The following is a 72089-nucleotide window of genomic DNA, read 5'->3' on the forward strand; positions in this document are numbered from 1 at the left end:
TCCATTTCCCCAGATGAAGGAGAGTGCTGAATCAGTTTGGGCCCATGGTCAAATCCATTAAGTTTACTAATCAGTTGATGTCAAGAGAGGGAATTTTCCTGGGTTATTTTGTGGCCCCCATGTAATTACATGAACGCTTAAAAGAAAAGGAAACCAGTGAACTGTGTTAGAAAATAAAATCAGAGATTTAAAATGTGTGTGTGTAGTTTCTCAGCCTTGGAGATCCCATGGACTGTAACCAGCCAGGCTCCTCTGTCCGTGGGGAATCTCCAGGCAAGAATACTGGAGTGGTTTGCCATGCCCTCCTCCTGGGGATCTTCCCAACCTAGGGATCAAACCCAGGTCTCCCTGATTGCAGGCAGATTCTTTACCATCTAAGCCACCAGGGAAGCCCAAGAATACTGGAGTAGGTATCCTATCCATTCTCCAGGGGAACTTCCCAACCAAGGAATCGAACTGGGGTCTCATGCATTACAGGAGATGACAGTATTTATTGGAAATACCGTTTTGTATGGCGATTAGTACACTCAAGTATTTTCATGTAGAAATGACCAGATTTAAGTGAAGTGCAACAAAAGGAGAACAAAAAGAAAATTATACTCCAATAAAAATTAAAAACAAAAAGTATGCTTCAGCTGATTTTTAAAATTAAATGTATTTGACATATAGCATTGTAAAAATGTATAAGTGTACAAGATGGTAATGTATTTAGGTATTGTATTATGATTGCCATTTTAGCCATAGTTAGCACCTCTATTGGGCTTCCCTGGTGGCTCAGAGGTTAAAGTGTCTGCCTGCAATGCGTGAGACCCCGGTTCGATCCCTGGTTAGGGAAGATCCCCTGGAGAAGGAAATGGCAACCCACTCCAGTATTCTTGCCTGGAGAATCCCATGGAGGGAGGAGCCTGGTAGGCTACAGTCCATGGGGTTGCAAAGAGTCAGACACGACTGAGCAACTTCGTATTAGTCCTTTTAAATTTAAGTTTTTTCTATATAGTTGTATTTGATTTACAGTTTAGTTTTATGAATGCAACATTGTGATTTAATGTTATATATAGATTCTAAATTCTAAATCTTTACAGTACCTTGTTCCACCCTCTTTTTCTCTCCCCAGTGGCAACAGTTAGCTTCTTCTCTGTATCTGAGTCTCTTTCTGTTTAGTTGTATTCATTCATTTCTGTTTTATATTTTAGGTTTCACATATAAGTCATAGCATACAGTATTTGTCTTTGACTTATTTCACTAAGCTTACTAGCTTCCGTGTCTATCCTTGTTGTTGCAAATGGCAAAATATAATTATTTTGTGACTGACTGATATACCAATGTGTGTATTTCTGTGTGTGTCTGTGTGTGTGTACAATATCTTTATCCATTCACTTCTCAGTGAGTTAGTATTTTCATTTTCTTTGGGTGTATATTATTGTTGTTCAGTCATTCAGTCATGTCTGACTCTTTGTGACCCCATGGACTGCAGCACACCAGGCATCCCTGTCCTTCACCATCTCCCGGAGTTTGCTCAAACTCATGTCCATCGTGTCACTGATGCCATCCAACCATCTCATCCTCTGTCATCCCCTTCTACTCCTACCTTCAATCTTTCCCAGCATCAGGGTCTTCTTTAATGTATCAGCTCTTTGCATCAGGTGGCCAAAGTATACTCAGGCATATAGCTGCTGCTTGACATGATAGTTCTTTTTAGGTATTTGAGGACACTCCATACTGCTTTCCAAAAGAGGCTGCATAAATTTCCATTCCCTTCCACAGTGTACTAAAGTTCTCCTTTCTCCACATCCTCACCAACATTTGTTATGTGTGACCTTTTTGATGATATCCATTCTGATGGATGTGGGGTGATATATAACTGTGGTATTGCCTGCATTTCTCTAATGGATAATGATGTTGAGCATCTTTCCATGTGCCTGTGGGCCATCTGCACGTCTTCTTTGGAATAATGTTTATTGAGGTTTTCCACCCATTTTCTACCACATTGCTTTTGGTTTTATTTTTTATTTTTATTATTTTTATTTTTTTTAATTTTTTTAAATTTTTTATTTTTTTATTCTTACATGTGTTCCCAAACATGAACCCCCCTCCCACCTCCCTCCCCTTAACATCTCTGCTTTTGTTTTTAGTATTGAGTTGTATGAACTGCACACACATTTGACTATTAACTCCTTATCTGTCACGTTCTTAGAAACTATTTTATCTGATTCAGGATGTTATCTTCTCCTTTTGTCAATGATTTCCTTTTCTGTGCAAAAGATTTTTTTAGTTTAAATTTATTTATTTTAATTGGAGGCTAATTACTTTACAATATTGTATTGGTTTTGCCATACATCAACATAAATTCATCACAGGTGTACACGTGTTCCCAATCCTGAACCCCCCCTCCCACCTCCCTCCCCATGCCATCCCTCTGGGTCATCCCAGTGCACCAGCCCCAAGCATCCTGTATCCTGCATCGAACCTAGACTGGTGATTCGTTTCTTATATGATATTATACATGTTTCAATGCCATTCTCCCAAATCATGCCACCTTCTCCCTCTCCCACAGAGTCCAAAAGTCTGTTCTATACATCTGTGTCTCTTTTGCTGTCTTGCATATAGGGTTATCATTACCATCTCTCTAAATTCCATATATATGCGTTAGTATACTGTATTGGTGTTTTTCTTTCTGGCTTACTTCACTCTGTATAATCAGCTCCAGTTTCATCCACCTCATTAGTTAGGTCTCATTTTTGAAATTTAGTGTTGGAGAAGACTCTTGAGAGTCACTTGGACTGCAAGGAGATCAAACCAGTCAATCCTAAAGGAAATCAGTTCTGAATATTCATTGGAAGAACTGATGCTAAAGCTGAAACTCCAGTACTTCGGCCACCTGATGTGAAGAACTAACTCATTATAAAAGACCTTGATGCTGGGAAAGATTGAAGGCAAGAGGAGAAGGGGATGACAGGCAATGAGATGGTTCGATGGCATCACTGACTCAATGGACATGAGTTTGAGCAAGCTCCAGAAATTGGTGATGGACAGGGAAGCCTGGTATGCTGTAGTCCATGGGATCACAAAGAGTCAGACATGACTGCGCAAATGAACTGAACTGAGGTCTCATTTGTTTATTTTTGCTTTTGTTTCCTTTGCTTTAGAAGACAGACTCCCAAAAACATTGCTACCTTTTATGACAGAAAGTGTTATGGATATATTTCCTTCTAGGGATTTTATTGTTTCCAGTTTTACACTGGTGTCTATCTATTTTGTGTTTATTCTTGTATACACTTTGAGAAAATATTCAGATAATTTCATTCTTTTACACATAGCAGGCCAGTATCACTTTTTTAAATTTATTTTTGATTGGAGGATAATTGCTTTACATTGTTGTGCTAGTTAGTGCTGTGTGCTGCACAACAGCATGAATCAGCCATAAGTATACTCATAACCCCTCCCTATTAACCTCTCTCATGCCTACAATTCCACCCCCCATTACACTTCTGGAAGAGACTATCTTTTCTCCATTATATAGTCCTGCCTTCTTTGTCATAGATTAAATGGCCAGTAGGGCATGGATTTATTTCTGGGCTCTCTGTTCTATTCCAGTTTTCTATGTGTTTGTTTTTGTGCCAGGTGGATACTGTACGATGACTGTAGCTTTGTAGTATAGTCTGCAATCAAGGAGCCTGTTCCCTCTATTTTCTTCTTTTTTTGAAAGCAGACATATAATGTGCTAACCAAATTACAATAATGAGACTGAATAAGATGGACATTCTCATTACCAAAACAAGAAATCAGAAAGAAGAAACAAATCCTCTGTCCAAAGCAGCTAAAAATCCTAGGAAGGTAAATTTCATCAGATTTTAAAGTTTGAAAAATAGCCTATTTGTCTCAATGTTCTGTCCCTGGGCTGTCTGTTTACAACCCCACCTCTCAAATATCCAGTAGCCATGAGCACATGAATAGTGCATGTTGTGTTTCATCGCACCATTCACTAACAAAAGCAGTTGCTGCTCTGTGGAGTAATGGTTGAAGCTGGGACCAAGACAGAACAGGATATATATCTATATATTATTCCTGGAGTATCATATAGAACTAAAAAATTTTATTGTTTTGTTTTTTATTCATTCAGTCATGTCCAACGATTCTGCGACCCCCACAGACAGTAGCCAACCTGGCTTCTTGCCTCTGGGGTTTCCCAGGTAAGAATATTTGAGTGGTTTGCCATTTCCTCCTCCAAGGGATCTTCCCAACCCAAGGACTGAAACTGCATCTCCTGCATTGGCAGGCAGATTCCTTACCACTGAGCCACTAGGGAAGCCCACTGCTGCTGCTGCTGCTAAGTCGCTTCAGTCATGTCCGACTCTGTGCGACCCCATAGACGGCAGCCCACCAGGCTCCCCAGTCCCTGGGATTCTCCAGGCAAGAACACTGGAATGGGTTGCCATTTCCTTATCCAAAGCATGAAAGTGAAAAGTGAAAGTGAAGTCTCTCAGTCATGTCCAACTCCTAGCGACCCCATGGACTGCAGCCTACCAGGCTGCAGTGGGGTGCCACTCTCAGTTCAGTTCAGTTGCTCAGTCGTGTCCAACTCTTTGCAACCCCATGAATCGCAGCACGCCAGGCCTCCCTGTCCATCACCAACTCCCGGAGTTCACTCAGACTTACACCCATCGAGTCAGTGATGCCATCCAGCCGTCTCATCCTCGGTCATCCCCTTCTCTTCCTGCCCCCAATCCCTCCCAGCATTAGAGTCTTTTCCAATGAGTCAACTCTTCTCATGAGGTGGCCAAACTACTGGAGCTTCAGCTTTAACATCATTCCTTCCAAAGAAATCCCAGGGATCCCAATTGACTGGTTGGATCTCCTTGCAGTCCAAGGGACTCTCAAGAGTCTTCTCCAACACCACAGTTCAAAAGCATCAATTCTTTGGCGCTCTACCTTCTTCACAGTCCAACTCTCACATCCATACATGACCACTGGAAAAACCATAGCCTTGACTAGACAGACCTTAGTCGGCAAAGTAATGTCTCTGCTTTTGAATATACTATGTAGGTTGCTCATGACTTTTCTTCCAAGGAGTAAGCGTCTTTTAATTTCATGGCTGCAGTCACCATCTGCAGTGATTCTGGAGCCCAGAAAAATAAAGTCTGACACTGTTTCCACTGTTTTCCCATCTATTTCCCATGAAGTGATGGGACCAGATGCCATGATCTTCATTTTCTGAATGTTGAGCTTTAAGCCAACTTTTTCACTCTCCTCTTTCACTTTCATCAAGAGGCTTTTGAGTTCCTCTTCACTTTTTGCTATAAGGGTGGTGTCATCAGCATATATGAGGTTATTGATATTTCTCCCGGCAATCTTGATTCCAGCTTGTGTTTCTTCCAGTCCAGCGTTTCTCATGATGTATTCTGCATATAAGTTAAATAAGCAGGGTGACAATATACAGCCTTGATGCACTCCTTTTCCTATTTGGAACCAGTCTGTTGTTCCATGTCCTGTTCTAACTGTTGCTTCCTGACCTGCATACAGATTTCTCAAGAGGCAGGTCAGGTGGTCTGGTATTCCCATCTCTTTCAGAATTTTCCACAGTTTATTGTGATCCACAGTCAGGGGTGCCACTCTAGTGCTCCTCAAATCAGTCACCTCATTAAACCTGAGGAATATCTGACTAATTGTCCCAGCAAAGGGGAGCCTTTGGAGAGGTGATTACAACTTGAGATTTGGTATCTGGAAGAGTTCTTGGAAAAGAAAATGGATATAAAGAAAAATTGAGAAAAATCTGGAAAAAGTGTTGACTTTAGTTAACACAACGTAATCATTAATTATGACAATTTAACACACATAAGATTTTCAGAGTTAGTGCACTGAGTATGGGATCTGTGGGAACTCTGTATAGTCTTGCCATTTTGGTAAGTCAAAAACTGTTCTAAAATAAAATCCTTCTTAAAAATAAAAAAGGAAACCATGACTAGATTTCCCAATACATATTTGAGTTAACCGCACAGTTTTTCTCCTGAGTTATCTCTTGGAATGAATACCAAGAGGGTGCGATTCTCTGCTTGGTTTTCAGCAATCTCAGCTGAGTGGTGCATGCATGCTATGTCGCTTCATTTGTGTCCGACTCTAAGTGACTCTATGGACTGTAGGCCTCCAGGCTCCTCTGTCCAAAGAATATTGAAGTGGGTTGTCATTTCTTCCTCCAGGGGATTTTCCTGACCCAAGGGTTGAACCCACTTCTCTTATGTCTCCTGCATTGCCAGGCAGGATCTTTACCACTAATGCTACCTGGGAAGCCTCAGCCCAGTGGTGGGAAAAGGTAAGGGTCTCCTTCAGGGCACACACAGAAGCCTTGGGTCCTTTATAGAGTGCTGAAACGGGGCATTCCAGTCCCTGAGCTCAACCTTTTCACTCACCTCTTAGTTCCAGCAACATTAAGAGCAAGCAGCCAATGTTATTACATTCATCACTTTCTCCCCAAAGTTCAAAAGTATTGTAAACAAAGTCACCAAGGAACTTACTTCTTCTAAGAGGTGATGAATCCCATGGATAGAGGAGCCTGGCAGGTTACATTCCATGGGATGGCAAAGAGGCAGACATGACTTCAAGACGTGATGGGGACTATCCCATGCAGATGTGTTCCGAGTCTGTACTGCTGAATCAGGACATGGACTATCTGCCCTCTCCTTACCGCTGAAAATCAACTCATTAGTGTCTTTACTTCTAATCAGATTCGAAAGCCATCTCCAAAAACCCAGAAACCAGTGAAAATCTCTCCCTTAAATTGTTTCTCTAGAATCACTCCTCATAACAGTGGACTCATAAGACATTATTTAATATTCTTAAAATGAAATCCTATATTGTATATTGCAGAAGGAAATGGCAACCCACTCCAGTATTCTTGCCTGGAAAATCCTATGGACAGAGGAGCCTGGTGGGCTACAGTCCATGGGGTTGTAAGAGTCAGACAGGAGTTAGCGACTAAACCACAACCACGATCATATTGGCATATACAGAAATGCCAATGAGTGCTGTAGAACTTTCTGCTAATCTTAAATTTGCAAACAATGTAAAAAATGTAAGAAGACTAATACTAAACAGTAAGTGTACTTGTTTTTAAAGATTTTTGAATGTGAACCATTTCTAAAGTCTTTATTGAACTTGTTACAATATTTCTTCTGTTTTATGTTTTGATTTTAGGCAGCAAAATTTTAGCTCCCTGACCAGGGATCAAACTCCCACCTTGGAACTACTGAAACACCAGGAAAGTCCCAGATTCACCCCCCCCCGCTTTTTTTTTTTTTTTTGATTACCCCTAGTAAAGGCTTATCAGTTGTGTGTGTCTTTTCAAAAAACCAACTCTTGATTTCACTGACTTGTTCTATTGGTTTTTTGATCTCTGATCTTAAAATTTTCTCTTTGGTGTATCACTTCCTCTGTCTGCTATCTTTGACATTATGTGTAGTTTTTTCCTGATTTCTTTAGATGGTAGGTTAGATTGCTTATTTGAGATTTTTCTTGCTTCTTGAGGTAGGTTTTTATCCCTATCAAGTTTTTGAAATTTTCTGCTTTTATTTTATTTGCTTCAAGGTAATTTCTTATTTTCTTCTGATTTCACATGGATCCATTGGTTGTTGATAGCCTGTTGTTCAGTGTCCATGTTTGATCCTCTTGAATTAAGTAATTGTTAAAAATCACCGAGCCATTAGATCTAGGTGATTTTATTTTATGACATACTCTTTTCGACCCCATCCCTTTTTTCTGAGTGTATGTTCTGCATCCACAGACAGAAGTCAATAATAATTTTTTTTTCCTACAAGATTTCCATAATAATTGGCATCGAGTTATGAAAATGAGTCTAAATTGATTTGATTTGTGCCCGTGATCCACATAATGAGTTCTTAATCATATTCCTCCTTTTTCTTCTGTCTCTTTGAATGTACTTGCTAGGTATTTTGTCTCATTCCATTTCTCTACCAGTACTTTTGTTGATGGTTTGGTCCAGTGGTTGAAGGTGAGGAAGGTACTAGTTTCAGAGCAGAGCCACATCACAAGGAAACGAAGAATCCAGAGGGACAAAAATGGTTTATGTCAGTCCCTAATATGTGGGATTTCAGCATTTTCTGCTTTCCTCCTTGTGAGACCCTGTCACCTTCAGGGATCATGAAAAAAAAAAAAAAAGCCTCTCAAATATATCCAGTTGTCTCCTAAAGGTGCCAACTAGAAACTTGTAATTGCTTCCAGTAATTAACAACTGAGAGAAAAGTTTTCAGAAATGTTCTTGGCTCCCAAGCCTGCACTCCCATCACTGATGCTGGTGAAATGATAGTTGCAGCTTTGATGGGAGGGGAGGGGAGGACACAGCATCTCAAACCTACATATCAGGGACCGACTGCCTGCCTCCCGCACACGAACTGGGTATAATGACCATCAGGGGGCCCACTCTCCTGGCAGCAAGAGGTGTCAGGTAAGGGTGTTCTATTTCAGTCTGAGAGGGCAGAGTCTGTGAAAGAGAGGCAGATCAAGATGCTGAGTGATCATATCAGAAAGGGGCAGTCTTCTGTGTAGTCACTGGATTCACCCTAAACCAATCCCTGCTGGCTCCTCCTGTAGTTTAATTTAATCCTCACTGACAGTGGCTGTTGTGATTCAGTCCAAGTGGTAACAAAACCTGATTTTTTTGAGGTGTTTAAAAATGTAGATATAAAATCAATTTTCTCTTGAGTCTGCCTCAGGGGAATCATAGACTAAATGTTCAGGATGACTAGACGGGCCACAAGAATAACTCCAGGGTGGTAATAAACAGTATGGTGAGTTTGCAAAAATCATGTAATCCTGTACAGAAAGTGAATGCAACTGGAAATGGCTTGAAGGGAAATGTTTTCTCTGATTCTGGATATTAATGGAGACAGTAATTGTGTCCTCACTAAAAACATCCAGAGTCCATTGATTATGGTGAGGCTGTCTTCACTCTTCATGCTATGAAATGAGCAGTTAAGGAAACTTCACATAATGCCAAGTTTTAGGCCGCAGCTCTCAGTCATATATCATATTGTTTTTGCCCATTTAAAAGGTATTTTAATATGAATCTAAATGCCTCATATTTTAATTTATGAAATGCATAAGAATAGATCCCTTGCAGGTGCTGATTTGTGTATATCTCTGGTATGTTAATATCATTTGAAAAGCCTAATTCATTGCCATAGATTCAATTAACTCTGCTATTAATGAATAGATATCTGTATCACTGGAAAATAATAATTATTTACTTTTTCCTTTTGTACTACTTCATCATGCATGACTATTTTATGTCCCAAGTTAATGACTTTATATGGGATTATTTAACAGTTTCTGGAGTACTTGCATTATAACTGCTTTTCTGAAATAAAAGCAAAAGACTTCCTGTTCCCATCCTAATTCTGAGCCATCCTCATCTTCATGACATTACCTGGTCCTGGGGCAGGCTCCTCCCATATTCTCCTGGCAGGCAGCAGTACATGTACATATACAAAGACACCTGAAGCCTCATTTATAATACAAAATGGCTTGCCCCTAATAAAGATTATGAAATAGCAGCAGTCAAATATCAAAGAACAAGTTCTGAAAACAAAACTAAATATATATCTGAATTATTATATGAACAGTTAACTAACTTTTTGGCAAAGTCGGGGTTCAATGAACTATCTTTACCAGTCCAGTGGGTTTCAAGTCCTCACTCTGTCCAAGAGCAGATTTTGACAAATATTCAACCTCTCTGTGCTTATGTCACCCTCCTCTGTATCATTAATGTCACATAAGTACCTGGCTCATAGATTGTTGAAGAATAAAGTGATCATGTGTGGAACCTACAGCTTTTAATTTTATATAGTAATGCTCTTTAAATATCATATATGCAACTGTTTAAAGCTGCTGGTAACTGAAGAACATAAAGTAAAGGTTTCTTAGTGGGAACTAAGGGTAAATGGAGAATACTGGATTTCAGCTGACATGATGTGTGTAACCCACACCTCATGTTCCCATGCAGGACATTCTAACTCACAAGACAAATATCAGTGACTGTGAACCGAGAGGATGGCCAGTATTGATTTAACAATAGGCGTTATCTTCTTAATGCAGATGGTGGTTGGAATCCTGGGGAATTTCTCACTCCTTTGCCATCATATCATCCTTCACTTCACTGGCTCCAGGTTAAGGTCCACGGATTTGATTCTTAAGCACCTGACTGTGGCCACCTCCTTGGTCCTCCTCTGTAAAGGGGTCCCCCAGACAATGGCAGTGTTTGGATGGAAGCATATCCGCAGTGATTTTGGCTGAAAACTTCTCTTCTTTCTGCACAGAGTGGGGAGGGGAGTGTCCATCGGTAGCATCTGCCTCTTGAGTGTCTTTCAGGTGATCACGATCAGTCCATGGAACTCCAGGTGTGCAGTGCTGAAAGTTAAAACTCCTAAGTACATCGTTCCCTCTATTTTCCTGTATTGGATCCTGCAAATGCTGGTAAATTTCATTTTTCCTCTACACATAAATGGCAAATGGAATGACAAAAACAACGCAAACAAGAAGGATTTTGGATACTGTTCTTCTATTCATCCTGACAAAATCCAACAGTCATTGTCTGCAGCACTGCTATCACCCCCTGATGTTCTATGTTTGGGGCTCATGCTCTGGGCCAGCAGCTTCATGGTTTTCATCCTGTACAGACATAAGCATCGTGTCCAACACATTCGTAGGACCGATAGCCCCACCAAATTCTCTCCTGAGACCAGAGCTACCAAAACCATCCTTCTCCTGGTGAGCACTTTTGTCTATTTTTATAATCTTTCCTCCATTTTTCAACCCATGATGGCTCTTTTTGATTATCCCAGCTGTTTCCTTGTGAACATCACTGTAATCTTGGCTTTGTATGTCCCAACTGTCAGTCCCTTTCTGCTTATGAGCTGTGACTATAATGTACACAGTCTCTATTTTGCCTGGATAAGGAATACAAAGTCCCCTACTATTATGAGAAATGTGTGAATTGGGTGTATTTCTGAAGTGTACAGTTGACCATTCATTAATTCACCTCAGTTGTTGTTCAGACATTCAGTCATGTCTGACTCTTTGCAACCCCATGGACTGCAACATGCCAGGTTTCCCTGTTCTTTAACATCTCCTGGAGTTTGCTCAGACTCATGTCCATTGAGTCGATGACACCATCCAACCATCTCTTCCTCTATCATCCTCTTTTCCTGCCTTAAATCTTTCCCAGCCTCAGGGTCTTTTCTAATGAGTCATTTCTTCGCATCAAGTGGCCAAAGTATTGGAGCTTCAGCATCAGTCCTTCTAATGAATATTCAGGATTGATTTCCTTTAGAATTGACTGGTTGGATCTCCTTGCAGTCCAAGAGACTAGAGTTTTTCCAACACCACAGTGCAAATTACTGTTCTTCAGTGGTCAACTTTCTTTATGGCTTCTCCTCAGAGATCTAGCTAAAATTTTGAATCTCAAGAGAATCATAAACATGACATGCTGAGCATCTTCTTCAAAATAAACAATTGTAATAGTATTGTCATGACATATAGTTATCTTGTAAAGAATTATATGATTTAATTTTTCTAATACTTTCAGAAAATGAGTTCAGAATTTATGTGATAATAAACTCAAGTCTTGAAACAATCTGCATATATTTAGGTGTGTAGTTTTCAGTCTGCGACAGTACGTTTCCTAAAGATATACAGGCATGAACTTATAGAGAAAGGTATGCATGACTGTGGGTTAGCATGTGCAATAGTCATTAATGAAACAGAACAAGTTAATGTCCTCACAGAATAAAGAGTGACTTGGTGGGGAGTTGGAATTTAAAATCCATCTCCTTCAGTAGAGACTTTGGCAGTCCATTATGAGTTTATAGAAAACATGCCTAGAGAGGTGGTAGTACTTATTAGAAATATGTTTTTGGAACTGAGATTAAAACATTTAAATACTTTCATGCAGAAATGACCAGATTGAAGTGAAATGTACTTTCCAAAAAGAAACACAAAAACAAAAGAGTATTCCAATATTTTTAAAACAATAGATGAACTATGTCAGCTGATTTTTAAAATTATAATGTATTTGATATATAGCATTATGTAAATTTAAAGTGCACAAAATATTGAAATAATTTTATTGTCTTACGTGTACATAGCTGTCGAGTTTCCCAGCATCACTTTTGAAGAAACTATGTTTTCTCCATTATATATATATATCTCCATTATATATTATTCCATCCAAGTTTGTGTGGTGAGATTTAGTCTATTTCGTGCTCATTCACAAAGGAGGTGTATTAAGGTCTTTATAACAAGCATGGAATGGGAGGAGAGAAGGTCCTGGAAGGAGAAAATCCTCAAGAGGGAGGTCCACCAGCCCTCAGTGGTAGGGCTTATTTGCCATAGATTAATTGACCAATAGCACATGGGTTTATTTCTGGCCTCTCTATTCTATTCCAATTATTTATGTGTCTATTTTTGTGCCAGTTTGATACTATTTTGGTGACTGTAGGTCTGTAGTATAGTCTGAAATCAAAGAGCTTGTTTCCTCCATTGTCTTTTTTTTTTTGAAAGCAGATACGTAATATGCTTACCAAATTCCAGTGGTGTGACTGAATAGGATGGATATTCTCTTTCTCAAAACAGGAAATCAGAAAGAAGAAACAACTCACCTGTTCAAGGCAGGTAAAATCCAAGGAGGGTAAATTCTGTCAGACTTGAAAGTTTGAGAAATATCATATTTGAATGGATATTCTGTCCCCTGGACTACCTGTGTACAACCCCACCTTTCAGACACCAGTGGCCATGACCACATGTACAGTGCATACTGTGGTTCATCACACCATTCACTAATAAGAGCAGCTGTTGCTTTGTGAAATAATGGCTGAACCTGGGGCTAGGATATATATATATTTCCTTGAGAATCCTATATTAAATAGTAGAAAACAGGAAATGCTTTAAATAAGAAGTAAGAAGAACCATAATGTGGGCTATATCAGAGACACACAGAAGTCACCTAAAAGAACTGCCAATCACCAAGTTGGACAATTTGATTTTTTAAGAAAGCGATTTTGGGTTATAACTCAAAGTATAAAAATTAATGTGTACCAGTGAAAACTGAAATGAAATACAATTGAATAAATAATGTATTTGAGGAAACAGAATTCCTTTTCAGAAAGATTTTCCATAATTGTGTTAAAAGTTTATATGAAAAAAGTGGAAAATCACATCCCATGCTTAAGTGTGGCATAGTGTCTTACCTTCAATGAGTTCAGCATGAAAAGGGACAAAAATAACATTTGATGAGCAAATCAGAGGCCCCTACCTCATCCTGGAGACCCAGGTTAATATCAACAGTGATAAGTCACGTTGGTTGTATGGACCCTTGACATGATGAAATGAAAATGGCTCTTATACCTCTGCAGTCTTCCTCCCCAAAACACAGAACCCAAGTATAATCATGAAAGAAATGTCACATTCAGTTCAGTTCAGTTCAGTCACTCAGTCATGTCCAGCTCTTTGCGACCTCATGAATTGCAGCACACCAGGCCTCCCTGTCCATCACCAACTCCCAGAATTTGCCCAAACTCACGTCCATCGAATCAGTGATGCCATCCAGCCATCTCATCCTCTGTCGTCCCCTTCTCTGCCTGCCCCCAATCCCTCCCAGCATCAGAGTCTTTTCCAATGAGTCAACTCTTCACATGAGGTGACCAAAGTACTGGAATTTCAGCTTTAGCATCATACCTTCCAAAGAAATCCCAGGACTGATCTCCTTTAGAATGGACTGGTTGGATCTCCTTGCAGTCCAAGAGACTCTCAAGAGTCTTCTCCAACACCACAGTTCAAAAGCATCAATTCTTTGGTGCTCAGCATTCTTCACAGTCCAACTCTCACATCCATACATGACTACTGGAAAAACCATAGCTTTGACTAGATGGACCTTTGTTGGCAAAGTAATATCTCTGCTTTTCAATATGCTATCTAGGTTGGTTATAACTTTCCTTCCAAGGAGTAAGCATCTTTTAATTTCATGGCTGCAGTCACCATCTGCAGTGATTTTGGAGCCCCCCAAAATAAAGTCTGACACTGTTTCCACTGTTTTCCCATCTATTTCCCATGAAGTGATGGGACTGGATGCCATGATCTTCGTTTTCTGAATGTTGAGCTTTAAGCCAACTTTTTCACTCTCCTCTTTCACTTTCATCAAGAGGCTTTTTCATTCCTCTTCACTTTCTGCCATAAGGGTGGTGTCATCTGCATACCTGAGGTTATTGATATTTCTCCCAGCAATCTTGATTTCAGCCTGTGTTTCTTCCAGTCCAGCATTTCTCATGATGTACTCTGCATAGAAGTTAAATAAGCAGGGTGATGATATACAGCCTTTATGTACTCCTTTTCCTATTGGAACCGGTCTGTTGTTCCATGTCCAGTTCTAACTGTTGCTTCCTGACCTGCATATAGGTTTCCCAAGAGGCAGGTCAGGTGGTCTGGTATTCCCATCTCTTTCAGAATTTTCCACAATTTATTGTGATCCATACAGTCAAAGGCTTTGGCATAGTCAATAAAGCAGAAATAGATGTTTTTTCCTCTGCCTTTTCTAAAGCCAGCTTGAACATGTGGAAGTTCACAGTTCACGTATTGCTGAAGCCTGGCTTGGAGAATTTTGTGTATTACTTTACTAGCGTGTGAGATGAGTGCAATTGTGCAGTAGTTTGAGCATTCTTTGGCATTGCCTTCCTTTGGGATTGGAATGAAAACTGATCTTTTTCAGTCCTGTGGCCACTGCTGAGTTTTCCAAATTTGCTGACATATCGAGTGCAGCACTTTTACAGCATCATCTTTAAGGGTTTGAAATAGCTCAACTGAAATTCCATCACCTCCACTAGCTTTGTTCATAGTGATGCTTTCTAAGGCCCACTTGACTTTACATTCCAGGATGTCTGGCTCTAGGTGAGTGATCACACCATCATGATTATCTTGGTCATGATAGCTGTGAAAAGAAGAGAAGCAAAAAGCGAAGGATAAAAGGAAAGATATAAGCATCTGAATGCAGAGTTCCAAAGAATAGCAAGGAGAGAAAAGAAAGCCTTCCTCAGCGATCAATGCAAAGAAATAGAGGAAAACAATAGAATGGGAAAGACTAGAGCTCTCTTCAAGAAAATTAGAGATACCAAGGGAACATTTCATGCAAAGATGGGCTCGATAAAGGACAGAAATGATATGGGCCTAACAGAAGCAGAAGATATTAAGAAGAGGTGACAAGAATACACAGAAGAACTGTACAAAAAAGATCTTTCACAACCAAGACATCACCAGATGGTCAACACCGAAATCAGACTGCTTATATTCTTTGCAGCTAAAGATGGAGAAGCTCTACACAGTCAGCAAAAACAAGCCTGGGAGCTGACTGTGGCTCAGATCATGAACTCCTTATTGCCAAATTCAGACTTAAATTGAAGAAAGTAGGGAAAACCACTAGACCATTCAGGTATGACCTAAATAAAATCCCTTATGATTATACAGTGAATGTAAGAAATAGATTTAAGGGACTAGATCTGATAGAGTGCCTGATGAACTATGGATGGCGGTTCATGACATTGTACAGGAGACAGGGATCCAGACCATCCCCATGGAAAAGAAATGCAAAAAAAAATGTCACATTAATCTCAGTTAAAGTCATTCCAGAAAATACAAGACTAGTGCTTCTCAAATCTGTCACCATCATTAAACCTGAGGAATGTCTGATTAATTTTCACAGCAAAGAGGAGACTAGGGAGTGATGACTACAATGTGACAGTTGGTATCTGGATCAATTCTTGGAAAAGAAAATGGATATAAAAGAGAAACTGAGAAAATATGAATAAAGTATTGACTTTAGTTAGCACAAATTAATTACTATTTGTTCATTAATTAAACAACTTGACACATACAAGATTTCAGAGTCACCAAGTGAATGTGAAATATAAGGAGACTCTGTATAGTCTTGCCATTTTGGAAAATCTAAAACTATTCTAAAATAAAATCTTCTTTAAACAACCCAACTTGACATAATTCTCGATACATAATTGTGTGAACCCCACAATTTTTCTCCTGAGTTATCCTTTGTAATACCTAACAAGAGGGTGCGATTCTCTGCTTGATTTTCAGCAATCTCAGCTAAGGGGTGGGAGAGGGTAAGGGTCTCCTTCAGGGCACACATAGAAGCCTTGGGGTTCTATATATGGTGCTGGAGTGGGGCATTCCAATCCCTGAGCTCAAACTCTTCATTCATCTCTTAGTCCAGCAACATTAGGAGCAAGCAGCCAATGTTAATACATTCATCAGTTTCTCCCAAATGTTCGAAAGTATTGTTAAGCAGAGTCACTCAGATACTTATCTAAGAGGTGATGGGGTGTATCCCATGCAGATGTGTTGGGAGTCTGTACTGCTGAATTGGGGCATGGACTCTCCATGCTCTTTACTGCTGGAAATGAACTCATTAGTGTCTTCACTTCTAATCAGATTCGAAGTGAAGTGAAGTGAAAATCGCTCAGTCGTGTCCAACTCTTTGTGACCTCATGGACTTAGTCTATGGAATTCTCCAGGCCAGAATACTGGATTGGTTACCTTTTCCCTTCTCCAGGGGATCTTCCCAACCTAGGGATTGAACCCAGGTCTCCACATTGTGGGCAGATTCTTTACCAGCTGAGTCACAACGGAAGGGCTTCAGAATCAAAAGCCATTTCCCAAAACCCAGGAACCAATGCAAAATTCTCCCTTAAATTCCATTTTTCTAGAATCACTCCTTATAATAGTGGACTCATGACATTATTCAATATTCCTAACATGAAATTCTCATACAGCAATGCTAATGAGTGTTGCACAACATTATGCAAACTTTAAATTCACAAACAACATAAGAAATGTGAAAAGTCTAATGCAAAACAGTACATGTACCTATTTTCTTTTTCTTTTTTTTATGTGGACCATTTTTAAAGTATTTATTGATTCTGTTACAATATTGCTTCTGTTTCACATTTTGCTTTTTGTCTGCAAGGGATGTGGGATCTTGGCTCCCTTTCCAGGGATCAAACCTGCACCCCTTGCACTAGGAGGTGAGTCTTAACTGCAGCACCACCAGGGAAGTTCCAGGTTCTCTCTCTCTCTCTATCTCTCTCTCTTTTTTTTTTAAATGAACTCCAGCTAAAGGCTTATCAGCTGTATATATCTTTTCAAAAAATTACTTCTTGGTTTCATTGACTTGTTCTGTTGGTGTTTTAATTTCTGATTTTTAAAATGCTCTTTGATTTATATCATTTCCTCTGTCTCCTATCTTTGACATTTTATGTAACTCCTTTTATAATTTCTTTAGATGGTGAGTTAGGTTGTTTATTTGAAATTTTTTCTTGTTTCTTCATGTAGGCTTTTATCGTTCTCAGTTTCTCTTAGAATTGCCTTTTCTATTTCTCGATTTTTATTATTTTTTTTCTTCCCTTTTTTGAGTTTATTTATTTATTTTTTTAATTTTTATTTTTACTTTATTTTACTTTACAATACTGTATCAGTTTTGCCATACATTGACATGAATCCGCCACGGGTGTACATGAGTTCCCAACCTGAACCCCCTTCCCACCTTCCACCCCATATCATCTCTCTGGATCATCCCTGTGCACCAGCCCCAAGCATCCTGTATCCTGTATTGAACCTAGACTGGCGATTCGTTTCTTACATGATAGTATACATGTTTCAATGCCATTCTCCCAAATCATCCCACCCTCTCCCTCTCCCTCAGAGTCCAAAAGTCCGTTCTATACATCTGTGTCTCTTTTGTTGTCTCGCATACAGGGTTATCATTACCATCTTTCTAAATTCCATATATATGTGTTAGTATACTGTATTGGTGTTTTTCTTTCTGGCTTACTTCACTCTGGATAATCGGCTCCAGTTTCATCCATCTCATTAGAACTGATTCAAATGTATTGTTTTTAATGGCTGTATTTCTCGATTTTTAAAGTTTCTGTTTTTATTTGCTTCAAGGTAATTTCTGATTTTCTTTTGATTTCCCATTGATCTACTGGTTTTTAGTAGTATTTTATTTAGTCTCTCTGTTTGATCCTCCTGAATTAAGTAATTGCTCAGACTATTGAGCCATCAGATCTAGATGATTTTATTTAAGAGCTACTCTTTTTGAACCCTCTCTTTGTTTCTGTGCATTTATTCTGCATCCCATTCTTATCACCAACAGAATTAAATAATAATAAAGTGTATTTTCTGACAAGATTTCCTTCATAACTGCCATGAAATTGTGAAAATGAGTCTAAATCAATTGATTTTATTTGTGCTAATGATTCATATAATGAGTTCTCCCATGTTCCTCCTTTCCCTTTTATCTCTTTGAATTTACCTCCCAGGTGATTGGACTCATTCCATTTCTCCACCTACACTTTAATTGATGGTTCAGATTAGTGGACTGTTGAGAAACATCTCATGGAAGTGAAGAGTCCAGAGAGACCCAAGTAGTTACCTCAATCATCTGTGTATTTCAGTATTTCTTATACTCTTCCATGCAAGACCCTGTCTGCCATTAGTGGTCAGGGAAAATAAGAAGGCTTTTGGAAACATTCCTTTAGTCTCCTAAAGGTGCTAACTAGAAACTTGTAATTGTTTCCAGTAATTAACAGCTGAGAGAAAAGTTTCCAGAAATGTTCTCAGATCCCAGGCCTGCACTCCCATTGCTGCTGCAGGTGAAATGATAATTGCAGCTCTGATGGGAGGAGAAGGGAAGACACAGCATCACAAACCTATATATCAGGGTCTGGCTGCCCCCCTCCTACACACATACTGGGTATAATGACCATCAGGGAGCCCACTCTCCTGGGAGCAGGAAGGTGCCAGGTAACAATGTTCTATTTCAGTCTGAGAGGCAGAGTCCGTACAAGAAAGGCAGATCAGGATGCTGAGTAAGCGATTATATCAGAAAGGCACAGTCTTCTGTGTAGTAACTGGATTCAGTGCCAACTCCAGGTGGGAACATGGGAATATTGTGAAGTATGAGCTGAACTGATAAAGAGAGATGGGGTCCTAATCCTAAACCATCTCAGGCAGTTTAACTGAATCCTCACTGACAGTGACTGTTGTGGCTTGGTCCAAGTGAAAAATGAAACCTGATTGTTTAAGGTGCTTAAAACTGTAGATGTAAAATAAATTCCCTCTTGAATCTACCGTAGGGGAAACATAGACTCTCCTCACTCAGGGTGAGGAGAGGTATAGCAATAAAAAGTATGACGAGTCTGCAAAAAATGTTATCCTGTGCAGAAAGTGTATCCAAATGGAAACAGTTTGAAGGAAAATGTTTTCTCTGACTCTGGATGTTAATGGAGACAGTAATTGTGTCCTCAATGAAAACATCCTGAGTCCACTGATTACGGTGAGGCTGTCTTCACTCAATATCATGAAATGTTAAGGAAAGTTCACATAATAATGCTGAGTTTCAGGGAGCAACTCTCAGTCGTATATCATATCGTTTCTGCCCATTTAAAAAGTATCTTAATATCAATCTAAATATGTGGTGTTTTCATTTATAAAATGCATAAAAATACATGCCTTGCAGGTTTTGATTTGTATATATCTCTGGTATGTTAATATCATTTGCAAATCCTAATTCATTGTCATATTTTCTATTACAAATAGATAATTGTATCACCTGAAAATAATAATTTAGTAACTCCTTACACTAATTAATCATGCATGAGTATTTTATGTCCCACAGTTTATGGCATTACATGTGACTATTTAACAATTTCTGGGATACACGGTATTATCACTGCTTTTCTGAAATAAAAGCAAAGGATCTTCCTGCTGGCATCTTAATTCTGAGCCATTCTCATTTTCATGACATTACCTTGTCTTGGGCAGGTTTCTGCCAGATTCTCACGGCAGCAGTGCATGTACATATACTAAGACAGCTAAAGCCTCAGTCACACTACATAGTGCCCTTCAGAATAAAACTTTACAAAACTGGAATCTTCTTATAATGGAAATTATAAAATAGTACCAGTCTAAAATCAAAGAACAAGTTGTGAAAAAAAGCTAAATATAAATCTGGATTTATATGAGCACAGGTAATTAACTTTTGGCAGAAATAGGGGATCGAAGCACTTTTTTTAACCAGTCCAGTGGGTTTCAAGTCCTCACTCTGTCCTAACAGTAGATTTTGACAAACACTCAACCGCTTTGTGGTTATCTTACCCTTCTCTGTATCATTAAGGTCAAATAAGTGTCTGGCTCATAGATTTTGAAGAATGAAGAACTGATCACGTGTAGAGCCTGCAGTGATTACTTTTATGTATTAGTGCTCTTTAAATTGGAGAAGAAAATGGCAACCCACTCCAGTGTTCTTGGCCTGGAGAATCCCAGGGATGGGGGAGACTGGTGGGCTGCCGTCTATGGGGTTGCACAGAGTCGGACACGACTGAAGCGCCTTAGCAGCAGCAGCTCTTTAAATATCATACATGCAACTGTTTATAAACTGCTAGTTTCCAAGTGGGAACTAATGTTAAGTGGAGAATATGAGATACCAGCTGACACTGTGTATGTAACCCACACCTCATGTTCCCAGGCAGGATATTCTAACTCACAAGACAAGTATCTGTCTGTGAACTGAGAGAATGAGCAGCAGCAAGTTGGCAATAGGCATAATCATCTTAACTCAGACGGTAGCTGGAATCCTGGGGAATTTCTCACTCCTTTGCCATCATATCATCCTTCACTTCACTGGCTCCAGGTTAAAGTTCACAGATTTGATTCTTCAGCACCTGACTGTGGCCACCTCCTTGATCCTCCTCTGTAAAGGGGTCCCCCAGACAATGGCAGTGTTTGGATGGAAGCATATGCGCAGTGATTTTGGCTGCAAACTTCTCTTCTTTTGCAGAGTGGGGAGGGGAGTGTCCATCAGTAGCATCTGCCTCTTGAGTGTCTTTCAGGTGATCACAATCAGTTCCTGGAGCTCCAGGTGGGCAGTGCTGAAAGTAATAGCTCCCAAGTATGTGGTTCTCTCTCTTTTCCTGTGTTGGATCCTGCAAATGCTGGTAAATGTCATTTTTCCTTTCCATATAACTGGCAAATGGAGTGACAAAAACATCACAGAGGAAAGAGATTTTGGCTACTATTCTGCTGTTCATCATGACAGAACCCTCAGAGAGGCATTGTCTGCAGTGTTGCTGTTATTTCCTGATGTTTGATGTTCGGGGCTCACGCTCTGGGCTGGCGGCTCCATGGTTCTCATCCTGTACAGACATAAGCAGTGAATCCAGTGCATTCGGGGGACCAACACCTTCCCCAGGACCTTCCCTGAGTCCAGAGCTACCAAAACCATCCTTCTCCTGGTAAGCACTTTTGTCTATTTTTATACTCTTTCCTCCATTTTTCAACTTGTTGTGTCTCTTTTTGATCATCTGAACTGTTTCCTTGTGAACAAGACTAATCATAGCAGCATGCTTCCCTACTGCCAGTTCCTTTCTGCTCATGAGCTGTGACTCCAGTGTACACAGGCTCTACTTTGCTTGGATAAGAAATAAGAAAATCCCCTACTATTATGTGATATATGTGAATTGTGTGTATTTCCACAGTGTACAGTTGCCAATTCATTCATTCCTTCACTTTCAGTGTCCAAAGAGATTTTTGAAGTGGAACCTAAATAAGAATTGCTTCCAGTCTGATTCATGTTGTTGGTAGAATTTGTTTCCTTTAATAGACTTACGTTTGAATTCTCTCCATAAGTTGAGTCCCCCTCCTGTTTTCAATCTCTTATCTTTCAGTTATCTCTATTTGACTTCTAAAGTTCAGATGAGTATAATCAACCCACCTTCCTTAACCAGAAAAATCTGTTTTAGTCGGGGGGGGGGGGGCGGGGGGCTGCTATACCAAGCATACCCCAGGTGACTGCTCCAAAATGGTGGAGCAAGAAAACTGTGAGCTCTTCACTTCTCATGGACACACCAAAGTTACAACTCTATACAGAGCAAATATTGATGAGGAAAACTGGAAGCTACCAGAAAAGGTCTGCTACAACTCAAGAAATGTAGAAGGATCCACAGCAAGACAGGTAGGAGGGTTGGAATCTCTGTATAGTCAAGAAATGTAGTGCTGGGTGCGTGACCTACATACAGGAGAATAATACAAGTACAGAGATTCTCCTCAAGGGGTGAGGGTTCTGAGCCCTACATGGAGCTCTAACACGGAGAAGATGAGCACCCAGAACATTTAGCTTTAAAATCCAGCAGGGCTTTCTTTCAGGAGAGCCAGAAGGCTGTGGGAAGTAGAGCCTCCTCTCTCTTTCTCTCTGTTTTTAGAGGTATAGTTGATTTACAATAGTGTGTTAGCCTCAGTGTACAGCAAAGTGACTTGGGTGTTTTCTTCAGATTATATGCCACTTTAGGTTATTACAAGATACTGAATATATTTCCCTGTACTATAAAGTAACTCTTTAAAAATAAAGAATATAAAAAACAGCAAGAGAAAAGGAACAAGTTACCTACAAGGAACACCTGTAAGGCTATCAATTGACTTTTCAGCAAAAACTCTGCAGGTCAATGGGTGTGGAACAGTATTACTTAAAAGATGAAAGGAAAATAGTGGATTGGCCAAGAAGTTCATTTGAGTTTTTCTGTAGGATCTTATGGAAAAACCCAAATGAACTTTTTGACCCAACCAATATCTGTAACCAAGAGTACTTAGCAAGGCTTTTGTTTAGGTTTGATGGAGAGGTAAAAAGTTTTATAGACAAGCAAAAGTTAAGAATTCAGCACTATGAAACCAGCTGTAAAAGAAATGTTAGAAGGACTTCTCTAAGCAGAAAAAAAGGCCACACTAGAAGCATGAACATTACAAAAGGAAAAATCCCATTGGTAAAGGTGGTAAATCAACCATGTTCAAAGCTAGTAAAATGCTTTAAAAATATAGTAAAAGCATCCATTTCCTCAGAAAGTAAAAAAGGAAGTAAAAGACATGTGCTTGGAAACCTGTAAGACACTGAGGAAAGAAATTACAACACAAACAGGTGGAAAGATATACCAGATTCATGGTTTGGGGGATTAGAATTGTAAAAATGAACACACCACCGAATATAAGCTATGTCTTTAGTGGAATCTCTTTTATGTTCCCATCCCTCCTGTAACTCTTATTCCCCACAGTGCAAATATGTGATGTGCCCTTAACGTTTTAGCTTAACGTTTTAGCTTAACCTCTGAGTTCCCTTAAATCACGCAGTGGACTTGAAACCTGCTGCAGCCTTCAAATCCATGTGCTGTTTACTCCTGCACCCCCTTTCCTCCTGTACTCTGCACCCCAGAATCTCTTGCCCTCACCTTACCCTCTCACCTGCCCCCCATGTCCTCTTGCTTTTCTCTCTCCATTACACCCACTCCCAGTCATACCCACAGGCATTCCAGAGTTTGTACCATACTCCCCACCTCAAGAGGCAAAGCTCTCAGAAATTTTTAAAAGATGCATGTCTAATATATTATCCTTGAGTCCTTTGACAGGATGGACAGAGGGTAAAATGCATATGTTTCTGCCCTTTTTCTGGCCTTCACTCCCCAGAAAAGATGGAGCCTTACCTTATACAAACACATGGTGGACGTAATAATCCTCTTGATGACTGAATAAATGATTCTTTGAAAGTGAGTGGGATTGTGTCTTTTATGTTGCTGTGTGAGTGAAGAGTGTGCAATAATGTGAGTGTGGTTCCACGTGTCATGAGCTTTTGTGAGTGTGGGATGAGTGTGGAGTATGGGGTGGTTAAGTATATATTTGAGGGCAAACACGTGCGTGTCAGACTATGTATGTGTATGTTTGTATTTGGAGTATATGTGGCCAGATATGATTGCATTCACTGACTTGGAAGCAGAGGGTCATGTGGTGGTGAAGAATGAGCAAGGGGGAAAGAAAACTTGAATTAGTAAAAATCTGTGAAAATGTATGTAATAGCTTTGTAGGATGGAGTCACTGTCTCCTTAAAATCTCATTAAATCTCTATTTACCTCATACTGGCTCTTCAAATGTTAGCACATTCAGAGATACTATTGCCATCTGTCTTGCGAAGCTTATAGTAAATGTACTAAATACAGATGCTCAGACAAAGACGTGCATTTTGCTGAGAGCTGTGGCCAGAGACCAGGAGATGACGTCTGCAGAGAACAATGAGCGGTCTGGCCTTGTCCTCGGCTGCTGTACCCCTTGCGTCTCTTCCTTGTCTGGTGCTAATCTATAATAAACCATAACTGTGAGGAGAAGAGCGCCAGTTAGTTCTGAGTCCTTCAAGAGTATTACCGAAATGGGCATGGGTTTGGGAAAGCCCACACTTGCAGTTGGAGTCAGAAGTGGATGTGCTTTTGTGTGAACTGTGTTTCCTTTAACTTCCCAGCGGGACCAAAAACACACGTGGGAACTATTGAGTAGACCTTGTTCAGACTGTGGGTGTGTCTGTTGGAAAATCCGAAGCAGTGATGGAGTTTCTTACTTTAAGTGTCTTCATCAATCTCGTAACCAATGAGTGCTCCTTAATGAAATTTCAGCACAAGTGTAAAGACCTCTGGTAACAATCCAATGCTGTTGAGTTGAGAAAGCAGCACTGGCTTGTCTGAGTTTAAAAGAATCGTAAAAACAATCTGTTATACCACCTGATCCTTGTGCTTTTTTTATAAAGGATGCTTTTCAAAATGCTCTGTTTTCTGTGGTATATCCCTATTTGCACTTAATGTCATTGTTAACATCAGTCAGTCAGCTCTGTCACGCAGTCATGTCTAACTCTTTGTGACCCCACAGAAGCAGGCCAGGCTTCCCTGTCTATCACCAACTCCCGAAGCTTGCTCAAACTCATATCCATCGAGTTGGAGATGCCATCCAACCATCTCATTCTCTGTTGTCCCCTTCTCTTCCTGCCTTCAATCTTTCCCAGAATCAGGGTCTTTTCAAATGAGTCAGTTCTTTACAACAGGTGGCCAAAGTATTCAAGTTTCAGCTTCAGCATCAGTCCTTCCAATGAATATTATGACTGATTTCCTTTAGGAAGGACTGGTTGGATCTCCTTACAGTCCAAGGGACTCTCAAGAGTCTTCTCCATCACCACAGTTCAAAAGCATCAATTCTTCCATGCTCAGCTCTCTTTATAGTCCAACTCTCCCATCTATACATGACTACTGGAAAACCATAGCTTTGACTAGATGGACCTCTGTCAGCAAAGTAATGTCTCTGCTTTTTAATATGCTGTCTAAGTTTCTTCCAAGGAGCAAGAATCTTTTAATTTCATGGCTGCAGTCACCATCTGCAGTGATTTTGAAGCCCAAGGATATAGTCTGTCACTGTTTCCACTGTTTCCCCATCTATTTGCCATGAAGTGATGGGACCGGATGCCACAATCTTCATTTTTTGAACATTGAGTGTTAAGCCAACTTTTTCACTCTCCTCTTTCACTTTCATTAAGAGGCTCTGTAGTTCTTCTTCACTTTCTGCTTTAAAGGTGGTGTCATTGGCATATCTGAGGTTATTGATTTTTCTCCCGGAGATCTTGATTCCAGCTCATGCTTCATCCAGCCTGGCATGTCACATGATATATTCTGCATATAAGTTAAATAAGCAGGGTGACAATACACACCCTTGAAATGCTCCTTTCCTGATTTGGAACCAGTCTGTTGTTCCATGTCCAGTTCTAACTATTGCTTCTTAACCTGCATTCAGATTTTGCAGGAGGCCAGTCAGGAGGTCTGGTACTGCCATCTCTTCAAGGATTTCCCACAGTTTGTTGATTCCCACAGTGGAAGGCTTTGGTGTAGTCAATAAAACAGAAGTAGATGTTTTTCTGGAACTCTGTTGCTTTTTTGATGATCCAATTGATGTTGACAGTTTGATCTCTGGTTCCTTTGCCTTTTCTAAATGCAGCTTGAAGATCTGGAAATTCACAGTTCACATCATGTTGAAGCCTGGTTTGAAAAGTTTTGAACATTACTCTGCTAGCATGTGAGATGAGTGCAATTGTGCAGTACTTTGAGCATTCTTTAGCATTGCCTTTCTTTGGGATTGGAATTAAAACTGATCTTTTCCAGTTCTGTGCCCATTGCTGTCTTCCAAATTTGCTGGCATATTGAATGTAGCACTTTCACAGCATTCTTTTAGGATTTGAAATAGCTCAACTGGAATTCCATCACCTCCACTAGCTTTGTTTGTAGTCATGGTTCCTAATTCCCACTTGACTTCACATTCCAGAATGTCTGGCTCTAAGTGAGTGATCACACCATTGTGGTTATCTGGGTCATGAAGATCTTTTTTGTATAGTTCTTCTGTGTATTCTTGCCACCTCTTCTTAATATCTCTTGCTTCTGTTAGATCCATACCATTTTTGTCCTTTATTGTGCCCATCTTTGCATAAGATGTTCCCTTCAGTTCAGTCGTTCAGTTGTGTCCAGATATTCCCTTGGTATCTCTAATTTTCTTGAAAAGATCTCTAGTCTTTCCAATTCTACTGTTTTCCTCAATTCTACTGTTTTGCTCTATTTCTTTGCACTGATCACTGAGGAAAGCTTTCTTATTGCTCCTTGCTATTTTTTGGAACTCTGCATTCAAATGGGTATATCTTTCCTTTTCTCTTTGCTGTTCACTTCTCTTCTTTTCTCAGCTATTTGTAAGGCTTCCTCAGACAACCATTTTGTCTTTTTCCATTTCTTTTTCTTGGGGATGGTCTTGAACATTGGCTTCTGTACAATGTCACGAACCTCTGTCCATAGTTCTTCAGGCACTCTATCTATCAGATCTAATCCCTTGAATCTATTTGTCACTTCCACTGCATAATCATTTGGGATTTCACTTAGGTCATACCTGAATGGTCTAGTGGTTTTCCCTACTTTATTCAGCTAAAGTCCAGTTTGGCAATAAGGAGTTCATTTTCTGAGCCACAGTCAGCTCCCGGTCTTGTTTTGTGCTTGAGGGCATTATAATAAAACATCTTTAAATTAACGTTCACTTCTTCAGACCCAGTACCAGTAAGGAAAATGCCTTACTGGCATTTCCCTTTGAACTGCTGATTTTTAAGAAGTGGTTTTAAAACAAAATCATGAAAAGTAGATTATATGGGTTGCATATGACCAACTTCAACAGAAAAGTACCATATCTGTAAAGTACCATTTCTTAGAAACTTTTCCGTATTTCCATTTCCAAATTAAATTATTTAATTTGGTTGTTGCGCTGGGTCTTCGTTGCACTTCATGGCCTTCTTATCGTGGTGGCTTCTCTGGTTGCAGCTCCCAGGCTCCAGAGCACAGTCTCATAGTTGTGGCGCCCCAGCTTAGTTGCCCTACACCAAGTAGGATCTTCCCGGACTAGGGCTTGAACCTATATCCCCCTGCACTGGCAGGCAGATCCTTATTCACTGTACCACCGGGGAAGTCTCAAATTAACCTGTTTTTAATTATACAAATGATAAAGTAACATCATGCATGTTCTTCCTTTTATTCCTATCCCAGATATTCTTCTTGTAGTAGTGCAGCTTAGAAGTCCAAAGATGAAGGATGAACCAGATTTTTAGTGGAAGAGCTTCTCAGGGAATCAGGCAATCCTGAGACACACATAACTCACTACTAATCACTCAGACATCAGCATGACTCCTCCTTCAACAGGTGACCTTCTGTGCCATCAGGGATCATGAAAAATTACAAGCCTCTTCCCAAACACATCACTGGTCTCTTTGGAGATACTCACCAGAAAGTCATAATTGGTTTTGGTAATTAGCAACTCAAAAACAGTTTTTCAGAAAGATCATTAGCGCCTCAAGCATGTCCTGTTATTACCACTTCAAATGACATGATAACTGCATTCTGAGGGAAGATGAGGTCACAGAACATAAACCTATATCTCAGGGTCTGACCGCCTCCCTCCCACTCACATCCTGGCTGTCATGACCTTCACCCTGAGCCCACCATCCTGGCAGTGGAAAGGAGTCAGGCGAGTATTTTCTATTTCAGCCCAAGAGACAGAGTTTATGGAAAGAAGTCTGTAAGTGTTCATGTCTGGAAAAGGGATTTGGGGTGTAAGAACAGATTCAGTGGCAAAGCTAGACAGGGAAGCAGAATAAGACTGTAGGTATGAGCTGAGCTTGTAAAGAGATGTGAGGATTCTAAACCCTGCCTCATGCCTCCTGGTGTCGTTGAATGAAATCTTCACTGTGGGTGATCAATGTTGAATCATCACAGTGAGGATGAAGAATCATTTTTTTAAGGTCTTAAGGCTTTTTGTTTTGAAATCATTTTGATGTTACCTTGCATGCATGCTTGCAGGCTCAGTTGTGTCCAACTCTTGGTGGCCCCGTGGACTATAGCCCACCAGATTCCTCTGTCCATGGAATTTTCCAGGCAAGAATACTGGAGTGAGTTGCCATTTCCTCCTCAGAGGATCTTCCCAACCCAGGCATTGAACCCACGTCTCTCTCATTGCAGGCGGATTATTTACTGCTGAGCCACCAGGGAAGCCAGGATAGTACAGTAACAATTTTCTAATCCTCTGCATACATTGAGAATATGAGTTTGTTTCTGGATAAAAAAAATTTTTTTAATCAAGCTCTAGGAATATAATACACTTACTAGATACAGTGATTATCTCCTTTGAAAACATTCGAGGTCTAACAACTGTGGAGAGATGCTTTCCCTACTCAAGTTAGAGAAGTAACATTTAAGGAAAAGATTACTTTTTAATTATGAATGTTAAGATATAGTCAATGGTTAATGCTGAAAATAATGCCCTCAGGAAAATAATGTACCTCTGGCAGGTACAAAAATCAAAGAAAACACTTCATGTGATGTAGTACGATAGTAATGCATCCATCATAAGCGCTATTTAAAGGTTACATATTCAACTCTGTGAAGCCTCTTAATATTTACTTGAGACCATGAACCTCTCAAGTAAATATTTGTCAAGGCAAACATGGGATTTCCATTGATCTGAAGACTGTAGCCCACAGCACATGTTCCAAAACAGGATCCTCTCATTCTGAAGACAAAACACCAGTCACCAACAACTGGCAGAATGGCCTCAGGGGCTTTGTAAAGAAGGGTCTGCTCATTTCAGACTACAGGAGGAATCCTAGCATTTTCTTCCTTTACCATTATCTCTTCCTAAAGGTTGAGATCCGCACATTTGATCCTCAAGCACGCATATACAGTCGCTTCTTGGCCATTCTCTTTAAAGCATCCCCATGACATTGGTAGTTGTTAGTTAAAGCATGTCTTCAGTGACATATCCAATTTTCTATCCTCACAGACATGGCAGGGTATGTCCATGGGCACCTCCTGCCTCTTATGTGTCTCTAGCCATCACGATCCTCCCCAGGAACTAGAGTTGGGTAGAAAGGAAAAGCTCCAAAGGAGTGGAGGTTTCTTATTCCTCTGATGGACCTTGTATAAGCTGCTGCTGCTGCTGCTAAGTCGCTTCAGTCGTGTCCGACTCTGTGCAACCCCATAGACAGCAGCCCACCAGGCTCCCCTATGCCTGGGATTCTCCAGGCAAGAACACTGGAGTGGGTTGCCACTTCCTTCTCCAATGCATGAAAGTGAAAAGTGAAAGCGAAGTTGCTCAGTCATCTCCAACTCTTAGCGACACTATGGACTGTAGCCTACCAGGTATAAGCTGGTGTATATCAATTCCCAGTGCATAGACTTGCCGAATGAAGCAATAGATGAACAAAAAGAGCAAAGATCTGGGATACCACTCTTCTGAATTATAAAATCAGTGACTCATTATATGCAGCCATGTTGTTATTGTCTGATGTTCGTTGTTGGGCTCATGATCAGGACTTGTGGCTCTCTCAGGCTTATCCTCTACAGACACAATCAGCAGATCCAACATTCAAAGAAATAGCTTTTCCCCAGTTTCTTTAAAATCTATTTTTTGTAATAGATTTTATTTTAAGTTAAAAACATATGCACAGGTTATAAGTACACAGCCTAGTGGAGTCTCGGGAATGACCACATCTCTTTAGGCAATGAGTGGATAAAAAAAAAAAAAACAGACTGTTGAGCTTCCCTGCTGGCTCAGTGGTAAGGAGTCAGGCTGCCAATACTGAGCTCACGTGCTGCAGTGAATGAAGCCTGAACACCCTAGAGCTTGAGCTCCACAACAAGAGAAGCCACTGCAATGAGAAACCTGAGCACTGCAACTAGAGAGTAGACCCTGCTCTCTGCAACTAGAGAAATGCCCATGCAACAGTGAAGACCCAACACAGCCAAAAGTCAATAAAGAAAATTATATATATATATATATGTGTGTGTGTGTGTGTGTGTGTGTGTATGTGTGTATATATATGTATATGAATGAAACCGAATGTTGTGGGTCACCTAGAAACCCTCTATACTCCAAGTCTCTATTCCCAAGACTATAGTTTTCTTGAATCTATTTGTAGGTCAGAATTTTTGGTAAGAGCTTTACAACTATTCTAACATTTAAGAGATTAGATCACTTTTACCTGCTTCATACTTAAATGGAATCATAGGGTCTGAAAACCTTCATATCGGCCTTTTCTCCCAGTTGCATATGATTTTGGGGAATCTATTTGTATGTCATTGTTCTAGTCATTAACTTGTGTCCAACTGTTTACAATCCCGTGAACTGTAGCACTGTAGGCTTCCCTGCACTTCCCTATCTCCTGGAGTTTGCTCAAGCTCATGTTCATTGAGTTGGCGACGCTACCTAACCATCTCATCCTGTTCCCCCTTCTCCTCCTGCCCTCAGTTTTTCCCAGCATCAGGGTCTTTTCCAGTGAGTCATCTCTTCACATCAGGTAGTCAAAGTATTGGAGCTTCAGCATCAGTCTTTCCAATGAATAGTCAGGGTTGATTTCCTATAGAATTGACTGATATGATCTCCTTTCAGTCCAAGGGACTCTCAAGAGACTTCTCTAGCACCAAAATTTGAAAGCATCTATTCTACAGCACTCAGCTTTCTTTCTGGTCCAACTTTCATATCCACACATGACTACTCCGTATTATTGCATTTAATTATTAGTATACATTAGCATTGCTGTGTGATTATCAAAGGATTAATTCTACTGATTTATTCTACTGTTCACGGACAACTGGGTAGTTTTGATTTTAGGGCTATTATGAGTAATGTGTGGGCTTCCCAGGTGGCTCAGTGGGTAAATATCTGCCAGCAATTCAGAAGAAACAGGTTTGATTCCTGCACTGGGAAGATCCCCTGGAAGAGGGCATGGCAACCCACTCCAATATTCTTGCCTGGAGAATCCCTGGTAGGCTACAGTCCATAGGGTCTCAAATAGTCAGACACAACTGAAGTGACTGAGCATGCACACACACATGAATAATGGGTAAGTGCTAGCATATAAATTCTGCTAGTCTTGATGATACACATAGGAGAGGAATTGTTGAAACATAAATTACATCTAGTCTCCAAAATTTTGTTCCAATTTTAATATCTGATTGAGATTCTTGGTCGACCCACATCTTTGTCAAAACGTTATATTTCTATCATTTCCATTCTAGTCTTCTGGATGGTGTTTGATGTGTAGGTAGTGGTTATATTTTCCTTTTCCTGATTCCTAAGGACATTAAATATTTTTTACATATGTATTATCCATTGGATAACTATTGAGGTTTCTGTTGAAACGGTTTGGTCATGTTGTATTCTACTTTGTGCTGGTGACAAATCTTTGTGTGTGTGTGTGTGTGTGTGTGTGTGTGTGTGTGTGTGTTGATGTGAGCCAGTCTTAATAGAAGCTAAAGTCATTTTGCCATATGGTTTATATGTTTTGTGGTATTTCAGATATATTTTTAATTTAAAATTTTGAAATTGTTTTTCTAAAAATTGCATAACTTTTAAAATTAGAAATGGAATCTATTCAGAATAGATTTGTCTGATGATATGGGCAGTGATTGAAGTGTTACTTTCTCCAGTCTGGTTAGCAAATTTCAGCTAATTCTTGAAATGTTGTAATAAGCTCTCTTTCCAATTACTCTCACTTGTCATTGCTTCCTCGAGGTTAACTCGGCTTCATCCTTATTCCTGACTTTTCCTTGAAATACACCAGCTATCTCTCCATCTCTTCCTGTCTCATGAAACCTTGGCAAATCTATAGGAGCACAAAAGTAACATTACACTTGCTGTCAAAAAACATCAATGAGACATTTTACTCAGAAGAATGACTGTCACTATTTAAAGGAAAATATTCTGGGGACATCTGTGGTGTTCCAGTAGCTAAGATTCAGCGCTCCCAATGCAGGGGGCCTGGGTTCAATCCCTAATCAGGGAACTAGATCCCAGATGCCACAATGAAGATCAAAGATCTGGTGCAGCCTAATAAATAAATAATAAAGATACAGACCCTTTAAAAGAAGGAGAACACTTTCATTTAAAAATATTGAATGAAAAAAATAACCCCCAGAGATTTGGCCCTAGGAATAATATTCATATCACAGATTATGATTGGAATACTGGGCAATTTCTTCCTTCTTTACCATTACCTATTTCTTTACCACACTCAATGCAGGATGAGAGCCACGGTTATGATTCTGAAACACCAGACTATAGTCAACTCCTTGATCATTCTCTCTAAAGGAGCCCCTCAGACAACTACAGCTTTGGGGTAGAAACACATTTTCAGTGATTTTGCCTGCAAACTTATTTTGTATGTTGAGAGAGTGGGCAGGAGTATGTCCATTGGCACCACCTGCCCCTTGAGTGTGTTTCCGACCATCACGATCAGCCCCATGAACTCCTGTTGGAAGAATCTTAAAGTCAAAGCCCCAAAGTACATTGCCTCCCATTTCCTTCTGCTGGATCCAGTGCCTGTTTGTACGTCTCATTTTTCCTCTGTATGCATTATATGTTTCTGACAAAAGGCACAGCACAAACATGAGAAATACAAGAGATTCAGGGTACTGTGTTGCCACAGATCTTGAGAAAATCTCAGGCTCAGTATATGCAGCTTTGGTCGTGTTCCCTGAAGTTTCACTTTCTGTGCTCATCTTCTGGGCCAGTGGCTCTATGATTCTCACCCTGTACAGACACAGTCAGAGAGTCCAGTATATTCACAAGGCTAGTGTGTCTCCCAGATCCTCCACTGAGCCCAGAGCCACCCAAAGCATCCTACTCTTGGCGAACACCTTCATGTGTTTCCACATTCTGCATCTTTAACGTTACTCTTGCTCTTTTTCGTAATCCCAGTTGGTGGTTGGTGAATACAGCCAGCCTGATTTCTGTGTGTTTTCCCTTTATTGGCCCCTTTCTGCTCATGAGCTGTGACTTCGCTGTATCCAGTCACTGCAATCATTGATGAGGAACTCAATACACTATCCACTAATCTTATCAGAAAAATGTAAATTATATGTCTAAATATGTATTGGGGTATAGTTGATCTACAACATTGTAATAGTTTCAGGTGTAGAGCAAAGTGATTCAGTTATACATGTATTTTTTCATTTTCAGATTATTTTCCCATTAATTTATTATGGGATATTGAGTAAAATTCCCTATGCTATACAGTAGGTCCTTGTTTGTTATGTATTTTATATATAGTACTGTGTATCTGTTAATCCCAAACTCCCAATTTATCTCTCCCTCCCACGTTTCCCCTTTGGTAACCATAAGTTTGTTTTTGAAATCTGAGTCTCTTCCTGTTTTCTAAATAAGTTCATTTGTATCATTCTTTAATTAGATTCCAAAAATAATAATAAATTAGATTCCACATATGAGTGATATCATATATTTGTCTTTCTCTGTCTGACTTACTTCACTTAGTATGACAATCTCTAGGTCCATGGTGTTATTTTTCCACAACTGTCAGGTGTTCATTCACTCATGAGCATAAGGTCACTGGACAGTATATAAGGAAGTCACATGTCTTTCAAAGTAATGAGTGTGGGAATTTCATCGTTGGTGAATACACAACCTACATGGGCAGAATGGAGAGGAATAAAGAGCTCTGCCTCTTTCTGATGCCTAGTAACCTGAATGTCATAGTCCTTTTTAAAAAAATTAATTCTATATTGAACTCTCATTGATTAACAATGTTGTGATAGTTTTAAGGAGATAGCAAAGGGACTCAACCATACATATAAGTGTATCCATTCTCCCTCAAACTCCCCTCCCATCCATGTTGCCACATAACATTGAGCAGAGTTCCCAGTGCTAAATAGTAGGTTCTTGTTGGTTATCCATTTTTAATATAGCAGTGTGTACATGTCCACCCCAAATTCTCTAACTATCCCTTTCCCTCAATCTTCCCCTCTACTTAGACAACCATTTTGTTATCTAAGTCTGTGAGTCTCTTTCTGTTTTGTAAATAAGTTCATTTGTACCATTCTTAAATTAGATTCTAAAAAATAATAATTCATTAGATTCCACATATGAGTGATATCATATATTTGTCTTTCTGTGTCTGACTTACTTTACTTAGTATGGAGTTTTAGTGACTGACTCATTTTCCCATCCCCAACTGTCCTTGGGAGAAATATGGTAGCTTCCCAGGGATTCTTAAAGCCATGTGGAGGGCAGAAGGGACGGCCAGGTGTCCTTGGATCCCTAGATCCCAAAGCCCAAAGCTTCGTCTCTGAAAGAAGCAATGAGCCTAGAATATCGAAATCAGGAAAAACATTAAGGAGAGAATGCAGGACTGGGATCTCCCATTCCAGTGGATAATTTTCCTGCCCAGTTCAGACAATAAAAATGTGAGCAGGATCATCCATTTCTGCCACCAAAATGGCAAGCTCCTCCAAAACGGTCAGGCATATATTTCAGTGATTTACCCCCAGTAAAGAAATGAGTAGAAATTCCTTTGCAAAAAGGTATGACACAGTCTGTCTCTGACTAATTCCAAATCCTTTAATACCAGAGCTTTCTTCATCCACAGTAGAGACACTGAAACTCAGGACTCAGGAGCATAAGCCACTGACTTCGTGGAGCACAACAAACTGTGGGAAATTCCTCAAGAGATGGGAATACCAGAACACTTTACCTGCCTCTGAAGAAATCTGTATGCAGGTCAAGAAGCAACATAGAACCAGACATGAAAAAATGGACTGGTTCCAAATTGGGAAGGGAGTATGTCAAGGCTGTGTGCAGTCATCCTGTTTATTTAACTTACATGCAGAGTACATCATCGAAATGCTGGGCTGGATGAAGCACGACCTGGAATCAAGATTGCCAGGAGAAATACCTCAGATACGCAGATGACACCACCCTTATGGCAGAAAGCAAAGAGGAACTGAACAGCCTCTTGATGAAAGTGAAATAGGAGAATGAAAGCTGGCTTAAAACTAAACATTCAAAAAACAGAAAAAAAGAGTGCGCATGCGCGGCGGCTAGGCCCGGGCATTTTTGCTGCGGACCAGCCATCCTGCCTCACCACCCCTCGCTCGCACGCACGCACATTCATTCTCTGTCCTCGAGCCCCTTTTACTACACTTTGCTCTTCTCTCCTACTGGAGGAGTCGCTCTCCCCGCGCGGTGCATTCTGGGGAGCCAGGTCGAGCCCACCGCCGCCTCAGTCGCTTGAGGAAAGCGAAAAGAGGCCGTGACTGGGGAGAAGACGCCAGGGTTGCCACCGGAGAGGAGTCGCCTGCCCAGGAGCTGCCGCTGGAGAGGCCCGCCCACCTGTTTGCCCGTCCCCCTGCCCCGTTTCACGATGCAACCTACTTCTGCAAAGTGGTATGATCGAGGGACTATGTCTTCATTGAGTTTTGTGTTGAAGACAGTAAAGATGTGAATGTAAATTTTGAAAAATCAAAACTTACATTCAGTTGTCCTGAAGGAAGTGATAATTTTAAACATTTAAATGAAATTGATCTTTTTCACTGTATTGATCCAAATGATTCCAAGCATAAAAGAACGGACAGATCGATTTTATCTTGTTTATGAAAAGGAGAATCTGCCCAGTCATGGCCAAGGTTAACGAAAGAAAGGGCAAAGCTTAATTGGGTTAGTGTGGACTTTAATAATTGGAAAGACTGGGAAGATGATTCTGATGAAGACATGTCTAATTTTGATCGTTTCTCTGAGATGATGAACAACATGGGTGGTGATGAGGACGTAGATTTACCAGAAGTAGATGGAGCAGATGATGATTTACAAGACAGTGATGATGAAAAAATGCCAGATCTGGAGTAAGGGATATTGTCATCGCTGGATTTTGAGAAAGAAAAACAACTTCTCTGCAAGATTTCATAATTGAGAGAATTCCTGAGTTGATAGCTCTAAAGGCAGATGCTGTATTTGCCTCCTTTAACCCATTTTTATTTAACTTATATGCAGAGTACATCATGAGAAACGCTGGACTGGAAGAAACACAAGCTGGAATCAAGATTGCCAGGAGAAATAGCAATAACCTCAGATATGCAGATGACACCACCCTTATGGCAGAAAGTGAAGAGAAACTAAAAAGCCTCTTGATGAAAGTGAAAGAGGAGAGCGAAAAAGTTGGCTTAAAGCTCAACATTCAGAAAATGAAGATCATGGCATCTAGTCCCATCACTTCATGGGAAATAGATGGGGAAACAGTGTAAACAGTGTCAGACTTTATTTTGGGGGGCTCCAAAATCACTGCAGATGGTGACTGCAGCCATGAAATTAAAAGACACTTACTCCTTGGAAGAAAAGTTATGACCAACCTAGATAGTATATTCAAAAGCAGAGACATTACTTTGCCGACTAAGGTCCGTCTAGTCAAGGCTATGGTTTTTCCTGTGGTCATGTATGGATATGAGAGTTGGACTGTGAAGAAGGCTGAGCGCCTAAGAATTGATGCTTTTGAACTGTGGTGTTGGAGAAGACTCTTGAGAGTCCCTTGGACTGCAAGGAGATCCAACCAGTCCATTCTGAAGGAGATCAACCCTGGGATTTCTTTGGAAGGAATGATGCTAAAGCTGAAACTCCAGTACTTTGGCCACCTCATGTGAAGAGTTGACTCATTGGAAAAGACTCTGATGCTGGGAGGGATTGAGGGCAGGAGGAAAAGGGGACTACCGAGGATGAGATGGCTGGATGGCATGATGGACGTGAGTCTGAGTGAACTCCGGGAGATGGTGATGGACAGGGAGGGCTGGCGTGCTGCGATTCATGGGGTCGCAAAGAGTTGTACACGACTGAGTGACTGAACTGAACTGAATCCATTTTTCTTTTTTTTTGAAATTTTTAGTTTTTTTTTTTTTTTTTTTTTACTTTACATACATTGACATGAATCCACCACAGGTGTACATGAGTTCCCAACCCTGAGCCCCCTCCCACCACCCTCCGCATATCATCTCTCTGGGTCATCCCAGTGCACCAGCCCCAAGCATCCTGTATCCTGCATTGAACCTAGACTAGCGATTCGTTTCTTACATGATAGTATACATGTTTCAATGCCATTCTCCCAAATCATCCCACCCTCTCCCTCTCCCACAGAGTCCAAAAGTCTGTTCTTTACATCTGTGTCTCTTTTGCTGTCTCGCATATAGGGTTATCATTACCATTTTTCTAAATTCCATATATATGTGTTAGTATACTGTATTGGTGTTTTTCTTTCTGGCTTACTTCACTCTGTATAATCGGTTCCAGTTTCATTCACCTCTTTAGAACCGTCTCAAATGTATTCTTTTTAATGGCTGAGTAATACTCCACTGTGTATATGTACCACAGCTTTCTTATCCATTTGTCTGCTGATGGACATCTAGGTTGCTTCCATGTCCTGGCTATTATAAACAGTACTGTGATGAACATTGGGGTACATGTGTCTCTTTCAATTCTGGTTTCCTCGGTGTGTATGCCCAGCAGTGGGATTGCTGGGTCATAAGGCAGTTCTATTTGCAGTTTTTTAAGGAATCCCCACAGTGTTCTCCATAGTGGATGTACTAGTTTGCATTCCCACAAACAGTGTTAGAGGGTTCCCTTCTCTCCACACCCTCTCCAGCATTTATTGCTTGTAGACTTTTGGATCGCAGCCATTCTGACTGGTGTGAAATGGTACCTCATTGTGGTCTTGATTTGCATTTCTCTGATAATGAGTGATGGAGAAGGCAATGGCACCCCACTCCAGTACTCTTGCCTGGGAAATTCCATGGATGGAGGAGCCTGGTGGGCTGCAGTCCATGGGGTCGCTAAGAGTCGGACACGACTGAGCGACTTCACTTTCACTTTTCACTTTCATGCATTGGCAAAGGAAATGGCAACCCACTCCAGTGTTCTTGCCTGGAGAATCCCAGGGACGGGGGAGCCTGGTGGGCTGCCATTGATGGGGTCGCACAGAGTCAGGCACGACTGAAGCGACTTAGCAGCAGCAGCAGCAGATAATGAGTGATGTTGAGCATCTTTTCCTGTGTTTGTTAGCCATCCGTATGTCTTTGGAGAAATTTCTATTTAGTTCTTTGGCCCATTTTTTGATTGGGTCGTTTTTTTTTCTGGAATTGAGCTGCAGGAGTTGCTTGTATATTTTTGAGATTAGTTGTTTGTCAGTTGCTTCATTTGCTATTATTTTCTCCCATTCTGAAGGCTGTCTTTTCACCTTGCTTATAGTTTCCTTTGTTGTGCAGAAGCTTTTAAGTTTAATTAGATCCCATTTGTTTATTTTTGCTTTTATTTCCAGTATTCTGGGAGATGGGTCATGGAGGATCCTGCTGTTATTTATGTCGGAGAGTGTTTTGCCTATGTTCTCCTCTAAGAGTTTTATAGTTTTTGATCTTACATTTAGCTCTTTAATCCATTTTGAGTTTATTTGTGTATATGGTGTTAGAAAGTGTTCTAGTTTCATTCTTTTACAGGTGGTTGACCAGTTTTCCCAGCACCACATGTTAAAGAGACTGTCTTTAATCCATTGTATATTCTTGCCTCCTTTGTCAAAGATAAGGTGTCCATAGGTGTGTGGGTTTATCTCTGGGCTTTCTGTTTTGTTCCATGTATCTATAAAAAATATGGAATGCTTCACGAATTTTCGTGTCATCCTTGCGCAGGGGCCATGCTAATTTTCTCTGTATCATTCCAATTTTAGTATATGTGCTGCCGAAGCGAGCACCTTTAACCCATTTTTCAACCTGTTTGTTTTTTTTAAGGTCTCACTAAGGGTTGATATGTACCATTGTATGGGGCAGTTTTAAGTCAGCTAAGGCGATAACCTTGTGCATGAACATTTCCCAGATTTCCATGATGCTGTTGAGGCCCTAGGCAATTGACACAGCAGTTGTGATAAATAAAAATATCACCTAAGTCTCCTTTACTCATAACTTAGATACTGACATGATAGGAAACTCTCTGGTTTAGGGAAAGTAACTAAATTTTAGATTTTAGAACATGGACTCAAAAGTGGCTGAAAGAATTGGTTGATACTTTAAACTGGTAACATGTTATTCCTCTGGCATATCCTTCAGGATTGTTCCACTAAAGTTTTATTTTTCAAAAAATTTACTTCACATTATTGTATGTAAGTGATCACTTGTCAGTGTTCCAGATGTATCTTAGCTAAAACTAGTGAATGCCCTAACTTAGATGGTTTTGAAGCCTGGACATTTGGTATTGTTTGACCCTTAAACTTTTACATCTCTTAGCATGGAGTACGAAGAAAGGCTGTACATTGCTGCTTGAGAGTCTGTACATTTAGGCCAAATTTGTATTTACACTGTCAGTATGGCAAATGAGTGGCAAAAAATGTTAATACACTATTGGATTTTTTATTCCTGTTTTTTTTTTTTTGATTCAGCTTGTACCTGGGCTGAAAACCTCAATTTATGTTCATGACAGTGAGTATTTTTTTTTAATGTCTACATTCTTTCTAATAAACTGTTGGAAGACTTCTTGGCTATCCTTTCAAGTGTCTGGTTTACTGTAATTTCATGTATTGCCATTTACAGGAATGGAGTTTTTTATTTTTACTTGAGGAAGAATTTGGGAATATTCCTCTGTTTGGGGGAAACAAAGGCTTGCTGTAATGTCACAGAAAACCTTTTAAAAGTGGACCTGTAATATAAAATTGTAGATGCACTTTGCAACAGTTGGAAAAGAAAGTGTTGTGATTTGATTGAAATAAAACTAAATGTGTTGTCCTCCTCTCAAACAAACAAACAACAACAAAAAAAGCCCTAAACATTCAAAAAACAAAGATCATGGCATCCAGTCCCATCACTTCATGGCAAATGGTAATGATAACCCTGTATGCGAGACAGCAAAAGAGACACAGATGTATAGAACAGTCTTTTGGACTCTGTGGGAGAAGGAGAAGGTGGGATGATTTGGGAGAATGGCATTGAAACATGTATAATATCATATATGAAATGAATCACCAGTCCAGATTTGATGCATGATACACGATGCTTGGAGCTGATGCACTCGGATGACCCAGAGGGATGGTACAGGGAGGGAGGTGGAAGGGAGGTTGAGGATGTGGAACACGTGTACACCGTGGCAGATTCATGTTGCTGTGTGGCAAAATCAATACAATATTGTAAAGTAAAAAAGAAGAAGAAGAAGAAGGGGAAACAGTACAGACTTTATTTTCTTGGGCTCTAAAATCACTGCAGATGGTGACTGCAGCCATAAAATCAAAAGACACTTGCTCCTCGGAAGTAAAGCTATAACCAACCAGGACAGTGTATTAAAAAGCAGAAACATTACTTTGCTGCCAAAAGTCGATCTACTCAAAGCTATGGTGTTTCCAGTAGTCGTGTATGGATGTGAGACTTGGATCATTAAGAAAGCTGAGTGCCAAAGAATTGATGCTTTTGAATTGTGTTGGAGAAGACTCTTGAAAGTCCCTTGGACTGCAAGCAGATCCAACCAGTCCATCCTAAAGGAAATCAGTCCTGTATATTCATTAGAAGGACTGATGATGAAGCTAAGCTCCAATACTTTGGCCACCTGATGCTAAGAACTGACTCACTGGAAAAGACCTTGAAGTTGGGAAAGATTGAGGGCAGGAGGAGAAGTGGATGACAGAGGATGAGATGGTTGGATGGCATCACCTACTTGATGGACGTGAGTTTCAGCAAGCTCTGAAAGTTGGTAATGGACAAGGAAGCCTGGTGTGCAGAAGTCCATGGGTTGCAAAGACTCGGACATGACTGAGTGACTGAACTGAAGGCAATCATTAGCCTATTTCCAGGGGAGAAAATGGAGCTGAGGTGTGAACTGTAAATGGTGGAGAAAGGTAAACTCAAGGATTTGGCTCCAGGCCCAGAGGGAGCCACGGTGGATATGTCAGTGACTAGAAGCCTTCCATGTACCAAAGGAAAGGCCATGAGAGTGCTGCAAAGACAGATGAGTGCTCCAGCCAACATTGAAAAGCCACCACCAAGACCCAAAGATATTCCTTCACTGTCATTTCTATTACTCTACCTCTAACGTGAACTTAAGCCTTACCTGGGATCTAAAACTGTACAGTCCAGTGTAGGATCAGAGATGCAGGAAAGAGAAGAAGAGGTATAGCTGTTTTGAGTACAAGAAAGAAGGTCCCATACAAGGATTTCCCGAGTGGTCTGGTGGCTAAGACTCCAAGCCTCCATTGCAGGGGGTGTGCAAGTTTGATCCCTGATTAGGGAACTAGATCCCACATGCTGAAACTAATAGTGTGCATGCCAACTAAGACCCAGCACAGCCAAGTAAATGAATAAATGAACACACATAAAAAAAAATTCTTATGTTCTCTTCAAGTTTAATTGGGTGTTTTTTGTTTGTTTCCAGAACAAAGCCTGGAAGACTCACAATTGACTTTCTTAAATGGGTTAGGGGTGGTTGTGGGGGAATCCCTAAGATCAAACAACCTGTTTACAAAGGCAACATATTTCAGAGGTGTGTAGCAGTCCTAATCATTTCAAAACAGCCTTCATCATGAAAAATCATGAGCTTCTCTCAAACAAATCAGTGGTCTCTTTGGAGATACTCACAGGAGAGTAATTAGCAACTCAGAAAAAGTTTTTCAGAAAGATCATTAGCTTCTCAAGCTGGCCCTGTCATTGCCACTTCAAGTGAAGTGATAATTGCAGTTCTGAAGGAAGATGAGATCACAGCTCCTAAACCTATATCTCAGGGTCTGACTGCCTCCCTCCCACTCACGTCCTGGCTGCCATGATCTTGACCCTGAGCCCAGCATCCTTCTCGTGAGAAGGAGTCGAGTACTTTGTAATTCAGTCTAAGAGGCAGAGTCTGTAAAGAAGCAGGTCTGAGTAAGTGTTCGTGTTTGGAAAAGGGGTCTTTCTGTGGGCTGGGGGTAGAGTGGGGACAGATCCAGTGGCAAAGCAGGTCAGGAAAGCAGAACAATTCCTTGGGAGAGAGTTTAGGTAAAGCGAGATCAAAATCTTTGTTGTTGTTCAGTCGCTCAGTTGTGTCTGACTCTTTGCAACCCCATGGACTGCAGCCCGCCAGGCTTCCCTTTCCTCCACTATCTCCCAGAGCTTGCTCAGACTCATGTCCATTGAGTCAGTGATGCCATCCCCCCATCTCTTCCTTTGTTGTCCCCTTCTCCTCCTGCCTTCAATCTTTCCTGGCATCAGGCAACGTTGACTTGACAGCTCCTAAACTATTTTGTGAAACTCTTACTGTGGAGGACTCAAGGAACAATCCTAGTGATAATAATGAGGAATATTTTTAAAAGTATTTATCTTATTGCAGCATGTGAACTCTTAGTTGCAGCATGTGGTATCTATTTTCCTGACCAGGTATCAAACCCAGGCTCTCTGCATTGAGAGCACTGAGTCTTAGCCACTGGACACTGGGAAGTGCCAAAACATCTTGACGCAGCTTAAGGGTTGTATTTTTAAATTCAATCTGCTGTAACATTACCTTTCAGAAATTCTAGACTAATTTTAAATTTGTATTAGAAGTGTTATCATGCCTTTATACTTTCCATAAAGACTAGAATAGAAAAGCAATTATTTTCTAATATTCTACAGAAAGCATGAATATGAATATGTTTGAAGAACAGAAATGATTTTTAAATATATATCTAACTCTAGGCGTATAACGTGCTTATTGGACATAGAAGTTGTGTCTTATCTGAAACATTTGAGGTCTGATGACGATGGCAAGATTGCTATCCCTCTTCAAGACAGAGAAGCAGCTTTTAAGGAAAAGGCAGCTTTATGATGGTGGTTTGGAATATAGTTGTCAGGACCAAATGTATCTTTTCATATGTTGTCTAATCTCATATTCTAACACCAATTCCAAGCACACGTTCATTTCTTTATGCTTCTACCTTTGCAACACAAGAGTCAATATTTTCCAGCTTATGCTTTTACATGTGCCTAGTATGTTAATATTCTTAACAAATCAAGTTATATTGTAGTTTCACTTAACCTCAATTTTTAAAATACCTAAGGGTTTAGGCAAAAATAATTCTTTCATTTCTATCCTATACTCATTTATCGTATAGTAGTAATTCATGGTTCATAGTATTTTAAACAAAGTAATATTGTCCAAGTCTTTTTTTGATAGATACCATAGTGAATTTGTGCCTGGCATGACAGGAATGCATCTTTCTGTTGCAAAACTTATATTGAGGAAATCTTGCATTCATCATATCCAATATGGACAAGAAGCACTTTCCTATAAGTTTGTGTGTGTTTGTGTGTATACATGTTAGTGGCTCGGTTTGTGACCCCCATGGACCGTGACTCACCAGGTTCCTCTGTTTTTAGGATTTCCCAGGCAAGAATACTGGAGTGGGTTGCCATATCCAATCCAGGGAATCTTCTTAATATGTTATTTACCTACAGAATAAATACTTATGCAGATATGGAAATTATTTACAACAAAATTATCATATATAAAAGGTATGGAATAAACTCCAATACTTTAGCCACGTGATGAGAAGAACTGACCCATTGCAAAAGACCCTGAGCTGGGAAAGATTGAATGCAGGAGGAGAAGGGGATGACAAAGGATGAGATGGTTGGATGGCATCACGGACTCAATGGACATGAGTTTGAGCATGCTCCAGGAGTTGGTGATGGACAGGGAAGCATGGTGTGGTACCATCCATGGGGTTGCAAATAGTTGGACACAACTGAGTGACTGGACTGAACAGATAGAATAAACTGTTTGATATAAAAACAAAACTAAATTTCACACTGGATTATTGAAAAACAGCTGATGTGTTTGGTTGGTGCATCACAATGCTTAGGACACTGTCTTGTACTCAGCCTACCAGGTTCATACCACCACTCAGCCTGTAATCAGCCTGTGAATTTACACAGATCACCTGACCTCTCTGTACCTAGGATCTCCTTATCTTTGCAATAAATCAGTGCCAGTGCCTACCCCATGCAGTTATGTACATCAAACACCTGGCAGAATGGCCTCCAGGGAGTTGGCATTAAGAACGGTGTGCTCATCTCAGACTATAGTTGGAATCCTGGGTGCTTCTTCTCTTTACCTTAATTTCTTCCTATACTACATTGAATGTGAGTTGAGGTTCACAGATTTGACCTTCAGGCACAGGACTATAGTTGCTTCTTGGTCATTCCCTTTAAAGGCATCTCCGTGACAACAGCAGCCTTTAACTGAAGCTTGTCTTCAGGGATTTAGCCATGCAAATGTGTTCTCTATGCCCCCAGAGCTGGCAGGGTGTGTCCATTGGCCCTCCTGGCCCCTTAAGTGTCTCCAGCCATCAAAATCAGCCCCAGGAAATCCAGGTGGGTGGAACTTAAAGCATAAGCTTCCCTGTGGTCCAGAGGTTAAGGCTGTGCTCCCAATGCAGTGGGTCCAGGTCCAAACCCTGAGCTGCATGCCATAACTAAGAGTTTACATACCATTAACTAAGACCTGGTGTAGCCAAATAAGTAAATGAATAAGATGAAATAAATAAAATCCTCTTAAGAAATAAAGCTCCTGAGCATATTGGGGTCTCCACTTTGCACTACTGAGCAGTATGTAACTTCTTTCTCAAAGTTTCTGTATGAAGACTATGTCTACTGTTCATTATATTTCCTGGTCTTTAAGAGAAGATTGGTCACAAGTCATATCTCTGTGTAAACATTATTTTCCCCATGGACATGATGCCAATTGGAGCAAAAATCAACACAAAGCATGAAGACTTAGGATACTGCTCTGCTGAATTTTATGACAAAATCAGTGATTCACTGTATGCAGCAGTGTTACTATACTCTGATGTTTCATTGTTGGAGTTATGATCTGGGCTTACAGCTCCCCCCCTTTGCTGACACAGGCAGCAGATGAGACACATTCACAGAAACAGCCTTTCACAAGCTCCTTCCATATTTTTTTGATAATACATTTTTTTTTAATTAAAGCCATGTCGGCAGGTTATACGTGCAAAGCTCAGTGAAATTGCAGAAATTATTGCACATCTGGAGACCACAATTAGATCAAGAAACAGAATGTTCTCAGTTCCCATGAAACTCTCTTGTGCCCCTTCTAACTCACTGTTCCCAAGGCTATATAGCTTTGTTTGCTATATTTAGGCCTGGATTATTCAGTATACAGTTACAACTATTATGACATTTAATATTGGATCACTTTGCCTCTCTTGGCCTCCACATGAAAGAAATCATACAGCATCTTTCACTTGGACTTTCTCCTTCATTCCATCTTTGTGACTTTATCTGTATTGTTTTATATTATTGTTGTTCTTTCATTATCATTGCTATAATGGACTTCATTCTGTGACTATCAAAGGATTAATTGATCATTCAAATGTTAATGGGTAGATGGGTATTAGTTAGGGGCTATTACAAGTAATGATTAGGGCTCTCATATAAATTCTATTAATATAACTAATTTTTGGGTGATACATGCACAAAATTCTATTGAGTATACTCATAGGAGCAGATTTCTCAGAACAGGATTACATCTTATCTGCTAAGTCAATACAACAGTTTTCCAAAATGTGTGTACCAATTTGAACACCCACCATCAGTGTATGAGATTCTTGGTTCATCCATAGCTATGCCCAAACTTGGCATTTTTGTCATTTCTGTTTCAGATTTCTTGATGGTATTCGATGGCATATAGGTAGTAGTTATATTTTAATTGTCCTGATTTCCAAGGATGTGAAATATTTTTTGATATGTTTTATCCACTGAATAACTTTCTTCTCAAAGTTTCTGTTTGAAGACTCTGTCCACTGTTTATTCTATTTTGTGGTTTTTAGGACGTACTTGTGTGGTTTTAAGTTGCATCTTTGTGTGTGTATGTGTATTGATGAGAACCAGTCTTAATTTTCATTTATGCAAAAGTTACTTCACCATATGTTTTATATATTCTGTTCTGTTTAGCATGTGTGTGTGTGTGTGTGTGTATTTATTTATTTATTTAGCTGCATTGGGTCTTAGTCGAATCATATGGGGAGCTTTGTTGTATCATGCAGGATTTTTTGTTGTGGTGCACAGACTCTCTAGTTGCAGATCCCAGGCTTAGTTATCCTCTGGCATATGGGGTCTAAGTTGCCCTACCAAGAATCAAATCTATGTTCCCTGCTTTGTGAGGCAGATTCTTAGCTACCAGACACCCAGGGAAGTACCTTTAGCATATATTTTAAATTGTAAGGCCCTAGAATAACTCCTGTCTTATTTTCTAAAATAATACATTATTTTCTTTAAAATACCAGCTGAGCCACACGGGAAGCCAAGAATACTGGAGTGGGAAGCCTATGCCTTCTCCAGCAGATCTTCCCAATGCAGGAATTGAACTGGGGTCTCCTGCATTGAAGGCAGATTTTCTTTACCAACTGAGGCATCACGGAAGCCCCTACAATAATAATACATTATCTTCTTTAAAATTTAGAAGGGAATGCATTAGAATTGACCTCTTTTATGATGAGGGCAGTGATGCAGATATTTTTTCCTCCAGTAAGCATCTACTTAAAGTGTTGTTTCATTTTATCTTTCAATTTACTCTCAGTGGTCATTGCTTCCTCCAGGTCGCCACCACTTCATCCTTCCTGCTGACTTTTTCATAAAATATACTGATCCTCTCATCATCGTTTCCTGTCACGTGAAGCCTTGGCAATTTCACAAAGCACACAAGGAAAGCTGGCTGTCAATGTCACAGATTTATATAAACCACCCTGCTCTAAGGCATCACTGTTGCCATCATTTAAAGGGGAGTATTTTGAATGACACAACAGCCTCCAGCCAACTGGCCATAGGAATAATCTTCTTGTTACAGACTGTTCTTGGAATCTGGGGCAATTTCTCCCTTCTGTACCATTACCTCTTTCTTTACCACACTCAGTGCAGGATGAGGGTCACAACTTTGATTTGCAAGCACCTGGCTATTGCCAACTTTTTGGTCATTCTCTCGAAAGGAGTCCCTCAGACAATTACAACTTTGAGGTTGAAACACTTTGCCAATGATTTTGCATGCAAACTTATTTTGTATGTTGAGAGAGTGGGCAGGAGTATGTCCATCAGCACCACCTGCCTGTTGAGTGTGTTTCAGACCATCACAATCAGCCCCATGAACTCCTATTGGAAGAATCTTAAAATCAAAGCCCCAAAGTACATTGCCTTCTCCATTTCCTTCTGCTGGATCCAGTGCATGTTTGTACATCTCATTTTTCCTCTGTATGCATTATATGTTTCTGACAAAAGGCGCAGCACAAACATGAGAAATACAAGAGATTCAGGGTACTGTTCTGACACAGATCTTGAGAAAATCTCGGGTTCAATATATGTAGCTTTGATAGTGTTCCCTGAAATTTCATTTTCTGTGCTCATCTTCTGGGCCAGTGGCTCCATGATTCTCACCCTGTACAGACACAGTCAGCGAGTCCAGTATATTCACAAGGCTAGTGTGTCTCCCAGATCCTCTGCTGAGTCCAGAGCCACCCAAAGTATCCTACTCTTGGCGAGCACCTTCATGTGTTTCCACACCCTGTCCTGCATCTTTAATATTTGTTTTGCTCTTTATCATAATCCCACTTGGTGGTTGGTGTATACAACTGGCCTGATTTCTGTGTGTTTTCCCTTTATCAGCCCCTTTCTGCTCATGAGCCGTGACTCCATTGTATCCAGTCTCTGTTTTCTGTACATGAAGAACTCAGTATTGCATAATCTTATCAGAAAAATGTAAACTGTATGTTTTTAAAATCCACGAACCCCTACGGACACCTTATCTTTGACAAAAGAGGCAAGAATATACAATGGATTAAAGACAATCTCTTTAACATGTGGTGCTGGGAAAACTGGTCAACCACTTGTAAAAGAATGAAACTAGAACACTTTCTAACACCATATACACAAATAAACTCAAAATGGATTAAAGAGCTAAATGTAAGATCAAAAACTATAAAACTCTTAGAGGAGAACATAGGCAAAACACTCTCCAACATAAATAACAGCAGGATCCTCCATGACCCATCTCCCAGAATACTGGAAATAAAAGCAAAAATAAACAAATGGGATCTAATTAAACTTAAAAGCTCTGCACAACAAAGGAAACTATAAGCAAGGTGAAAAGACAGCCTTCAGAATGGGAGAAAATAATAGCAAATGAAGCAACTGACAAACAACTAATCTCAAAAATATACAAGCAACTCCTGCAGCTCAATTCCAGAAAAATAAATGACCCAATCAAAAAATGGGCCAAAGAACTAAATAGACATTTCTCCAAAGAAGACATACAGATGGCTAACAAACACATGAAAAGATCCTCAACGTCACTCATTATCAGAGAAATGCAAATCAAAACCACAATGAGGTATCATTTCACACCAGTCAGAATGGCTGCGATCCAAAAGTGTACAAGCAATAAATGCTGGAGAGGGTGTGGAGGAAAGGGAACCCTCTTACACTGTTGGTGGGAATGCAAACTAGTACAGCCACTATGAAGAACGGTGTGGAGATTTCTTAAGAAACTAGGAATAGAACTGCCTTATGACCCAGCAATCCCACTGCTGGGCATACACACCAAGGAAACCAGAATTGAAAGAGACACGTGTACCCCAATGTTCATTGCAGCACTGTTTATAATAGCCAGGACATGGAAGCAGCCTAGATGTCCATCAGCAGATGAATGGATAAGAAAGCTGTGGTACATATACACAATGGAGTATTACTCAGCCATTTAAAAGAATACATTTGAATCAGTTCTAATGAGGTGGATAAAACTGGAGCCTATTATACAGAGTGAAGTAAGTGAGAAAGAAAAACACCAATACAGTATACTAATGCATATATATGAAATTTAGAAAGATGGTAACGATAACCCTGTATGCGAGACAGGACAAGAGACACAGATGTATAGAGCAGTCTTTTGGACTCTGTGGGAGAGGGAGAGGGAGAGGGTGCGACTATTTGGGGGAATGGCACTGAAACATGTATAATATCATATAAGAAACAAATCGCCAGTCCAGGTTCGATACAGGATGCTTGGGGCTGGTGCACTGGTATGACCCAGGGGAATGGTAAGGGGAGGGAATTGGGAGGGGGGTTCAGGATGGGGAACACGTGTATGCCCATGGTGGATTCATGTTGATGTGTGGCAGAACCAATGCAATACTGTAAAGTAATTAGCCTCCAATTAAAATAAATAAATTTAAATTAAAAAAATAAAAAAGAGACTGTATGCAAAATAAAATAAAATAAAAATAAAATCGAATTGCAAGTAACATTTAAAAAAATAATAAATAAAAATATTTTATGAAATTATAGTTGATCTATAGTGTTGTGTTACTTCTGGCTGTATAGAAAAAGTGAATCAGTTATACAGTTTTATGTATATCTACTCTTTTTAGATTGTTTTCCCATATAAGCCATTACAGTGTATTGAGTAGAGTTTCCTGTGCTATGCAGTAGGTCCCTTCATTTTTGTTGTAAACCGGGCCTCGGGGCATGTGGGACTTGATTCCCCGACCAGGGACTGAACCCCTTCTCCCTGCCTAGAAAGGACTTAGTCTTAACCATTGGACCATCTGGGTCCTTATTAGTTATCTATTTTATATATAGTAGTGTATATTTAGGGCTTCCCTGGTGACTTGATGGTAAAGAATCCGGCTGCCAATGAAGGAGACTCCAGTTCAATTCCTGGGTCAGGAAGATCCCACATGCCACAGGGCAACTAAGCCCATGCACTACAATTTCTGCACCTGTGTGCCTAGAGCCTGTGCTCTGCAAGAGAAGCCACCACAGTGAGAAGCCCACACTCACAACAAGAGAAAGCCCACACGCAAGAACAAAGACCCAGCACAGCCTAAATAAATAAATAAAATTCCACTTCTGGTCCTTTAGTGTATAGTATAGTGTATAAAGGATAAAGGTTTTTCCAGGCATACTTTATATGCCTATGATATTTGTACCATGAGCTCAAATGTAGAAAAATCCATGAGCAAGTTGTTAGTCCAGTTTGAATGAGGGCTTTTTGTTTGTTTTTTTATTTTGCTTTTATAATTAAGATATTTTAAAAAATTGAATTATATGTTAGTTTCAGGTGTACACAGCAAAGTGATTCAGTTATATATTTTTTCTTTTTCAGATTCTTTTCCCTTATATGTTATTTCAAAATATTGATGCAGTTCCCTGTTCTGTACACTAGCTCCTTGTTGTTTAGCTATTTTATATATGGTAGTGTGTATATGTTATTTCGAACTTCCTAATTTATCCCTCCTCCCCCTTTTCCCTTTTGATAATCATAAGTTTGTTTTCTATGTCTGTGAGTCTCTTTCTGGTTTGTAAATAAGTATATTTGGATCTTTGTTAAAAAAAAGATTCTACATATAAACGATATTGTATGCTGTTTGCTTTTCTCTGTCCGGCTTACTTCATTTAGTATGATAAAATCTAGGCCCGTCAGTGGTGCTGCAAATGGCATTATTTCATTCATTTTAATGGCTGAGTAATAAGTGGTCATGTATGGATGTGAGAGTTGGACTGTGAAGAAAGCTGAGTGCCAAAGAATTGATGCTTTTGAACTGTGATGTTGGAGAAGACTCTTGAGAGTCCCTTGGACTGCAAGGAGATCCAACCAGTCCATTCTAAAGGAGATCAGCCCTGGGTGTTCTTTGGAAGGAATGATGCTAAAGCTGAAATTCCAATACTTTGGCTACCTCATGCAAAGAGTTGACTCATTGGAAAGACTCTGATGTTGGGAGGGATTGGGGGCAGGAGGAGAAGGGGATGACAGAGGATGAGATGGCTGGATGGCATCACCGACTCGATGGACATGATTTTGAGTGAACTCCGGGAGTTGGTGATGGACAGGGAGGCCTGGCGTGCTGCAATTCATGCGGTCGCAAAGAGTCGGACATGACTGAGCGACTGCACTGCACTGAAGTGAACTGAATATTGCATTGTGTTTAATTACCATTTCTGGGGGCAGTCCTAAGATGGCGGAGGAATAGGACAGGGAGACCACATTCTCCCCATCAAATTCATCGAAAGAACATTTGAACACTGAGCAAATTCCACAAAACAACTTCTGAATGCTGGCAGAGGACATCAGGCACCCAGAAGGCAGCCCATTGTCTTCGGAAGGAGATAGGACAAAATATAAAGATAAAAAGAGAAACAAGAGGTAGGGATGGAGATCCGTCCTGGGAAGGGAGTCTTAAAAGAGCAGAAGTTTCCAAACACCAGGAAACACTCTCACCAGGGGTCTGTGGGGAGTTTTGGAATCTCAGAGGGCAACATAACCAGAAGGAAAAATTAATAAATAAATAAAACCCACAGATTATGTGCCTAATGGCAACTCCCAGTGCTTGAATCCACCACCAGCAAGTGGCTGAACAGGGAGGTGTGGGCTGCATTGCTTAGGGTAAGGACTGGGCGGCAATCTGAGGGAACTAATGTGAGATAGCAACCCAAACTGTGGGCTAGCCAGAGGGAGAGAGAGAGAGAAAAAAGAACTATCCTGTGAAAGCCCTAACCTAAGGCACTGCCAGGATGCTCACAGAACAAAGGACTGAGGAGAGCTAGCCAGCTGCATATCCGCCCATCCCCTGCCAGAGGCAGGGAGGAAGGCGGGGTCAGCCAGAGCCAGAAAGGGGCAATCTTGGCCCCAGAGAGGCATCCTCTACTAAACTGCAAGCAGGTTCCCAGTGGTTAACCAAGACTTCTTGGGATTCTGGACAGTTGACATCCGCCGGGAGGGTCACAGCCAGAGATCAGCTCCCCAGAAGAGGCACAGGTAACACCTGAGATGGGTGGCACCTGCTGCCACCCAGGAAACTGAGTGGCTGGGACCAGGGAGGTAAGATGCACTCCCTACCTGGGGAGACTGCGCTAACCAAGCACCTGGTCACCTGAGCTGCTCGGACCTGGGAAGGGCACAAAACGCAGGCTCAACTGCATCTGCGCCTTTGTGGAGTACCCAAGAACCTGAACCTGAGTGGCTTAGACCTGGGAAGTGCACGCAACTCAGGGCCCACCTCAGACAGTTCCCGGGAAGAGCAACCTAGAGCCTGAGAAATGTAGACTGGGAAAGTGCATGCGCCCTGAGCAGGGGCAAACTCAGTTCGGCTGAGACACTGTGAGCACTCCCCACACATGCCAGTGATATTTGTTAGCAGTGTTCCTCCCTCCCCACAGCATGACTGAACAAGTGAACCTAAATAGGTGACCACCTTCGTCCCTTTATGTCAGGGCAGAAATTAGACACTGAAGAGACCAGAAAACAGAAGAAACTAAAATAAACAGGGAACTGCTTTGGAAGTGACAGGTGCAACAGATTGAAACCCTGTAGTTAGCACTGTAACCCTGTAATTACATTGGAAGGGGCCTATAGATCTTGAGAAGTATAAACCGGATCAAGGAACTATCTGAAACTGAATAGACCCCACACTGCCCACAACAGCTCCAGAGAAATTCCTAGATATATTTTTACTATTATCATTTTAAAAATTTTTTTAATTTTAAGTCCTCTATTACTCCTTTAATTTTCATTTTTATAACTTACTATTATCTTGCAAAAAAAGACCCTATTTTTAAAGCAATCTTCATATAAATATTTTATAATTTTTGTGACTTTGTTTTGTTTTTATATATTGTATTTTTGAGAGTCTAACTTCTATTCTAAATTTTTAATCTTTTTTTTTTTTTTTTTGGTATTTGTTATCAATTTTGTGCCTTTAAGAACCCAATCTTCAGCACCATTTTTACTTGGGAGTGTGATTACTGGCTTAACTGCTCTCTCCCCCTTTTGACTCTCCTTTTTCTCCACCAGGTCGCCTCTATCTCCTCCCTCCCCCTTCTCTTCTTTACCCAAATCTGTGAATCTCTTTGTGTGGTCTGGGCTGTGGAGAACACTTAGGGAACTGATTATTGGCTGGATATGTCTCTTTCCTTTTGATTCCCCCTTTTCTCCTCCTGGTCATCTCTGTCTACTTCCTTCCTTTTCTCTTCTCTGTGTAACTCCATGAACCTCTCTGAGGGGTCCAGGCTGTGGAGAGCACATAGGGAATTGATTACTGGCTAGCTTGCTCTTGCCCCTTTTGATTCCTGCTCTTCTCCTCCTGGTCACCTCTATCTCCCTCCTCCCTCTTCTCTTCTCCATGTAGCTCTGTGAACCTCTTCGGGTGTCCCTCACTGTGAGGAAGCTTTTCATTGTTAACCTAGATGGTTTATCATTGGCTCTGTTTAGATGGAAAAATCTTGAGGCTATTGTAAGAATAAGACTGAAAATCAGAGGCAGGAGGCTTAAGTCCAAAACCTAAGAACATCAGAGAACTCCTGACTCCAGGGAACATTGATCAATAAGAGCTCATCCAAAAGCCTCCATACCTACACTGAAACCAGCACCACCCAAGAGCCAACAAGTTCCAGAGCAAGACATACCACACAAATTCTCCTGCAACACAGGAACATAGCCCTGAGCTTCAATATACAGGCTGCCCAAAGTCACACCAAACCCATAGACATCTCAAAACTCACTACTGGACACTTCATTGCACTCCAGAGAGAAGAAATCCAGCTCCACCTACCAAAACACCGACGCAAGCTTTCCTAAGCAGGAAACCTTGACAAGCCACCTGTTCAACCCCACCCACAGTGAGGAAACTCTACAATAAAGAGAACTCCACAAACTGCCAGAATACAGAAAGGCCACCCCAAACACAGCAATCTAAATAAGATGAAAAGGCAGAGAAATACTCAGAAGGTAAAGGAACATGATAAATGCCCACCAAACCAAACAAAAGAGGAGGAGATAGGAAGTCTACCTGAAAAAGAATTCAGAATAATGATAGTAAAAATGATCCAGAATCTTGAAAACAAAATGGAGATACAGATTAAATAGCCTGGAGACAAGCATTGAGAAGATGCAAGAATTGTTTAACAAGGACCTAGAAGAAATAAAGAGTCAATCAATAATGAATAATACAATAAATGAGATCAAAAACACTCTAGAGGGAACCAACAGGGAATAACGGAGGCAGAAGATAGGATAAGTGAGGTAGAAGATAGAATGGTAGAAATAAATGAAGCAGAGAGGAAAAAATAAAAAAGAATTAAAAGAAATGAGGACAACCTCGGAGACCTCTGAGACAATGCTAAACAGCCCAACATTTGAATCATAGGAGTCCCAGAAGAAGAAGACAAAAAGAAAGGCCGTCAGAAAATACTTAAGGAGATAATAGTTGACAGCTTCCCTAAAATGGGGAAGGAAATAATCACCCAAGTCCAAGAAACCGAGAGAGTCCCAAACATGATAAACCCAAGGTGAAACACCCCAAAACACATATTAATCAAATTAACAAAGATCAAACACAAAGAACAAATATTAAAAGCAGCAAGGAAAAAACAACAAATAACACACAAGGGGATTCCTATAAGGATAACAGGTGATCTTTCAATAGAAACTCTTCAGGCCAGAAGGAAATGGCAGGACATACTTAATGTGATGAAAGAGAAAAACCTACAACCCAGATTACTGTACCCAGCAGGGATCTCATTCAAATATGAAGGACAAATAAAAAGCTTTACAGACAAGCAAAAGCTCAGAGAATTCAGCACCACCAAACCAGCTTTTCAACAAATGCTAAAGGATAATCTCTAGAAAGGAAACACAGACAGGATGTGTAAACTCGAACCTAAAACAACAAAGTAAATGGCAATGGGATCATACTTATCAATAATTACCTTAAATGTAAGTGGGTTGAATGCCTCAATCAAAAGACAAAGGCTGGCTGAATAGATACAAAAACAAGAATCCTATATATGTTGTCTACAAGAGACCCACCTCGAAACAAGGGACACATACTGACTGAAAGTGAAGGGCTGGTAAAAGATATTCCAAGCAAACAGAGACCAAAAGAAAGCAGGAGCAACAATACTCATATCAGATAAAATAGATTTTAAAATAAAGGCTGTGAAAAGAGACAAAGAAGAACACTACATAATGATTAAAGGATCAATCCAAGAAGAAGATATAACAATTATAAATATATGCACACCCTACATAGGAGCACCTCATTATGTAAAACAAATGCTAACAAGTATGAAAGGGGAAATTAACAATAACACAATAATAGTGGGAGACTTTAAACCCCACTCACACCTATGGATAGATCAACTAAACAGAAAATTAACAAGGAAACACAGACCTTAAATGATACAGTGGACCAGTTAGAACTAATTGATATCTATAGGACATTTCACCACAAAACAGTGAATTTCACCTTTTTCTCAAGTGCACATGGAACCTTCTCCAGGATAGATCACATCCTGGGCCATAAATCTAGCCTTGGAAAATTCACAAAAATTGAAATCATTCCAAGCATCTTTTCTGACCACAATGAAGTAAGATTAGATGTCAATTACAGGAGAAAAACTATTAAAAATTCCAACATATGGAAGCTGGACAACATGCTTCTGAATAATCAACAAACACAGAAGAAATAAAAAATCAAAATATGCATAGGAACGAATGAAAATGAAAACACAACAAGCCAAAACCTATGGGACACTGTAAAAGGAGTGCTAGGCAGAAGGTGCATAGCAATACAGGGTTACCTCAAGAAACAAGAAAAAAGTCAAATAAATAACCTAATGCTACACCTAAAGCAACTAGAAAAGGAAGAAATGAAGAACCCCAGGGTTAGTAGAAGGAAAGAAATCTTTAAAATTAGGGCAGAAAAAAATGCAAAAGAAACAAAAGAGACTATAGCAAAAATCAACAAAACTAAAAGCTGGTTCTTTGATAAGATAAATAAAATTGACAAACTATTAGCCAGACTCATCAAGAAAAAAAAGGAGAAGAATCAAATCAACAAAATTAGAAATGAAAATGGAGAAATCACAACAGACAACACAGAAATACAAAGGATCATAAGAGACTACTATCAGCAACTATAAGCCAATAAAATGGACAATTTGGAAGAAATGCATAAATTCTTAGAAAAGTACAACTTTCCAAAACTGAACCAGGAAGAAATAGAAAATCTTAACAGACACATCACAAGCATGGAAATCGAAACTCTAATCAGAAATCTTCCAGCAAACAAAAGCCCAGGACCAAACGGCTTCACAGCTGAATTCTACCAAAAATTTAGAGAATAGCTATCACCTATCCTACTCAAACTCTTCCAGAAATTTGCAGAGGAAGGCAAACTTACAAACTCATTCTATGAGGCCACCATTATCCTAATACCAAAACCTGACAAAGATGCCACAAAAAAAGAAAATTACAGGTCAATATCACTGATGAACATAGATGCAAAAATCCTTAACAAAATTTTAGCAAACAGAATCCAACAACATATTAAAAAGATCATACATCATGACCAAGTGGGCTTTATCCCAGGGATGGAAGGATTCTTCAGTATCAGCAAATCAATGTAATACACCACATTAACAAAACGAAAGATAAAAACCATATGATTATCTCCATAGATGCAGAGAAAGCCTTTGACAAAACTGAACATCCATTTATGATAAAAACCCTCCAGAAAGCAGGAATAAAAGGAATATACCTCAACATAATAAAAGCTATATATGACAAACCCACAGCAAACATTATCTTCAATGGTGAAAAATTGAAAGTATTTCCCCTAAAGTCAGGAACAAGAAAAGTGTGCACACTTTCACCACTACTATTCAACATAGTTTTGGAAGTTTTGGCCACAGTAATCAGAAAAGAAAAAGAAATAAAAGGAATCCAAATTGGAAAAGAAGAAGTAAAACTCTCACTGTTTGCAGATGATATGATCCTCTACATAGAAAACCCCAAAGACTCCACCAGAAAACTACTAGAGCTAATCAATGAATATAGTAAAGTTGCAGGATATAAAATTAACACACAGAAATCCCTTGCATTCCTATATACTAACAATGAGAAAACAAAAAGAAATACTAAGGAAACAATTCCATTCACCATTGTAATGAAAAGAATAAAATACTTAGGAATAAATCTACCTAAAGAAACAAAAGACCTATATATATATAACTATAAAACACTGATGAAAGAAATCAAAGATGACACAAACAGATGGAGAAATATACCATGTCATGACTCAGAAGAATCAATATAGTGAAAATGAGTATATCACCCAAAGCAATCTATAGATTCAATGCAATCCTTATCAAGCTACCAATGGTATTTTTCGCAGAACTAGAACAAATAATTTCACAATTTGTATGGAAATTAAAAAAATTTTGAATATCCAAAGCAATCTTGAGAAAGAAGAATGGAACTGGAGGAATCAACCTGCCTGACTTCAGGCTATACTACAAAGCTACAGTCATTAAGACAGTATGGTACTGGCACAAAGACAGAAATATAGATCAATGGAACAAAATAGAAAGCCCAGAGACAAATCTACGCATCTATGGACACCTTATCTTTGACAAAGAAGGCAAGAATATACAATGGATTAAAGACAATCTCTTTAACAAGTGGTGCTGGCAAAACTGGTCAACCACTTGTAAAAGAATGAAATTAGAACACTTTCTAACACCATACACAGAAATAAACTCAAAATAGGTTAAAGATATAAATGAAAGACCAGAAACTATAAAACTCTTAGAGGAAAACATAGGCAAAACACTTTTCAACATAAATCACAGAAGGATCCTCTATGACCCACCTCCCAGAATAATGGAAATAAAAGCAAAAATAAACAAATGGGACCCAATTAAACTTCAAAGCTTTTGCACAACAAAGGAAACTATAAGCAAGGTGAAGGCAGCCTTCAGAATGAAAGAAAATAATAGCAAATGAAGCAACTGACAAAGAATTAATCTCAAAAATATACAAGCAACTCCTGCAGCTCAATTCCAGAAAAATAAACCCAATCAAAAAATGGGCCATAGAACTAAACAGACATTTCTCCAAAGAAGACATACAGATGGCTAACAAACACATGAAAAGATGCTCAACATCACTCACTATCAGAGAAATGCAAATCAAAACCACAATGAGTTACCATCTCATGCCTGTCAGAATGGCTGCGATCCAAAAGTCTACAAGCAATAAATGCTGGAGAGGGTGTGGAGAAAAGAGAACCCTCTTACACTATTGGTGGGAATGCAAACTAGTACAGCCACTATGGAGACCAGCATGGAGATTCCTTAAAAAACTGGAAATAACTACCATATGACCCAACAATCCCACTGCTGGGCACACACACCAAGGAAACAAGAATTGAAAGAAACATGTGTACCCCAATGTTCATCGCAGCACTGTTTATAATAGCCAGGACATGGAAGCAACCTAGAGGTCCATCAGCAAATGAATGGATAAGAAAGCTGTGGTACATATACACAATGGAATATTACTCAGCCATTAAAAATAATGCATTTGAATCAGTTCTAATGAGGTGGATAAAACGGGAGCCTATTATACAGAGTGAAGTAAGCCAGAAAGAAAAACACCAATACAGTATACTAATGCATGGGATATATATGGAATTTAGACATATGGTAACGATAACCCTATATGTGAGACAGCAAAAGACACAGATTTATAGAACAGTCTTTTGGACTCTGTGGGAGAAGGCGAGGGTGAGATGATTTAAGAGAATAGCATTGAAACATGTATATTATCATATGTGAGACAGATCGCCAGTCCAGGTTTGATGCATGAGACAGGGTGCTCAGCGCTGGTGCACTGGGATGACCCAGAGTGATGGGATGGGGAGGGAGGTGGGAGGGGGATTCAGGATGGGGAACACATGTACACCCATGGCTGATTCATGTCAATGTATGGCAAAACCACTACAATATTGTAAAGTAATTAGCCTCCAGTTAAATAAATTTTTTTAAATAAATGAAAAAAAATTAGCACTTCCTCTTTATCCATTCATCAGGCAATGCACACTTAGGTTGTTTCCATGGCTTAGCTATTATAAATACTGCAGCTGTGAACATTGGGATGCGTGTATCTTTCCAAATTATACTTTTCTCTGGATATATGCATAGGAGTGGGATTGAAGGATCATATGGTATTAATTGCTCAATTGTTAAAATTTTTAATGATACTGCATCCTGTTCTTGACAGTGGTTGAACCAATTTATATTGCCACCAATATTGAAAAAGGATTACCTTTTCTCCACACCCTCTCCAGCATTTATTATTTGTAGACTTTTTGATGATGGACATTCTGACCAGTGTACGGTGATATCTCACTAGGTTTGATTTGCATTTCTCTGATAATTAGAGATGTTAAACATTTTTTTCATGAGCCTGTTGGCCACCTGTATACTTTCTTTGAAGAAATGTCTATTTGGTTCACTTTTTGATTGGGTTCTTTGAATTTCTGATACTGAATTGTGTAAGCTGTTTGTATATTTTGGAGATTAATCCTTGTCAATTGCATCATTTGCAAGTATTTTCTCCCATCCTGTAGTTTGTCTTTCTAATAGCAGGAGTATTGTTTTTCTTTGCTGGTATGGCCACCAGCCGCTCTCACAGTGTAAGTTTGTTGGGAGGTTAGGCTACATAGCCTCAGGTTGGCTTCTGGAGGAATTGGAGCTGACAGGATTAGCCTGACTCTTAGAAGAACTGGAGACTAAAGCTCAGCCACACATACAGATCCTAATGGAGCTCAAGTAAAACACTCTGGGCACCTGGGCTTGGGTGAATCTGCCTGGTGACAGTACCCCCTGAGTCATCAAGTAACAATGCCATGAAAAAGACATACCATCACTTCATGGGGAGAGGAAAACTGGAACTCCAGTTTGACTATATTTTCTGAACTCTGACCCATGCATCTCTTCCATTAACAGATTTATTTTATTTAGTCACTCTCTCAAGCCCAACTCCATGTAACCCCAAGGACTATAGCCCACCAAGCTACTCTGTCCATAGAATTCTCCAGGCAAGAATACTGGAGTGGATTGGCATTCCCTCTCCAGGAGATCTTCCCAACCCAGGGATTGAACCCAGGTATCCTGCATTGCAGGGGAATTGTTGACCATCTGAAACACCAGGAATATATCTTTACCCTGTAATCAATTATTACAGTGAGTGGACCAGCTCTCAGTAAGTGTTGAGTTCTTCTAGAGAATTATTGAAACTGAGTTTGGTTTTGGGAACCCCCACACTTGCTGTTAGTGTCAAAAACAAGCGTGGCCTGACTGATGATGTTTCACTCTTAAACTTCTCAGTTGGACTGAAACTCACAGGGGAAACGGATAGTGGGCTTTGTTCAAATTGTGTGTTTGCCTTTTGGAAAATGAAAAGGAGTGATTTTGCCCCTTAAAGTTCATGTCTCATCATTCATCACATAACCAATGAGTGCTTCTTAATGAAATTCAGCAAAAGTATGTACAAAGACCTCTGGTAACCATTCAGTATGGCTAAATGGAGAAGGCTTCACTGGCTATACAAAAAGAATAGCAGAGGACTTCCCTGGTGTCCAATGGTTTAGAATACACCTGTCAATGCAGGGGACATAGCCTCGATCCCTGGTCCAGGAGGATTCCACATGCCATGGGGCAACTAAGCCTGTGCACCACAACTACTCAAGACCATGGGTCTAGAGCCTACACTCTGGGAGAATAGAAGCCACCACAATAAGAAGCCCAAGTACCACTATTAGAGAGTAGCCCCTGCCCCCAGCAACTAGAGAAAGGCCATGTGCATCAGTGTAGACCCAGCACAACCAAAACTACATTTTAAAAAGAAAGAGTAGTTGATACTGTCTGCTAAACCATTTGATCCTGGTGTTTCATTTGTGACGGGCACTTTTATAAATGCAACTCGCTCTTCTGTGTATTTCTCTATTTGCACTTCATATCAGTGTTAGGAACTGTATTGATAAAGTACAATATCTTAGAGAATGTCTATTATCACCATTTCCAAATTATTTTTCATTAATAAAAATTTGTACAAATTGGGTCAAATTCTTTTTTTTAACTTTTAATTTTTTCTTGGAGCATAGACAATTAATGGGGCTTCCCAGGTGGCACTAAGTGGTAAAGAACCTGCCTGCCAATGCAGGAGACTTGGGTTCAATCCCTGAGTCAGGAAGATTCCCTGGAGGAGGGCATGGCATCCCACTCCATTATTCTTGCCTGGAGAATCCCATGGATAGAAAAGCCTGGCAGGCTATAGTCCATAGGGTTGCAAAGAGTCGGACACAACTGAAGCAACTTAGCACACATATAACCAATTAACAAGGCTGTGATACTTTCAGATGAACAGCAGAGGGACTCAGCCATACATATATATGCCTCTGTTCACCCAGGACAGTGATTTCTAATGTAAACTATTGACATGTTCTTCCTTTTACACCTCAGTTCTGTTCAGTTCAGTCACTGTCATGTCCGACCCTTTGTGACCCCATGGATTGCAGCACTCCAGGCCTCCCTGTCCATCACCAACTCCCAGAGTTTACTCAAACTCATGTCCATTGAGCCTCTGATGCCATCCAACCATCTAATCCTCTGTTGTCCCCTTCTCCTCCCGCCTTCAATCTTTCATAGCTCTGGGTCTTTTCAAATGAGTCAGTTCTTCACATCATTTGGCCAAAGTATTGGAGCTTCAGCTTCAGCATCAGTCCTTCCAAAGGATACAGGACTGGTTTTCTTCAGGATCTCCTTGCAGTCCAAGGGACTCTCAAGAGTCTTCTCCAACACTACAGTTCAAAAGTATCAATTCTTTGGTGCTCAGCTCTCTTTATAGTCTAACTCTGCAGGGTAAGTCTTAGTTGCGACTTGTGGGGTCCAGTTCCCCAAATAGGGGATCAAACCTAGTCCCCTGCATTGGAATTGTGGAGTGTTAACCACTGTATAACCAGCAAAGTCCACAGAGACCTGTTTCTTTGGTACACAGGAAAATTAGTGGCTCCAGGGAAGAGTAGTTGATAAGAGAAATTTCAATCACTCAGGAAGAAAGTTAAGCCTAGAAGTTCTCTGGTCCTCAACCAATATTAGGAGAAGTATCCTGAGACATACTGGAAAACAGTCCAAATTTTACATGAGGAAAAGTCAACTGAGGGCTTCAGTAAGCATGCCATGCTCTCCTCTACCCTGCATGCTGATGCCATTCCTTAAAACCTATCTTGCAATACAAGCTTACCTCAAGAAATGGGAGAAAAATCAAATAAATAACCTAACTTTACACCTAAAGCAACTAGAAAAAGAAGAAATGAAGAATCCCAGGGTTCATAGAAGGAAAAAAAATCATAAAAATTAGGGCAGAAATAAATGAAAAAGCAACAAAGGAGACTATAGCAAAAATCAACAAACCTAAAAGCTGGTTCTTTGAGAAGATAAATAAAATTGACAAACCATTAGCCAGACTCATCAAGAAAGAAAGGGAGAAGAATCAAATCAACAAAATTAGAAATGAAAATGGAGAAATCACAACAGACAACACAGAAATACAAAGGATCATAAGAGACTACTATCAGCAACTATATAAATGGGCAACTTGAAAGAAATGCATGAATTCTTAGAAAAGTATAACCTTCCAAAACTGTACCAGGATGAAACAGAAAATCTTAACAGACACATCACAAGCATGGAAATTGAAACTGGAATAAAAAATCTGCCAAGAAGCAAAAGGTCAGGGCCAGATGGCTTCACAGGTGAATTCTACCAAAAATTTAGAGAATAGCTATCACCTATCCTTCTCAAACTCTTCCAGAAAATTGCAGAGGAAGGTAAACTGGCAAACTCATTCTATGAGGCCACCATCACCCTAATGCCAAAACCAGACAAAGATGCCACACAAAAAAGAAAACTACAGGCCATTATCACTGATGAACATAGATGCAAAAATCCTTAATCCTTAACAAAGTCTAGCAAACAGAATCCAGAAACGTATTAAAAAGATCATACATCATAACTAAGTGGGCTTTATCCCAGGGATGAAAGGATTCTTCAATATTTCCAAATAAATGTGATACATCACATTAACAAATTGAAAGATAAAAACCATATGATTGTCTCAATAGATGCAGAGAAAGCCTTTGACAAAATTTAACATCCATTTATGAGAAAATCCCTCTAGAAAGCAGGAACAGAAGGAACATACCTCAACATAATAAAAGCCATATATGGTAAACCCACTGCAAACATTATCCTCAATGGGGAAAAATTGAAAGAATTTCTCCTAAGGTCAGGAGCAAGACAAATCTGTCCACTCTTACCACTACTATTCAACACAATTTTGAAAGTTTTAGTCACAGCAATCAGAAAATAAAAAGAAGTAAAAGGAATCCAGATTCAAAAAGAAGTAAAACTCTCACTGTTTGCAGAGGACATGATCCTCTACAGAGAAAACCCTAAAGACACCACCAGAAAATTCCTAGACCTAATCAATAAATATAGTAAAGTTTCAGGATATAAAGTTAACACACAGAAATCCCTTGCATTCCAATACAGTAACAGTGAAAAAACAGAGAGAAATTAAGGAAACCATTCCATTTACCATTGTGACAAAAAGAATAAAATACTTAGGAATAAATCTACCTAAAGAAACAAAAGACCTTATATATAGAAAAGTATAAAACACTGATGAAAGAAATCAAAGATGACACAAATAAATGGAGAAATATACCTTGTTCATGGATCTGAAGAATCAATATAGTGAAAATGAGTATATCACCCAAAGCAATCTATAGATTCAGTGCAATCCCTATCAAGCTACCAACGGTATTTTTCAGAGAACTAAAACAAACAATTTCACACTTTGTATGGAAATACAAAAAAAAAAGAAAAGAAAGAAAGAAAGTCAAATAGCCAAAGCAGTCTTGAAAAAGAAGGATGGAACTGGAGGAATCAACCTACTGACTTCAGACTATACTACAAAGCTACACTCATTAAGACAGTATGGTGCTAGAACAAAGACAGAAATATAGATCAATGAAACAAAATAGAAAGCCCAGAGATAAATTCACACACCTATGGACACCTTATTTTTAACAAAGGAGGCAAGAATATACAATGGAGAAAAGACAATCTCTTTAACAAGCGATGCTGGCAAAACTGGTCAACCACTTGTAAAAGAACGAAATTAGAACACTATCTAACACCATACACAGAAATAAACTCAAAATGGATTAAAGATCTAAATGTAAGACAAACTATAAAACTCCTAGAGGAAAACATAGGCAAAACACTCTCTAACATAAATCACAGGAGTATCCTCAATGACCCACCTCCCAGAGTAATGGAAATAAAAGCAAAAATAAACAAATGGGACCCAATTAAATTAAAAAGCGTTTCCACAATGAAGTAAACCATAAGCAAGGTGAGAAGACAGTCATCAGAATGGGAGAAAATTATACCAAATGAAACAACTGACAAAGAATTAATCTCAAAAGCATTAATCTCAAGCAGCTCATGCAGTTCAATTCTAGAAAAATAAATGACTCAATCAAAAAATGGGCCAAAGAACTAAATAGACATTTCTCCAAAGAAGACATAGAGATGGCTAACAAATACATGTAAAGATGCTGAACATCCCTCATTACCAGAGGATGCAAATCAAACCCACAATGAGGTACCATTTCATGCCAGTCAGAATGACTGCCATAAAAAAGTCTACAAATAGCAAATGCTAGAGAGGGTGTGGAGAAAAGGGAACCCTCTTACACTGTTGGTGGGAGTGCAAACTAGTACAGCCACTATGGAGAACAGTGTGGAGATTCCTTAAAAAACTGGAAATAGAACTGCCATATGACCCAACAATCCCACTGCTGGGCATACACACTGAGGAAACCAGAATTGAAAGAGACATGTGTACCCAAATGTTCATCAAAGCACTATTTACAATAGCTAGGACATGGAAGCAACCTAGATGTCCATCAGCAGATGAATGGATAAGAAAGCTGTGGTAGATATACACGGTGGAATATTACTCAGCTATTAAAATGCATTTAAATCAGTTCTAATGAGGTGGATGAAACTGGAGCCTATTATACAGAGTGAAGTAAGTGAGAAAGAAAAACACCAATACAGTATACTAATGCATATATATGGAATTTAGAAAGATGGCAACAATGACCCTATATGTGAGACAGCAAAAGAGACACAGATGTAAAGAACAAGCTTTAGGAGTCTATGGGAGAAGGCGAGGGTGGGATGATTTGATAGTATATTACTGAAATATGTATACTACCATATATGAATAGATCGACAGTCCAGGTTCAATGCATGAGACAGGGCACTCAGGGCCGGTGCACTGGGATGACCCTGAGGGATGGGATGAGGAGGGAGGTGGGAGGGGGGTTCAGGATGAGATGGGGAACACATGTAAACCCATGGCTGATTCATGTGAATGCATGGCAAGAAACATAGCATGATTGTAAATTAATTAGCCTCCAATTAAATTAATTAAAATTTTATAAAATGGGAATTTTCCAGGGGGGAAAAAAAATCTTGCTGATGAGTGGAGTATGAAACTAGAGGCAGAGCTCCAGAGCCAGCTTCAGAGTTGCTGTCACAGCATCCTTGTATCAGAAAACTTGGCTTTTAATGACTGATTCATTGTCCCATCTCCAGACTGTCCTTGGGAGAAATATGGTAGCTTCCCAGGGGTTCTTAAAGCCACGTGGAGGGCAGAAGGGACAGCTAGGTGTCCTTGGATCCCTAGAGCCCAAAGCCCAAAGCTTCATCTCTGAAAGAAACAGTGACCCTAGAAGAGTGAAGTCAGGAAAACATTAAGGACAAAATGAAGAACTGGGATCTCCCATTCCAGATGGTAGTTTTCCTGCCCTATACAGACAATAAAAAATGTGAGCAGGACCATCCATTTCTGCCACTAAAATGGCAAGCTCCTCCAAAACGGTCAGGCATATATTTCAGTGATTTAACCCCAGTAAAGAAATGAGTGGAAATTCCTTTGCAAAAAGGTATAACACAGTCTGCCTCTGACTAATTCCAAATCTTTTCAGCTAGAGCTTTCTTCATGCACAGTAGAGACACTGAAATTCAGAACTCAGGAGCATAAGCCTTTGACTGTGTGGATCACAACAAACTATGGAAAATTCATCAACACATGGGAATACCAGACCACCTTACCTGCCTCCTAAGAAATCTGTATCCAGGTCAGGAGGCAGCAGTTAGAACCAGACATGGAACAATGGACTGGTTCCAAATTGGGAAAGGAGTATGTCAAGGCTGTATATTGTCACCCTGTTTATATAACTTCTATGCAGTGTGCGTCAAGCAAAATGCTGGGCTGGATGAAGCACAAGCTGAAATCAAGCTTACCAGGAGAAATATCAGTAACCTGAGATATGCAGATGACACTACCCTTCTGGCAGAAGGCAAAGAGGAACTGAAGAGCCTCTTGATGAAAATGAAAGATAACAATGAAAAAGCTGGCTTAAAACTCAATATTCAAAAAACGAAGATCATGGCATCTGGACCCATGACTTCATGGCAATAGAAGGGGAAAAATGGAAACAGTGACAGACTTTTTTTTCTTAGGCTCCAAAATCACTTTACATGGTGACTCACCCATGACATTAAAAAACACTTGCTCCTTGGAAGTAAACTATAACATACTAGGACAGCATATTAAAAAGCAGAGACATTACTTTGCCAACAAGCTCCATCTAGTCAAAGCTATGGCTTTTCTAGTAGTCATGTATGGATGTGAGAGTTGGACCATCAAGAAAGCTCAGCGCCAAAGATTTGATGCTTTTGAACCATGGTGTGGGAAAAGACCATTGAGAGTCCCTGGGACTGGAAGGAGATCAATCCAGTCAATTCTAAAGGTAATCAGTCCTGAATGTTCACTGGAAGGACTGATGTTGAAGCTGAAGTTCCAGTACTTTGGCCACCTGACACTAAGAACTGACTCTTCGGAAAAGACCCAGATGCTCAGAAAGATTGAAGGCAGGAGGAGAAGGGGATGACAGAGGATGGCATGGTTGGATGTCATCAAAGACTTGATGGACATGAGTTTTACTGAGGTTCATGAGTTGCTGATTCACAGGGAAGCCTGGTGTGCAGAAGTCCATGGGTTGCAAAGAGTTGACTGAGTGACTGAACTGAAGGCAATCATTGGCCTAATTCCAGGGGAGAAAAGGGAGTTGAGGTGCAAACCATAAATGGTGGAGAAAGGACAGCTCAAAGATTTGGCTCCAGGCCCAAAGGGAGCCACGGTGGATATGTCAGTGACTAGAAGCCTTCCATATACCAAGAGCAAATGCCATGAGAGTGCTGCAAGACAGATGAGTGCTCCAGTCAACATTGAAAAGCCACCGCCAAGACCCAAAGATATTCCTTCACTATCATTTCTGTTCCTCTAGCTCTAACAACAACCTAAGTCTTCACCCAGGATCTAACACTGTACAGTGCAGTGTAGGATCAGAGATGCAGGAAAGATAAGAGGTAGAGCTGTTTTGAGTACAAGAAAGAAGGTCCTGTGCAGGGACTTCCCTGGTGGTCTGGTGGCTAAGACTCCAAGCCCCTATTGTAGAGGGTGTGCAAGTTTGATCCCTGATCGTGGAACTAGATGCCACATGCTCCAACTAATAGTGCCCATGCCACAACTAAGACCCAGCACAGTCAAGTAAATGAATAAATGAACACACACACACACACACAATTCTTATGTCATGCTCAAGTTTAATTCGGTGTTTTTGTGTGTTTTTTTTCCCAGAACAAAGCCTGGTAGACTCACAATTGACTTTGTAAGTGGGTTGGGTGTGGTTGTGGAGAAATCCCTAAGATCAAACGAACTGTTTACAAAGGCAACAGATTTCAGAGTTGTGTAGAAATCCTAATCATTTCAAAATAACCTTCATCATGAAAAATTATGAGCTTCTTTCAAACACATCAGTGGTCTCTTTGGAGATACTCACAGGAGAGTAATTAGCAACTCAAAAAAGTTTTTCAGAAAGATCATTAGCTCCTCAAGCTGGTCCTGTCATTGCCACTTCAAGTGAAATGATAATTGCAGATCTGAAGGAGGATGAGATCACAGCTTCTAAACCTATATCTCAGGGTCTGACTGCCTCCCTCCCACTCACGTCCTGGCTGCCATGACCTTCACCCTGAGCCCAGCATCTTTCTCATACGAAGGTGTCGAGCACTTTGTATTTCAGTCTAAGAGGCAGAGTCTGTAAAGAATCAGGTCTGAGTAAGTGTTCATGTGTGGAAAAGGGGTCTTTCTGTGGGCTGGGGGTAGAGTGGGGACAGATCCAGTGGCAAAGCAGGTCAGGAAAGCAGAACAATTCCTTAGGAGAGAATTTAGATAAAGCAAGATCAAGATCTTTGTTGTTCAGTAGCTCAGTTGTGTCCAACTCTTTGTAACCCCATGGACTGGAGCACATCAGGATTTGCTTTCCTTCACTATCTCTTAGAGTTTGCTCAGACTCATGTCCATCGAGTCGGTGATGCCATCCACCCATCTCATCCTCTGTCCTCCCCTTTTTCTCCTGCCTTCAATCTTTCCCAGCATCAGGTAACACTGAACTTGATAGCTCCTAAAGCTAATTTGTGAAACTCTTATTGTGGAGGACTCACAGGAACAAGCCTAACGATAATAATGTGGAATCATTTTTAAATGTATCTTGGTTGCAGCATGTGAACTATTAGTTGCAGCCTGTGAGATCTATTATCCTAACCAGAAATCAAACCCAGACTCCCTGCATTTGGAGGACAGAGTCTTAGCCACTGGACCACCAGGGAAGTGCCAAAAGATCATCTTCAAGGAGCTTAAGGGTTGTATTTTTAACATCAATCTGTTGTAATGTTACCTTTCAGAAATTCTAGATTAATTTTAACTTTGTTTTAGAAGTGTTATCATGCTACCTCTATGCTTTCCATAAAGACTAGGATAGAAAAGTAACGATTTTCTAATCCTCTACAGAAAGCATGAATATGATTTTGTTTGAAGAACAGAAATGAATATATATATATATATATATATATATATATATATATATATCGATTGGTAGGCATATAACATGCTTACTGAACATAGCAATCGTGTCTTTTCTGAAACATTTGGGGTCTGATGACAATGGCGAGATTGCTATCCCTCTTCAAGATAGAGAAGCAGCTTTTAAGGAAAAGGCAGCTTTATAATGGTGAGTTTTGGAATATACTTATCAGGACCAAATGTATCTTCTCATATGTTGTCTAATCTCATAATATTCTAACACCAATTCCAAGCACACATTCATTTCTTTACGGTTTCACTTTTGCAACACACAAAAGTCAATATTCTCCAGATTGTACTTTGCATGGGTCTAGTATGTTAATATTCTTCACAAATCTTGTTATATTGTAGTCTCACTAAACCTCGATTTTAAAAAGACCTAAGCATTTAGATCAAAAAAATTTATTTCATTTCTATCCTACACTCATGTATCATATAGTAGTACTACATGGTTCGTAGTTTATTAAACAAAGTAATATTGTCCAAGAGTTTTTTTGATTGATACAATGGCTAATTTGTGCCTGGTATGTTAGGAATGCATCTTTCTGTTGCAAAACTTACATTGAGGAAACCTTGCACCCATTAAATCCATTATGGACAGGAGGCACTTTCCTATAGGATTGTGTGTGTTTGTGTGTGTGTACGTGTTGGTGGCTCAGTTTGTGACCCCTGGGCTATAGCTCACCAGGCTCCTCTGTTCATAGGATTTCCCAGGCAAGAATATTGGAAGGGGATTCCATTTCTGAATCCAGGGAATCTTTTTGATATGTTATTGACCTACAGAATAAATACTTATGCAGATATGGAAACTTTTCTACAACAAGAATTTTAATATATAAACACAATGGAATAAACTCCAATACTCTGGCCACCTGATGCAAACAACTGACTCATTGGAAAAGACCCTGATGCTGGGAAAGACTGAAGGCAGGCATAGAAGGGGACGACAGAGGGTGAAATGATTGGATGGCATTACCAACTCAATGGACATGAATTTGAGGAAGATCCAGGAGCTGGTGATGGACAGGGAGGCCTGGTGTGCTGCCGTCCTGGGGGTTACCAAGAGTAGGACACGACTGAATGACTAAACTGAACTGATAGAATAAACTATATGATATAAAAACAAAACTAAATTTCACAATGGATTATTCAAAAACACAGCTGATGTGTTTGGTTGGTTCATCACAGTGATTAGGACACTGTCTTGGACTCAGCCTACCAGGTTCTTACCACCACTCAGCCTGTAATCAGCGTGTGAATTTAGAAAGATCCCTTGACCTCTCTGTACCTAGGATCTCCTTATCTTTGCAATAAATCAGTGTCAGTACCTACCCTATGCAGTTATGAACATCAAACAACTGGCAGAATGGCCTCTAGGGAGTTGGCAACAAGAATGTTGTGCTCCTGTCAGACTTTAGTTGGAATCCTGGGTGCTTCCTCTCTTACCTTAATCTCTTCCTTTACCACAACAAATGTGGGTTGAAGTTCACAGATTTGACCTTCAGGCACGGACTGTACTTGCTTTATGGTCATTCCCTTTAAAGACATCTCTGTGTCAATGGCAGCCTTTAACTGAAACTTGTCTTCAGTGATTTTGCCATGCAAATGTGTTCTCTATGTCCTCAAGGCTGGTAGGGTGTGTCCATTGGCCCTCCTGGCCCCTTAAGGGTCTCCAGCCATCAAGATCAGCCCCTGGAAATCCAGGTGGGTAGAATTTAAAGCAAAAGCTCCCAAGGAGGGGACTTCCCTGTGGTCCAGAGGTTAAGACTGTACTCTCAATGCAGGGGGTCCAGGTTCAATCCCTGGTCAGGGAACTAGAAGCCACATGCCATATCTGAGAGTTTATGTGCCATAACTAAGAGTTTGCATGGCATTAACTAAGACCTGGTGCAGGCAAATAAATAAATAATAAGATGAAATATATAATATCATTTAACAACAACAACAACAAAAAAACACTCCCGAGCATATTTGCATCTCCACTTTGCACTGCTGGAGAGTATATAACTTCTTTCTCAAGCTTTCTGTATGAAAACTGTGTCTACTGTTCATTATACTTCCTGGTCTTTAGGACAAGATTGTATGGTCACAAGTTATATCTTTCTGTACACAGTATTTTCCCCATGGATATAATGCCAAATGGAGCAAAAATCAACACAAAGCATGAAGACTTAGGATACCGCTCTGTTGAATTTTATGATAAAATCAGTGATTCACTGTATGTAGCAGTGTTACTATTCTCTGATGTTTCATTGTTGGAGTTATGATCTGGGCTTACAGTCCTCTTCTTCACAGACACAGGCAGCAAAAGAGACACATTCACAGAAACAGCCTTTCACAAGCTTGTTCCACATTTTTTGATAATACATGTTTGTTTGTTTTTATTTTTAATTAAAGACATGTTCCCAGGTTATGAATGTATAATATCTCAGTGAAGTTTCAGGAATTATTGCACATCTAGAGATCACAACTAGATCAAGAAACACAATGTTCTCAGTTTCCATGAAACTCTTGTGCCCCTTCTAACTCACTATTTCCAAGACTATAGCTTTGTTGGGTATATTTGTAGGCCTGGATTATTAGGTACAGGTTTACAACTATTATGACATTTAATATTAGATCACTTTGCCTGTCTCGGCCTTCACATGAAAAATATCATACAACTTCTTTCATTTGGACTTTTGTCCTCCATTCCTTTATATCTTTGTGAATTTATCTTTATTGTTTTATATTATTGTTGATTTTTCATTATCATTAATATATAGGACTTCATTGTGTGACTATCAAAGGATTAACTGATCATTCAGCTGTTAATGGGTACGTGGGTATTAAGAGTTAGGGGCTATTACAAGTAATGATTAGGGCTC

General features: G+C 39.9%; 1 protein-coding gene, 1 non-coding gene and 4 pseudogenes across 2 annotated transcripts; 5 read left to right on the top strand and 1 right to left on the bottom strand.

Annotated features, from left to right (window-relative positions):
• The first annotated feature begins 10059 nt into the window (after positions 1-10059).
• Positions 10060-11001, top strand: LOC138096673 (vomeronasal type-1 receptor 4-like; annotated as a pseudogene).
• Positions 11002-20599: 9598 nt separating this feature from the next.
• On the top strand, positions 20600-23215 carry LOC138096895 (vomeronasal type-1 receptor 4-like; annotated as a pseudogene).
• A 9178-nt stretch (positions 23216-32393) lies between these two features.
• Positions 32394-33304, top strand: LOC138096896 (vomeronasal type-1 receptor 4-like; annotated as a pseudogene).
• A 2349-nt stretch (positions 33305-35653) lies between these two features.
• On the top strand, positions 35654-36240 carry LOC138096675 (prostaglandin E synthase 3-like; annotated as a pseudogene).
• A 2666-nt stretch (positions 36241-38906) lies between these two features.
• Positions 38907-39013, bottom strand: LOC138097268 (U6 spliceosomal RNA). Its single transcript, XR_011146468.1, has one exon. It is a non-coding gene; the product is annotated as a U6 spliceosomal RNA (small nuclear RNA).
• A 7973-nt stretch (positions 39014-46986) lies between these two features.
• On the top strand, positions 46987-48018 carry LOC138096897 (vomeronasal type-1 receptor 4-like). The gene has a single exon (XM_068993139.1). It carries the CDS (start codon positions 46987-46989, stop codon positions 48016-48018), a length of 1032 nt encoding a protein of 343 aa, XP_068849240.1.
• Positions 48019-72089: the final 24071 nt, after the last annotated feature.

Source organism: Capricornis sumatraensis, chromosome 20, assembly GCF_032405125.1.
Source record: "Capricornis sumatraensis isolate serow.1 chromosome 20, serow.2, whole genome shotgun sequence".
NCBI lineage: Eukaryota > Metazoa > Chordata > Mammalia > Artiodactyla > Bovidae > Capricornis > Capricornis sumatraensis.

What these genes read in the sequence shown, in the direction of transcription:
- LOC138096897 (XM_068993139.1), top strand. Translation starts at nt 46,987, where the DNA reads ATGTCACAGATTTATATAAACCACCCTGCTCTAAGGCATCACTGTTGC.